Source organism: Vicugna pacos, chromosome 27 (assembly GCF_048564905.1).
Source record: "Vicugna pacos chromosome 27, VicPac4, whole genome shotgun sequence".
NCBI lineage: Eukaryota > Metazoa > Chordata > Mammalia > Artiodactyla > Camelidae > Vicugna > Vicugna pacos.
Genome location: NC_133013.1, coordinates 21,049,170 through 21,121,258, shown reverse-complemented (window position 1 = coordinate 21,121,258; position 72,089 = coordinate 21,049,170). Strand labels below are relative to the sequence as shown.

Genomic DNA, 72,089 nt, shown 5'->3' with positions numbered 1-72,089 from the left:
TCAACATCCCACAAAATAAATGATGTCTTTCATTAAAGAAAAACCACACACACACATCAGACAGCACATGAGCTCACTCAATGCTGAGACGTCCAGGTGAATGAATCTTGAGTATAGATGTTCATGCTCTTACCACCAAAGTCTCAGTAAATGAACGTTTTGATCCATGGGCCATAGACCTCTGCATTGTGGTTCATCACTGACATTCATTTCCTAAGCATCTGACTTCCCAGAAAAGAGGCAAACTTGAAGGGATAGTATAGCTTAAGTGCTAGAGCACATGCTTAGCTTGCATGAGGTCCTGGGTTCAATCCCCAGTACTTCCTCTAAAAATAAGTAAATAAACCTAATTACCTCCCCCCGCAAAATAAATAATTTTTTTTAAAAAAGGCAAATTTGAGGTTTGAGTAGCCAGCTTTGCATGGGAAATACTCAGGGTCAGTTGTGAAAGGCACACCAGTTGGCAAGAAGGAGGAGGTAATATTGAACACTTTTTAAGGTCTTCTCTGGCTTAAAATTCTGACAGTTCTCATCTATTCTCAGTCACGGATATCTCATTAGGAAATATCCCATTAGGAAGATGACCTCATGATAAAGATACAGTAAGAGACAAAAGAATGGGAAGATAAAGGAGAAAGAGAAGAAAGAGAGAGAGAACCCTCAGGGGGATGAATGCAGACAGTTGAAAGAAACAGTGTGAGCAGCACCACTCCGGTGTGGAATTAATTGACCAATTGACCAAGATACAAAGAAATTCTCAAGGGTTGGAGGTTCAGTGGATTGAGAGCAGGCTTTAGCTTGTCCGTGACCACGTGGAAGGGGTTAAGATCGAGTGTAACCTGCCACATTTGCCCCTAGAATCCTCAGTCTGCAAAAGGACCAAGGGCTGGGTCAAGGATTGAAATTTTCCTGAAGGCAGAGAAGAATTTAGCCACCACCACAGTAGGACATTTGAGGAACCTCCTCTAAGCCCACAGCCTGACCCCTTGTAGGCTTGTCCTAATTTTGTCCTGTCTAACCAGGGAAGGGTTCCAGGCATGACTGGCCTAGGTGTGCACGTGGCCCATGGTCCAGGTGGCCAATCATGGTTCACCCTCATAGTGATTGCTAGGGGCTGAGGGTGGAGGCAGGAATAAATAGACTGAGCACAGAGGATTTTCAGGGCAGTGAAACTTCTCTGTATGATACCATTTTGAAGGATACACGTCATTACACATTTGTCCAAACCCATAGAATGCACACCACCAAGAGTCAACCCTAATGTAAACCACGGACTTTGGGTGACAATGACGTGTCAGTGTAGGTTCCTCAGTTGTAGCAAACGTACCACTCTAACAGGGGATGTTGAAATAGGAGGGGCTGTGCATGTGTAGGGGCAGGAGGCATGTGGGAAACCTCTGTGCCTCCCACTCGATTTTGCTATATGCCTAAAACTTCTCCAAAAAAGAATGTCTATTAAGAGTGGGGAAAAATGCCCAGAACACTAGGAATCCCAATATAAGGCTGTCCCTAAAAGGTGAGGGTGTCTTATTGTGGTAAATATTGCTCGTGCTCACGAACATTTCTCATTCTTCTGCTCTCACAAGAGGATTGTGTGTCCCCACCCTTGAAGTTGCACATGGCCATATGGCTTTGGCCAGTGAAATATAAGTGAAAGCGGGACAGGTTTGGTAAGCTTGCCGTGAGAATAAGGCATAGAAGGATTAGAACCCAGTACATGGGTTTCTCATTATTTTTCTGGGAACTAGAATAGTAAATATATGGTGGGGGATGAGGCTCCTCTTGCAGAAGGCTGAGGGGTGGGCGTTGAGGTGTGGCTGAGGTTTTCCTGTTAAAGGAGCTCTTAGGGACGTTGGTACCACAAATACATTGAAAAATGTTGAGTCAATAGTCAGGACCAAGGGTTCCTGTGAACCTCTCGAGGAGCCGAAGTTCAATTGCAAGAACAATGTGTTTCAGAATATAGGTGGTGGCTCCTAGAAGCAACCAGTCAAAACTGAAATCAGAAACTTCTAGCTCTAAAGCCATCTAGATTAAATGTCTTTTATCCCAAACTTTATTAGGGCTTGGATTTACTCCTTAAAATGCCCGAGGCCAGGAATTTCACTATTTCCCACAAGTAGCCCATCCTATTTGTAGATAGTTCTGAGAGATGAATTGGTTTTATTTTTGCCATCCTCCTGCCCTCCGGGTGTATATGAAATTAATGTAGGACTTTTCCACCTTGAGAGGTACCTCAATATTTGATGACACTGGTCACACACACTGTCCTCATTGCACATCTCTCTTTCTCACCTCAGCCTTCTCATTGCCTTTAAATGTTCATCATATTATTCATCCAGTGATTAATTTACATACACAACACAATCATATGTTTTTATAAAGGCTTAAACAATAGAGGCACATCTAGAATAAAATGCTCAAACCCCCCTTCATTAGCCTCCAACCTCCACTTCCAGCGTTTCTCTTCAGAGGTAAGCTTTTTGTCAACAGTTAGGCGTGTATCTTTCCAGCTTTTATGTCATATGTTTACATTCTATATGTGCATATACAAATGCAGAATGCGGTGGTTTGTTCTTGTTTTTATTTAATGGAATTATAGTATCGGTTTTATATGTTTCCATGATTTACCTATTTCCACTGAGGTGTCATTACAGCAGAACTTAGAGCGAGATCTCATTCTATTCAATGGCTACAGAAATATCCCATAGTATGACTGCATCATCATTTATTTAACATTCCCTGATGGGTAGCCCTTGCAGTGCTTTTCAGTTTTCCACTATTGTAACCAATGCTAAAATAAGTATCTTTGTCCCGACATCTCTGTACATACATTCAAATATTTCTTGTAAGAGAGATGCCTAGTAGTAGAATTGCTTATTAGAATGATATGGAATCTTAACTTTTTATAGAATCTATCTTAGCATCTTCCTACTATGTCTCCAGTCTTTATGCTGTGCTAATTTGTAAACCCATGAAGAACACAAACAATCATCCATTTTCACATAGCGGCATATCCTAACCTTAGGTGACTGATACAGATAATGGTGGTAGAGGGGGTCGCTGCCAGTACAGCAGGACATAGGGTGACAATTTGAAAGTCAAAGGACAAAAAATAGTATACCAGACAATAATAAATCAAAAGGAAGTTGTGGCAACTGCGTTTTTTATGCAGATGCTAATCGGGAAAAATAGAGTTTAAGACAAAAAGCATTACTGGGGAAAGAGAGTTTACCTATAGGGTGATAAAAATTTTAATTCACGAGAATACACAACAGTTTCTAACATGTATGTATCTAATAATGTAGCCTCAAAAATAGAAAGCAAAAACTGATGAAAATAGAGATAGTGACCATCAAACATAATAATGAAATCAGAAACAAACGTACACACACAGGGTAATTCAATAAGTATCTGAGTTGCATTGCAGGTAATCAAGGAAATGATGGGCTATTCAATCAATAGTTCTGGAACAATTGATTATCCATGTGAAAAAAATGAAATTGGATTCCAATGCCATCTCCTGCACAAAAGTCAATTTCTATTGGATTTAATTCTAAAATGTAAGGGGAAAACTAACACTCTTTAGATAGAGGCAGATATTTTCATGATCTTGGGATAGGAAAGAGCTATTTAAACAAGACACTAAAGCATTAACCTTTAAAATCATTCATAAATTCCACTGCATTAACAGTAATAACGTCTATTTATCAAGAAGGTCATAATTAGAGACAAAAATAAGTAGCAAAAGGGAAAACTGTATTTGTTACATTTAAACCTTGAATGCCCAAGCAGAAAATCCTATGAATGAATATAAAAATGCACCACCGAAGTAGTCTGTCTTCAACTTCAATGGGCACACAAATCCCCTGGGAATCTCGAACTGAAGCAGCTCTGGGATGGGTTCTGAGACTCTGCATTTCCAACACCTCCCAGATGATGGTGAGGGTGGTGCAGCTTTTCTGCCATCATCACATGAAATGAAAAGGCAATGCAAGCTTTTGGTGGAAGATCTAAACAGAAATTTCACAGAAAAGGAATTACACGTGGTCAACTGCAAAAAAAAAAAAAAAAAGAAATGGTGCTCAATTTCATTAATAATCAGAATAATATTGCAAAAATGGAAAATTCTGACAAGCCCAAGTGTTGACAGGCATGTGAATGAACAGAAACTCAAACACTGATAGGGGAAATTTGTTTTTGTTCAGTTAGTACAGGCACTTTGTTGGTAGAACTATTAGACTGTTACACACTCATCTAGGAGAAAATCAGACAGCAGTGAAATGAATTGAGATGCACAAAAAACATGGGTGAACGTTGAAATATCATTTTTGGTGAAAAGAGTCACAGAAGAGCACAAAATCAGGCTACTTAACAAAGAAAAACAAACAATATATTGCTTGGGGATGTGTATATTTGAGATATTACTATTTTAGAAAGGAAAGACATTGTTTTTGAAAATCTAGAATTATGAGAGAGACACAGAAAGATATACAGAAGGAGCATGCGGTTCTGGTAACACTCTCATTTTGTATGTTGTGCCATGATTTCACAGATAATCCTGAAATTACTACATTTCATAACATATGTATGTTACATATGTAAGTTTATATGTATCACATATTCACAACAACAAAATATTTAAGATAAATATGAATTTTACTTATGTCCCTATTTAGATACAGACATATTCACATTGGTGTGTGTTGAAGTGTATCCCCATCTTGAGCAACTGTCTAAAATTAATGTAAAAAGACTTCAGGAAACACATTTGCCTAGTCTTATAGAGATTTAGATTAAAACACTTTTACACAAGCCTAGGAAGATACATTACACATTACGACATAGATCTAATGGTAGATTTATTTTCATAACCACTTAGTGCATAGACCTGTATCTTGTGCTCAGAGTCAGAAACAGGAAAAGAAATTGGCCTGTGACACTTGTGTAATCACACACAGCGACTGATGTGCTTGTGCGTTCTCAGTGATAACAGGTACTATGCGTACACAAACACAAATGCATTTGTAGACCTAGGGCAAATAAACTTACATTATCCTGCATGACTGGGTATATGGATACATTTGAGTAATTTTAAACGAGTTCCAGATCCAGACACACATTTACACAGATATATAGATACATAATCTTACATAGTGTCAACTATATGTATTTATACATAATCCTGTACAGATACATGGGGGAGCTCTGTTGACATAAAACTGTGTCAGTAGTGACACAGACATTTTCATGGCTCTGTACAGGAACAGAAGCTAGTACCCTAAATAATACCATACTGAAATAGGTAATTAATTCTGAATATATAAAGTTATAGATGCTAATTGATATACATAGTCTTTAAAGATATATTTATGCACTCTAAACAGACAAAATTACTGATATGGCAATACTTTGTAATAGTAAGCAGATACCCATGTGTTTATAGAACACTGTGTAGGGACTATTCATGTATTAGCATTCTGTAGGTCAAGCTATGTTAATTTGGGATAGATACAATTTGGGATAGACATCATTATATAATCTGATATGGAATCAGAGAAAGAAACATTTGGATCATCCTCTAAAGACATGGATCTATTTACATAATCTTAACAAAATGTCCTTTTGCATAATTCATTTTATAAATAATCTATTTGCATAATCCCCTATGAAGATACAGATGTATTTTACATAATTCATTACAGGCATGGATTCATGCATAAATGTCTATATACGCCTACATAGACTGATATATATTTATTTACACGAGTCCAAGAATTTCTACACAGGTATATTTACGAACTATTAGATATTAAAAATATAGAGATTCATTTTCATAATTTTATAATGAAAGCACAGATACATTAACATGTGTATTTGCATTTATATATTCCTACACACATGTAGATTTATAGAGTTAAGTATATACGTAAGTACAATCTTAAACAGATGTGGAATAAAAATCCTATTTGGTACAGATAAAAAAAATCCAATGAATAATCCTATACAGCCAGAAAATTTGTGTTTATAATCTAATGGGGCTACAGCTATAAAATCCTGTATATAGTTGTGTAGAAGAAAATAGATTGTAGTTTCATCCAGTTCTAAATTTGCATCCAGATTCATGCTTTTAATTCTATCCACATCCAGGTCCACAACCTCACACAGAGGTCCATCTTTAACTTCATTCCCATCTGACTACTGCCGTAACATTAGCTCTTCCCCACCTTTACGAGCCGCCCCAATCTCAACTCCATCCACATCCTTGTGTACACGTGCACCCAATTATACCCATAATCTGATCATATGTTACTACTGCTGTATAATTCGATATCTTCTTATTCTTATATACATAGGCATTCATATGCTTAGCCCCTTATGCACATAAATGTATGTATATTTTATCATATGTGTATTCTTTTTTCTGTCCTTAATTTCACACACACACACACACACACACACACATGCACACTTTATTCTGGATACAAACAAATACAGATACTTGCTCCTACACATATTTGATTTACTACAACAATACTTAAGCTTATTTGTTCACTTAATCAGGAATATATTTCTATACACACACAGAATTCTATTCATACACACAAACACACACACTGTCTTTTGTTTGGAAAGAGTTATTGTTTGTGTTGCAATAACAGAATCTTATTATATATTTTCCCACTTCCTTTCCTTACTTAAAAATACTTGTGGATAGTTTTCTAAATCAAGTGGTAGGCATGTGACTCACTCATTTGATGGACACCGCATTTCTTTCTCATTTTTGCCACAAGTAACAATGCTGTAATAAATATCTATGTGTATAGATTCTTATGAACTGTGGCTTTTGTTTCTAGAGAAAATTTTCCCAGGAGTGAATTTGTAGGTCAAAAACTATACATTATTTTAATAGATGTTGTCAGATTGCTTTCCAAAAAAGATTAACAATTTATTTTGCCACCAGCAATGGATAAGGGTACCGTTTCCCTAGGTTTTTCCCTGCAATGGTTATAGATCTCTTTGTTCATTTCCACTAGGCTATGAGTGTGACATGCTATTTCATTGTTATTAGTTCAGTTTTATTTCCCTGACTACAGTGCATTTGAGCAACTTATGTTTTGAGGCATTTGGAGCTGTGCTGTAAATTATCATCATATACACTTTGGTCACTTTTCCTTTGGATTGTGCCACACTCTCTTCTCAGTTTGCAGGAGTGCTTTTTCTGTTTTACGTAGTAACTTTCCATCTGTCGTGTGGATTTCAGTTACGTTACCCAGAGCTATTATTTATTCGTTGACTGATATTTGGGATCTTTTGCCTTATGAACGTGCTTAATTTTGAGACAACCGTGTTCATGTTTACCTTTGGGTGCCCAGTCTTGGTGAAGGTCTCTCCCACTCTTAGACAGTAGTATGAAGAGTCTCATATATCTTCTTGGAAAGTTTTTATTGTTTCAGTTGTTTAGTTAACTTTTGTCTCTGGAATTTATGGTACAGGACAGACATCCGTTTTCACTTTGTTCCAGAGTTTTAACCAATCACTCATAGCACTCTTTTGTCTATGAACTGGTAGAGTGGCTTTGTCATATATTAAATGTAATTCTCATCCACGTGGTAATCTAATCTGCATTTGCACTGCTCTGTTACTCTTTTCCAATAATAATACCTTATTGTTCAGATCGTATTGGCTTGACAGCGTGCTCTGAGGTCATGTAAGTTTGTTTTTCTTTGCTGTTCTTCTTTGTCCTGTTATTTTTAGCTCTTTTTAGATGTTTATTTCTCCATATGAACTTTAAGATCCTTTATTCAATTTAATAAAAGTTCAGGTTAGGATTCTGATTATCAACGCATTTAATTTATAAATTAAATTTTAGAAGAATTGACATTTTATTGTTAAACCTTCCTATTTATGCTCATTTAGTCAAAATATTTAATTCAGATTTATGCAGCTAAGCTGTGGGGATGGTCTATACAGTTCTCTTTTCATACTGTTTAAAAGTCAGCTTTCAATATTGAAACAAAGCAGGGTTGAATAAGTGATTTTGGAGTTTTTCTATGTTTGTTTAGAACTATGGTTCCTAACATTAACTGTACATCAGCATCACATGGAAACTTAAAAAAAAAAAAATTCTAATGCCCAAGCTACACCCCGAATTCCCTGCAGAAATCTCTGAAGGTGGGACCCAGGCATCAGTGTTCTCTGAGTCTCCACGAGTAATTCCAGTCTGCAACCAAGGTTGAGAGCCATGGAATGGTCCGATACAATTTAAGTGATACTGGAACAATTTGTCCAGGTTAGGGTACAATAAGATTCAGCTGTCAACCCACACAGTTGTGTGGTCCTTTACAATGGTAAATTTTAATTACTTTTTCAATCTCTTCTACGATATTTGATGTTTCATACTTCTCTTAGAGTCCAAGTTGCTGAATTAATTTTTCTGGGAAATCATTTATTTCCTCTAGGTTTTAAATTTGTTGCCAAGTTGAATATAGTATTAAAATTACCTTGTTTCAGAGTTCTTGTCTCTTTTTTTTAATTATTACTTTTAATTGTGATAAAATACACGACATAAAATTTTCCGTTTTAGTCATATTTAAGTATTTAGTTCGGCGATCTTAAGTACATTCACATTGTCGTGCAACTATCACCACCACCCATTTCCAGAACTCTTCCTTTTGCAAAACTGAAGCTCTATACTCATTAAAAAATGACTTTCCATCACCCCTCCCGCTAGTCCCTGGAATCAAGAGTTCTACCTCTGTTTTTTATGAGTTTACTCTAGGTATCTCATATAAGGGAATCAGACAGTATTTTTTGGTGACTGGCTTATTTTGCTTTGCAGAGTGTCCTCAAGGTTGATCCAGATTATGGATTTTCCTTCCTTTTTGAGGCTGAGTGGTATTTCATTGCATTTTTTGTATCACAGTTTGTTTATCCATCCTTAGGTCTCAGACTTCCAGCCTCCAGAACAGCAAGACAATAAATTTCTGTTGTTTGAGCCCCCCAGTCTGTTATAGAAGCCTCAGGAAACTGATGCAGTGGTCTAGGCCAACCCGGGGGTGGTAGAAATATGAGGGAAAAAAGTCCACATGCCTTTTGGACAGAACTGCTGATGTACCGATGAATTATCCAATAGAATCATACAATGAAATAAGAGGTGTAAATATCAGAGAAGAAGAGACAAGCAGCCACTAGAATCTGGTGACACAGTCATTGCCCTCAAGTCTCCCCAAGAGCTGTAAGTGAGTGTGAGCACTGATGTTTGGATTTCCTGTCTCCACCTCACTTAATGTTTTCTATTTACCAATGAGAAGTCCCAGGGCTAGCATCAGATATGTCTTTCAAGAACTAAGGGCTGTCCTGCAGGTTAGGAAAGGTTTTAGCAGGTGAATAAGGGAAATGGTAGAAATTCAGAGAGTCTCAAAAAAAAAAAAAAAGTTGTAACAAAGATAGATATCCAACAGAAGCGCTCCTTTGGTAATGAGCCTCCTGCCCCGGAAATACATAATCAAAGGCTGAGAAGACAAAAGAGATGCTACTTCTTAAAGGGAAAGGAACCCTGCCCTGAAAGGGAACTGAGGCTCCGGGACCTCTCGGCCCCTCCCGGTTCTGACTCAGTGATTCTAAGAAGTGCAGGGAGTTGTGATTTTAACTTGGTAGCTCGTGTAATGCCTTGTGGATTTTAAATGCTGATACAGCAAAACCTCTTCCTGGGGCTGGCTATCTGCTCGGCATTAGTGAATGCTGTGTACATACAGCTTCCTGGAGACACTCCCTAATTACTGTGAGTCTACCAAATCCAGTTGCTCGCTATGGTCATTCTCGTGGATTTGGTTGTGCGCCAAGCATGTGGATCACCTCACCTGATTCTACGCCAACCAACAGAGCAGCTAAATATCCTTTGAATCCTTATTAACAGTATCAAATGTTCACTTTTTTTTTTTCCAGCAACATCTCCCACATATGTTTCCATTTTCTGTTTAGACTCAAATTACTCCATGGCTGTTTTGTTCCCAGGTTTCATTACGGAAGAGAGCAGTCCCAAAGAATATGTGAAATTGCTCTACACCTAGGATCCTGTGAATGTTGGGTATGGGCTGTGGTCCGTGAGCCAGTCAAAACTGGCTTTGTAAAAACCCTTCCAGACTTGTCTTGAAGTATTTCTTGCCAGGAAATTGCTTGATCACCAGATACCTGATGTTTGTGATTAGCAAAAATAAGCTTTCTTGGAGTTGGGACACGTGTGTATGTGTTTGTGTGTTTCCAGTTGGGGTTGGTTTCTTTTTTTTCAGTTTTAAGATATTTACAAAGCATTCTTCACGTTGCCCATAAAAATGCAAACTAGAGTTTCCCTCCTGACATTCTGCACAAGCTTGTAAAAAAAAAAAAAAAAAGGTTGCAGCCACATGAATAGCCTGCAACTCCATTCTGTGATCTTGGTTTGCAATAACTCTGGAAGTTATGGGCCAAAAAAGGATTATGAGCTGATCTTCAATGCTCTGACACTTCAACATGGAAAAGCAGTTGCCCAAGTGCCCATTTGCAGAATCTCAACCCAGCTCAAGCCAGACCATGAGCACTTTGAAAGGGAAACAGATTTCAGTGACCATATGTGCAATTATTATCCATCCCTCTGATGACTGAATAAAGAAGTACATTGGCCTGTCTGGACCCCATGTGCTGAAGTCAGAGCAGGCTATTTTTACTCAATACTCATGCCGGTCCCACCTGCCCCAGAAACCAGATCCAGAACTACCCCCAAGAAGATGCGGGGCGGGAGGGGGTTGGTGGTGGCAATCTAAGGAGACCCTAAGCCAGGATCACAAAGTAAACACTGAGTCACTCAAATATGTGTCACTGAAATGGTGACACATGGCCATTTCCTTAGACAATGTGATCTTAATTCACTCCTTCATTGCCCCTTCTCCCTGAACCTCTTGGCTTCCACCTGACCAACATTAATACTGTCTCCCTAAGCCTATGCCCTCATCCCTCTATAAGGGAATCATATACTCCCTGTATCTCTCAGTTCTTTTTTAAGGGCAAGAATCAGATGGGAAAAAATCTCATTTATTTCATACCAGATATTTATAATAACAACACAAACCAATGAACCAAAGTAAGGGAGTTTGGGTTCTTCCCAAATCTGACTGCAAGTCAGGTCTCCCCTGCTTTTCTCTTGGTCTAATCTTCGGTTAAGAGATAGATAAGGCACCCCCACTCCTCAGTCATCATAGACCTTCATCCCTGATGGCCTGACCACATGTCCAAACTGTCCCAGATCTCCACAAGGCCCCTCAACATATAACCATATAACCACTGAAACACCTCTGATTCTGGTCCTGTCCCACCCACATCTCAGAGTAGACAGTTAACAAGCAAATCCTGGGCAAGAACTTGCTCTAGGAATAATCCTGGCTGTACAGTCATACACAAATGATATGCTGTCCAAACTGAAAACATTCAGATTCCCTGACTTGGAAAAACAAAACAAAAACAAAAACCAAGGCACACTAACCAGGTAATTCAGTCTCTAACTACTCCCATAGCAGGCAATTTCTTACAATTCTAGAAACATAGATTTTATGTTATTTTATTTTATGCACAGCAATCATACATGTCTTCTGTCCCACTCTATTTATTTCCTACTGACTGACAGGACTTACCCCCTCACACGTCCATGCAGTCAGTCAGCAAACATTTACTGAGCCCGTACTATGTCTCAAGCATTATTTGAAGGAAATGCAGACACTAAGATAAAAAGGAGGCTGAGGTTGCCCCAATGCACTGTCTGGCTTCAAGGAAGCTCCCAAATTAGTTAATCGGCAATTGGAATCATTTCCCATCAAATTCAATTATCTCAGTGCCTCATCTGAATAAAAAGTATAAATTCCCATGGAGGAACATTGCAAAAGACGCTCTCGGAGGGCGGCTGTGGCAGATTGCTGCCGGGAAGCCTGCAATTTAGCACAGGCTGGCTCCAAAGCAAAGAATAAAGATTCCAAATAAAGTCATTCTCCTCACAGATCTAATGTCACTTAATGAAGGTGTGGATTTCAGAGACAATATTGTAAAACTTTACGGGGAGAGGGGGAGAGGGTATAGCTCAGTGGTAGAGTGCATGCTTAGCATGCACGATGTCTTGGGTTCTATCACGGCCCCTCCATTAAAAAATAACTAAAAAATAAATAACTAAAAAATAAATAAACAAATGAATCGAATTACCTCCCCACCACCTGAAAAATAAAACTTTACAGAAATTCTTCCAAGGAACTTTGCTACTAGACAGCAGCCCCGAGTGGTGGTACCCACAGGGAGGGCCTCACCAGATGGGTGAGACTTCTTCCAGACATCAGAAAACTAAGAGGGGAAGGAATGACAACCAAAAATACATTTATTTTTGTTTAGTATAGCTCCTTCTTTTAAAATAGAAATAAAATATTTGCATGCTACTCTATGCTTGTAAAATTGAGAAAGATATTTCTGTTAAAGGACAAAAACTCTATGAATATTCCAGCCCCGAAGATTTATTGCTCCCTGAATCTGGTGTCCTGACCTGACACATATACTTCTGCCCTTCCCACAGCCCTCCCCACCCTTCACTGTCCCCTCGACCCCCAGCCCCCACGCAGGGTCTTCACCGTCTAACCCAACAATTGGCAAAACATGACCCCAGCCCACTGCCTGGTTTTGCGCAGCCTGAGAGCCGAGAAGAGTTTTTACATTTGTAATTGTTGGGGGTAGAGGATTGTGTGAAGTTTAAACTAGAGTGCTGTAGACAATAGTCAACAAACGGGTGAAGCTGTGTTCTAATAAAACTTTATTTATCAGCTGCTTTTGCACCACAAAGGCTGAGTTGAGCTGTTGCCATAGAGACCTCATGGCTCTCAAAGCCCAAACTGTGGCCTGTCTGGCCTTTTACAGGGAAAGTTGGATGGCTCCTGGTCTAATCTAACCTTATTCTTTTTCTCATGCTTGGTCTGACGAATTGGCTGTTTGTGTCTCCAGCAGGTCTGTTTCACTTTATCTGGACACAAAAGGAGTTCATTCAGCACTTTTTCTGCCTTCTCGAGCCTTGAACTTGAACTTCCAGCTACATTCTTCCATAGGCTAAGCAGCCAGTTGGCTGGGCCTTGGCCTGGTTGGCCCAGCCCCTCCCTGCTGCACCCCCTACCCAACTGTAGGCTTTTTCTTGTCTTGGTGACTCTCATGGAAGCCACTCTCAATTATTTTCTCTAGTACACTTTTCCTCCCCTTTAGAGCACTGCTGTCCAGTCTTTCCACAGCTGTCTCTGCAAAAAGCTTAGTGAGCTTGACTCCACGTGCCCTGGACTTCCATGTCCTCTTTCCTCATCTTCCAAGTCTCACCCCAGTGGAGACACATGGCCGTTTCCCTTGATGATGTGACCTTGCCTCACTTCCCCCTTGGCCTTCCACCTGAAGCTCTTGGCTTCAGTCAACAATTCTACGGGCTCCAAGCATCTTTCACTTTCTCTAAATATTTTAACACAACTCACCAAAACAAAACTGTTTTTAGCTAGTGTAGGTTTTTTCCTGGGGTAAACTATTTGGAAGTTTTTGTCACAGTAGTTCTATTAAAGCCACATGGCTAAGACACATCTATGACTAATGTTGTCAACATTCCTCCTGTCTCTCAAATATGTTTCCATAAACAATTGTTAATTTTCCGTGGAAATGCATGAGATGGGAGGGTGCAGAGGACCACGGGTCAGAGTTCATCTGCTGATAATGCTTTCTGCAATCCCTGACCCAACTCCAGGGCTAAGCAGCAAGCTTGCCTCCACGGACTGCTTCCTTTTCTCTTTGTTCCTACACACTCTCTATAAATAGGAGGGACCCAAGTGCAGTTTCAGAAGTAGATAGAATAGGAGTGAGAGACCCTGATAATCTTCCAGGAAATGAACTGAGTTTCTGGTATGTGAGGTCAGGGCATGAGAAGACGAGGTGTGCTAGGGACCCTGGAAGGTTGAGCTGCAGTGCTCCTGGTGACTCTCGCAGTGAAAAATCATTTTAAATAACCAAGAAACAGTTTATTATTTTAACCCTCTTGAACACAAACATGAACAGAAATGTGGCCCTAAGTTATCAGGACCCAATCTGGTCATTAGATGGTCATTAATTCTAGTCCCAATTATATCAATAAAAGATTTACTTGGAGCTCAGTGTGTTAGGATCAATATTCCTCACTGAGGCCAAGACTCTCTCCCTGCACAAGGGAGCAAGAGGAAGCTGAGACTTCAGCAGAGTCAGGGCTGCAGCATGGAAAGATGGACAGATGGACAGATGGCTCCTCATCTGGACGGTTCTACATGCACATTCTGCCAGATTTCTGCTCTATTGAGTGGTTTGCTGTATGGTCGATTCTGAGAATACCAAACATACCATCAGTGATTCCTGGACATTCCTGAGCCTGTGGGATCCTCTTCTTGGAGACAGAAGCCATTGAATCATGATAGGTGATGCTCTGATGTCTCTGGGAACCCCCAGACACATGAGTCTGTGCAATTGGTGTAACTTTCATGAAAAAATCTACAACTGGAGACCTGGGAGCAACCTAGACCTTGCCTTCCCCCTGGTTATAAAAACTTATATTGTTTCCTTTTCCAAATGATCACACATACGCTGATGTGGCTCACTAGCTCTGAATGAAACTGTAAGCTCAGCGTAGAGAAAATACAAATGCCACGGCTTTCTCTCTACATTCTTCAAACGGCTCCAACTGTTCCCTCCAAAAGAGTTAAAATGGAGAGATGATCATTAAGACTTAAGAAAAAGAAATTTTAGGAAGTCTGTACAACACCAATCTAGGTCATGTTCAGCTGGAAATAATAACAATAACTATCGCGGCTTAAGCACGTAAGGGTTTCTTTTTCCCACATAACAAGCAGTCCAGTGCAGGCAGTCAGTGTCCCAGGAGCCATCTCTGTCCTCGCCACCATCTCTAGTACGTGCTCTTATTCTAATGCATGTTGCCTCGTGGTCAAAGAGGGCCAACTCCAGCATCAATACTGTGTTCCAGGCAGGAAAATAAAATGCTGTGGATGGAAGGGAAACAAAAACAAAATGATAAGAAAAAAAACAAAACTAAAACATTTACCAGAAATCCTTATCTCACTTCTGTTTGTGTCTTATTGTCCATAATTCTATCACTTAGCCACCCCTAGCTTCAGTGCAAATTGGGGAAAATGTGTATTTTATCTGGATATATCTCAGAGCTGGCGTTCTATTAGTAAGGAGGAAAGGGAGAGTGGAAACTGGGTAGACAATGGAAGGTGTCATGTACATATATATGTATATGATAACCCATGGAGAGTTCATAGACAATATGTGTTTATCTTCGGCTGTCTGTACTTACAGGCAGGGATTCTGATCACAGAGTGTTTCCGTGTGATATCAAATATATAGCTATATTTAAACAATCTGACTTTTGTTCGCATTCAACAGATGTTTGGCATGTTGGAACCCCAGTCTGCGTGTGCTGATTTTTAACCTAGCCATTCTTAAAACAATGCCTCTCTCGGTTACTAAATTAAAACGAAGCACAAAGCTCTCCCTATATTAGAACCAGTGAATTTTGTCAAAACATGGAAAGAATGTATGGAATGAGCTGTGAAAATGAAGCCAAAATTTTTGTTTTATGTGTGATATAGTAAGAATTATTCTGAACCAGGTGCCAAAGCTGAAATTCTTGCAAGAGGAAGGTTGATTCATTAATTATTTTTGAAACCCCACGGTCAGCCATGCCTGGCCACCTCTACACATTTGGGGATTCTAACTTGCCAAACCTTCAGGGAAGGAGTTTCAGATCCATATGGAAGCTGACTGAAAATGTAACCTTCTCCAAGGATAAGGTTTGGCTGACGGGTTTTGCTGTGCCTTTATGAAATTATTTTATTTTTTTATGTCCAGATTTAGCTGAGACCCTGAAATTCTGATTGCATCTGAAGTTCACACAGCAGGCATTCAGTTCCAGCTACTAAGTTAAATAACACCACTACCTGCTACCTCTCCTTCTATGAGAACAGAAATGAATACATTTAGATAAAATGAATTTTTTTTATGCATTTGGGAGAAGCAAACCAACTTTTATTGAATACCTACCATGAACCAGATCCTGTGCTAAACTCCTTGTGTATTTGCAAAGTAAAATGATACCCCTTGATCTGTGAGTCCTCTGGGAAGAGAACTTTTTCATGACAAGGTCACTCATGCTCAAAAATTCTAAACCAGCCTGAGAAATTGGGTTGTACTACAACCTAGCTGAACGGAAGTTTTGTTTTATTTCTGTGATTAAAAGACATCAAGGTCATCCAAAAACCTTTGTGGTCATCCCAGTTCAGCTATTTCTCTTCAAGCCTTTCTGTTTTTTCCCTCATGGTGAAGTTTCTTCTCCAATTCCTTCTAGCTGATCCAAATTGGAAAGATATTATATGTTGTCTCCTTGACAAATTACAGTCCCATGCATGAGTGTGTTGGGGTGGGCATCAATTTAATGTGATATTTCCAACTGTTTTTATTCATAGTTGTGAGAGAAAGATTTTTGTCCTCATTTTGAATCTGCATCCTTAAAGGCACATAGATCTGAAAGTTTGACCAGCAAGTTCTATAAAACTTTCTAGGTATAGAAAATTCTTATGTAATATAAGGTGTTTCAGAGCACAGAAAAGAATGGGAGAACTCCCCCAAATTATTTTACTGGCCTAGCAAAACCCTTATAAGAAAACCAGACAGGAATAACTAAAAAAGGAAGATTGTAAATCACTTCACTTACAACTATAAATAGTCTAAACAAAATGTTATCAAATTGAATGCAGTAGCAAATTAAAAGAACATTGCAACGAAAATGCAGTCCCCAGATTACATGAATGAGTTAGCATTAGGCAATCTAGTAATATAATTTAAATATAAATTATTCATGAGAATTATATGTGACCTCCTCGCCTTGGAGTGGAAGAGAAGAGCAGAAAGTTCATCATCTGGTTGGGAAGCTTGTGAAGGAGAGGCCAGGGAGAAAGACGCCATGTTGTTGATTTCATTTTTCATCCATATTGGCAAAATTTTAAATAATATCCCGTGTAGTCAGGCAGGTGGGGAAATGTGTACCTTCATATTCTAATGAGTGAGTACATATTGGTGCAGTTGTCACAAAGGGCAATTTAGCAACTGTCTATCAATATGTTAATATATATACCCTACTGACTCAGTGGTTCAACTAAGGAATCTTTCCTAGTGAAATATTTGCATATGTGTATAAAGATTAATAAAGATCCCCATTTACGTATTCAGGAAAAATAGAAAAAAAAACAACCCTGAATGTCCATCAATAAAGAAATCATGTTATCAATGCATTTTTTAAATGGAATAATCCACAGATATTAAATAGAAGGAGGGGTATTTTTACGAATTGGCAATGAGACATTCACAGTTAAAAATTTGCAGAGCGATAAATACAAATAATGGCCCCAATTCTATATATAAAACCTCTCCTCGAGTGTGTGTACATGCACGTGCACACACGTTGAACTGTAATAACGGTTACTTCAAGATATGGTAGTGGTATTCATTGGAGTATAAGATATTCATGGGAACTTTCACATTTACACCTGTATTGATTGAATTGTATGGCTCAAAGCATGTATTACTGTTGCAATGGAAAATAAAACAACACAAAAGAATGTAATAAGAATTTCAGGTTGGTGAGAAGGAAATGTTCTCGGAAATATTTCCTATTAAGCCACCACTCTCCAGACAGGCTAAGAGAAGGGGTTGTTGGAAGTCTGCGATTCAGTTTACTTGGGGAAAGAGACCCTACACCTTCAGGAAAACCAACCAGCTTCAGTATCTTACATTTTCTGTAGGGAACAAAAAACTGTTTAGCTCCTAAACTGATAGCCCAGTAAAAAAAAAAAAAAAAAGTTAGTGCATAGGGAAAGCCCCTTGTTTGAGATACAGCACAAGACAGGAGGTTCCCAGAAACCTAATTGTGGAATAGACTGGGAGGTTATCCTTGGAGATAGATGCTTTCCTCCACTCACCCCAGCCCATGGGAAAACAGGACCTCAACACAAACTGGGTGGGCTCTCCTGAGTCCTCAGTGGCCAAGTTCAAGTGTGTCTTTCGGTGTACCTTGTGATCCTAACAAAATAATTGTCACCCTTCAGAAATAACATTCTTTAAATATTTGTTTTACATCCATTTATTTCGAGTCTGAGCCCTGCAGGGGAAAGATAGAGAAGTCTGTGGGTGGCAGGCAACAAGTCCTGTTCTGAGTAATTTAGTTCTGACTTCAAAATTGCACAGACCACTCGGCAAATCAAAATCCCTTCCGCGACTAGTCCTCCCCTCCTCATAAGACAATAGAGGAACTTGCTTCTGAAGATTCTAACCCCAAAGCTCAGTGGCTGATGACATTAGTTCTTCCAACCACACTCATTACTGCCCTTGAATGAACCCTGGCAAATACTGTTTTCTCCATCTTTGTCACATGTTCCATGGTTGCGTTAGTCTTCCATTGCTGCATAGCAGATGACCACTAACTCAGAAACTTAAACCCCATGCATTTGCTATTTCACAGTTTTGTGGAGGCTACAATCCAGGCCCAGCTTAATTGGATTCTCTACTTCAGGGTCCCTGCAGGTGGAAAGCCAGGTTGTTGGCCAGGACTGGGGTCTCACCAGAGGCTCAACTGGGGAAAGGTCGACTTCAGATCTCCCTCAGGTTGCTGCAAAATTCATCTCACGGCTGGAGGACAGAGGTCTCAACTTTCTTGCTAGCTGTTGACCTTGCAGTTCCTTGCCAAGGGGTCCCACTCCATAGCCCTTCTGACAACATGACAGCTTACTTACTCAAAAATAGCAATGGAGAATCACTCTTGTATATATTTGCAAGTGCATGTGCACACGTGCACATATACTCACACACACACACACTGTAGAATAATGATAGGTGTACCATCTTGTCACCTTCACCATAGTCTACTATTTTGTATTAGTTTGAGAAAAATCACAGTTTTCACCCACACTCAAGGAAAGAGGATTATGGGCCACACTCGAGGGGAGATGATTATAGACTTGAACAAAACCGTTTAACAACTAGAGCTGCCCTAGGGTTTAGCCACCATGGTAGTGTGGCTTGGGTACCCCTTATGGACCAGTGTCTTAGGAACTGATTGACTGGTCTATTCCTTCATCTAGTCCTGGAGGGATGATGAAAGTCAGGACTAAATTATTCTCTCTCCCTAGATTCGTGACAATGTCTTCATTCATTCCGTAGAAGATTAATGTGTTCACTTGAAAATGAGAATGGACTTTTGGGTTTTATATAATTGAAGTGTTTTAGTAAAGACAAGTCTTTGAGCATCATTTCTTGACCTTTGCTTCTGAGCAGTTGCGGATAATTTTTATCTGTAAGTCAACTCAGCTCTGCTTTTTCCAGTTGTCATGGAAGGGTGGAACCCATTCATCTCGGCACATTTGACACTATTGTAAGCGAAATCTCTGGAAGTGCAGCGTGATGTGGTAAGCCATCCATTAGGCCTCAATTCTACTTCAAATCACAGGCTGCCGCGTATCACGCTTCAGTTTAAAGAAGTGATGGCCACAGAAACCAGTCCCAGTAGCGATCCCGAGGGAAACAAGTGAGTGCGCACCCGTGATGCTGGCACCTTCTCAGGAGAAGGGAGTTTTCAAATGCGGAGGCAGGGTGACTAATGTTTCCACGGGTAAAAAGATCATTTCTTTCCATAGAAAGAAAAAGCCACTTGGCTCTCAGCTAAGATCAGGAGATTGAAATTGAAGAAAACAAAATGAATAAACATGGAAAGGCTATCTGGGGTCAAAAAGGATAAATCTGTTCCTTAAATCACAAATAGAAACACGACACCTTAAGGGACGAATCTTAGTCATTCAAAGCAGACAGAGGCACAGCGAGGGAACTAACAGGGGACATATTAGCATACAGAGCAGAGGCCGCCCTGCAGGGTCCTTTTTTATGTTTTTGGAGTGGTAGCCTAAGATGGGTGGCGGCATTGCGCCCTTCCCTCACTGTGGCATTGCCCTCCCTTTACTTTGTACACCATACGCGCCCCTGGGGTTCCAGGAGGAGGTGCCGTGGTCAATAGCCCTGCTCGCCCACATCAGTCTGCTCCCTAAGGTCACTCATGGCATTGACCTTGCTTTTATTGGCTGCCAAAATGCTACCACCTCAAGCCCTTGCCTTTCCCAATTTCAAGTAGATTTTTTTTTCTTGGTGGTTTTGGTGGGGACCTTGTCCACTTCACATATGTTGAACCATAGCCTGGTTGGAAATTCTTGCAGGACTGGAGGAAGTACCAATCAAGAAGGTCCCCAATGCGTCTGTACCGTTGTGGCATTCTTTCCTATTTTCAGGCTTTTAGATAGACTTTCACTCCTTTATATTTTAGTTATTTCAATGGAAAAATGAAAGGATTGAGAATTAAAGGTTAGTTCAAGCCATCATCTTGAGTCAGATATTGCAGATTCTTTTTATATAGACACTCTATTTTTGACTATTTATTCTTAAATGAGGAAAGGGAAGGTCCCTCCCTGACATTTGTTTGCCCAGAAATTATGTAGAAGACACTTACTGAATAATTCCATACTTTGTGGCTTCTTGTGAGCATGCCCATTACTGCAGGCTGAAGCGTGTGGGTGGGACTTGGCTGAGGGAGGACCTCAGTGTCCAAGCCACCTCACTTCAGTGTGTGTTGAAGGGTGGTTTTCTGTAACAGAACATCAGAATGTCTGCTGACCCTCACCTCCACACCAGGTGTATGGGGTGAGCACATCACGTCTCCTTCCCAGTGTTACTGCTGCCACGCTGAGCGAGGGTCCCATCACCCTAGGGAGGTCAGGCGGCTGCTTACATCGGCCGGTGGCTCTCCAGTCCACCGCGCTTACAATTTTATGAGATGATCCGAAAGATCCCCTAGTCCTGGTCGCATCTCTGCCAACCTACGAAAAGCATCATTTTAGGTTGGTAAAGACATGATTTATAGTGAAGAAATAAGAATGTTGAACATTTTTGCAACAATTAGATGGTTTACATATTGAAAAACTGTTAGGAGAAGGAAAAATAGAAATGTAATTATAGTGAATTACTTAAATGCTCCGATTTCAGTTCCTGAGAACAAGTGGGCAAACAACGACAAACAAACAAAAAGGTAGGAAGAATTTAAACAATATAATTACTGAAGTAGAACTAATAGGCAAAGATGAAAAACTATATTTTTAAAGCAGACAACACACATTCTCTTAGAGGATTTAGGTGATGCTTGAAGATTTTGTTTTGATCACGAAATAAATTTTAATATATTTAAGAAGCAGAAATAATATTATATTCTTTGAGAGAAGTAAAACAGATGCTGTTAGTATGAAAAATGAGACAAACAACCCTCTGCTATCATTTGTAAATTGAAAAAATCTAAGAGGGAAGGTATAGCTCAGTGGTAGAGTGCATGCCTAGCCTGCACAAGGTCCTGGGTTCAATCCCCAGTACCTCCATTAAAAGATAAATAAATTAAAGAACCTAATTACCTCCCTAAAAATTTTTTTTAAAAAAAGAAAAATTCTATTAAATAGGCATTATCTTTTCTTTTTTTCTGATTTCTGGGAAACCATCAGGTGTAAGGCAAACCATGATTTTAATAGCAGATATTTTTAGGATTTTTAAGACAAACTAATTATACTTATTCTTGCATTTTATGGTGAGTTGGGTCAGCAATTGATGTTAATTTTTTCATGTTTACATATAAACTGAAATTTTGATTTCTACTTTTTTTATAACTGTAGTAAAATACATATAAAAATTACCATCTTCACACACAATTCAGTGGTGTTAAGTACTTTCACACTTGTGTGCATCCATCTACAATTAAATAATCACCTTCCATGTTCCCTGGCCCCTGGCAACCGTGCTCAACTTTCTGTCTCTATGAATTTGACCACTCTGGGTACCTCATATATGTGGAGTCATACGGTACTTGTCCTTTTTTCGTTGGCTTATTTCACTTAGCATACTGTCCTCAAAACTCTTTTCCTTATACTATCTACTATTATATATTTAGTAATATACTTCCTAACAACTTAACTTTCATTTGTGGATTAATCCCTTCTTGATCACAGTATTCTTTTAAGACATTCTCGAATTCAATAAGGCTGTATTGAATCTAGATGAATGTTCTGAATTGGCTCAGCAATGGGTGTCTTCGGGCTGTTACGTCTGGAAGGCAGCCACGCTCACCACCACGCCACTAGCCTTTTGGTTATTTATTAGGTATTGTTACTGAAGTTTGGTTTGCTTCATAGCTGGGCAGATGTGCAGGTCGTTTAATACACACTCTGGAGGAGTTAATTCATTCTGTACAATCTTCCTAGGACACTCGTCTTTCTCCTGATTTGTTTGTTTCTAATTTTATCTCCAATAATTCCTTTATTCTTTCGCCTTTCTAGAGCTTGTTTGCTCTGTGCTGTGGTAAATGGTGAGAGCATTCCAGATTGTTTTTTACTGATTCTGGATTTAGGACTCTTCCATTGATTTCTGTATGTAATGTCCTCATTGTCATAATTGTTTAGTAATGTATATGTGATTTCCTCCTAACTTAACCACAACTTTGTGACTTTAAAAGGGCCCTTTTCTCATATTTTTGCATTTTCAAAATTGGATTGTGACTTAAACACAAAAGACCCAGAGCAAATATGAAGAAATAAATTAACATCTGCTCTGTCTAACTGGTGGATGCATAGGATCTGTTAGATAATTCTTTGTGCATATTTATATATTCAGAATGTCTTATAATTAAAATAATTTACATCCTTAAAAAAAGAACAGGCTAAAAAGTGAGACATGGAAGGAAGGGAAAAATAAAACATCTAATCCAATCTGCTCTTTTTGCTGATGAGGAAACTGAGGTCATTTTAGAGGAAATTCTTGGTCACAGAACTTGAATATCTTTTTGGCCAAAATTTTAGGGGCAAGCAGTCTGTGGAGCATGTCCTTTGACGTGAATGACCTTCCAAGGACAGAGGGCAAAGGGAGAGGGCAGGATCTGGGGCTGAGATAATCCACCAGGGCCAGCGCTGTTCACTGAATGTCTTTAAACTGGTGCAAAAATCTAAAAATAGCTCCTTAGCAGGCTTCCTAGCGTGTCTGGAACACCCATCATGAATCATTTCTTTGGACTAAAACATTGGAAACCTCTGGGAGACGAGTTTCCTGAGAAGGTTAGCATCTTCATCTGGCATCACCTTGAAACCCTTGGCCTCATTTTATTAACTAGATATGATTGCAGGTTATCTTTCAGGACACAGATTAAATAAGATACAAAAAGGTTAACTTCTGAGGAGGAGAATTATGGGTAGGAAAAGTCCACTGCATCTGAGACCATCCGTGCACAAGGTCTGCTGATGGGACTAACTGCCAGTGGGGGACGGAAAGGTGAGTTTCAGGACTTAGCCAAGTCACATGGTTGCCAATTCTGGGATCAGCCAGGGCTGAGGGCACACGTCCTTCAGGGTCAGTTTACTGCACACTGTACATGTGACCAGCCTTGAAATGTCTCTACACCTTGTTCTGTTTTCCAAATCTGCAGAAAACCCCTTCTTGAACAAATGACAATTTGCTGACTTTTAAAACATCAGAGCTGCAAGAAGCATTTAAAAGTAATCTATCATGAACTACCTAGCTGGAATGATATCTAAATGGTTTTGCCAACTTAATTTCTGGAAATGAATAATAAAAATAAGGACATGAAATATTTAGAGGTAGTTTTTATTCAAAATTGTAATTGTTTTATCTTGCTAAAGTCTTGATTTTATTTTATTGCTTATTTTGCAGCAGGAGAAATGAAAACCAAACATGATCTGAAATGTATATTTTTAAGATGACAAAATATTGAAATCATGAGTTGATGGAAACTTTTTAAAAAAGTAATTAAATACAGTCAATATTTTGTTTTCATGTTTAGCAGCAGAATTATTTTATTCAGATAAAGTCCCACCCATGTGGAAGCTAGTACGTAAAACAGTAATGAGTTGAGTTTCATTAATTGCAGGTAGAGTTGGGGACCAAGAAGTAGCTCATTTGGATCCTGTATCAGTCAACTTTTGTCATAGAAGAGCTGTATAACAAACAAGCCCAAAGTCTTAGTGGCTTACCACCACACATATTCCTTGCTCCCAGGTCTATGAGATGGCTGTCATGGCTCTGACCCAAGTTAGGGAATAAGTTGAGAATCTTGCTCCATATGTATTCTCATTGTCCAACCAGACTGAAGGACCATCTCCTACCGAGGTCTTGATGTTCTCACAGCAGAGAATAAGAATGCAAGAGGTTAAGGTGGAAACATGAGATATCGCTGAAAGTTCTGCTCAGAACTGGCACAATATCACTTCTGCACAAATTCCACTGGACGAAGCGAATCATATGGCCATAGCCAACATCAGTGGAGTGGGGAAATATATTCCTTCTGTAGAAAGATGGTAGAGCATTTGCTAGACTAAAATATCATGTACATGCTATGGCCTGAATGTGTGCCCCACCTAAAATTCATACGCTGAAACCTAACCCCAAAAGTGATAGTATGAGGAGGTGGGGCCTTTGGGAGGTAATTAGGTCATGAGGATGAAGCCCTTATAAATGAGGCTAGTGCCCTTTTGAAAGAGACCCTGGAACATGCCCTTGCCACTTCCACCGTGTGAGGAGGACACTGTTAGAAATCTGTGACCTAGAAGAGAGCCCTCACCTAACCATGCTGCACCCTGATCTCAGACTTCCAGCCTCCAGAGCTGTGAGAAGTAAATTTCTGTAAGTCACCCAGTCTGTGCTATTTTATAATAATGACCCAAGTGGACTAAGATACCACCAATCCTGTAGTCCTTCAATTGTCTCCATAGAATCCTAAGACACCAAGGAGTAGAGGTTTGAAAATCAATGATCAGATCCAACTCCCTTCCTTTTACAAGTGTGGAAATGAGGTCAGGGATTGTTTGGGGTGGAGCCTGCAACATCACAGCAAGTTGGCAGTGTACCGAGAACCAGAGCACAACCAGGCTAACTCATTGTCCAGTTCTCAATCCACTGGAAGATAGTTCCTTTCCACTAAATGATGATGCTCCAAACTGATCAAAAGTATCTTTTAAACACTTAAAAATTTAAGACTTTAGGCAAAACTTATAATGACAGAGGATGCAGTGAGACTGTTCATTAACTTGTACCAGGAGCGGATTCAGCCCACTAATTCATATCCTCTGATTTTGTCAATGTCAAAAGCATTCCGGCAAAGCTTTGCTGCCAAGCCCAATCACTGGGCTTGGCATGAAGGCCCTCGGGATGGAAGATGGGATGAGAATTGGGAGGAAATAGAAGGTTTTATTTTTGTACTTGCCATTGATTTTTGTTTTGTGTTTTCAAGTTTATTTGTTTTAATCTGGGACATTTTCCTAATCGGGATGAAGGGTCCATCATGCAGCTGTCCTGTAAAACCCACATGTAAATGCCAGCAAGCTCAGCAGAAGCCACAGGCAAATACAATGGAAGGAAAGAACAGCCGGTTTGTAGTTTTAATGATTCCCCAGAAGACGTTTTTCCTTATGCAGTTCGCAAACACTTCTAGAAGATTCTTAATCTTTTCTTTCTGCCACTAAAGCTCTTCACACCAGCCTGCAGATTTTAGAGCAAAGAGCCTTCCGGAATCCTTAGCCCTTTCTTTAGAAACAGGAGTATTAAAAGATCAGTGTTGCTTACCAACTGGCAAAAGACTTAAGCAAGGCTTTTACCTCTTCTGCTGTTAAACAGCAGAGAGCAACAGTCCCAGACTTGCTTAATTCTTAAGAGATGAGCTGCTGTGTTTGGGGTAGAGAAATTTGGCTGCTGACAGATTGGTTGTTTGGTGCACGTGAGCCCGTGTCCCTCGGAGAGCATCCTTCTGATGATGTTGACATTCATCCTTTCTTCTCTGGAGGCAGATGGCACCACCTTCACCCTCCAGACTTGAGGTTCCTGTGATCTGAAGATCTTGCAAACATTCTGGAAAGAAACTTTAACCCAGAGTTGAAGTGTGTATCTCCCTTTGAGTAACCAGGCAGAAGGGAGGGGCAGAGGAGAAAACTGACAACAAAAAGCAGGGCCAGAACAAGTGATTCTCCTGGTGCCTGCAGCCTTCATCCCTCCTTCCTGGAGTGTAAGACACACAAGGAGGGAAACTCAGCTTTTGGAACAATGACCCAGCAATCTCCTGAGAAGCTTTCGCTGCCAATGAACCAACACTGACCCAGAAGCAATCAAGTTTATGATCTAGCTGAATCTCTGTTCATAAAAGACCAAATCTTAATTATCTAGATCGATGCCACCAAGAAGAGCACTCTAATGCCTAGGTATTCGTGAACCTTTTATGTCCCTTAAATGTCACCTGTCCAAGACCTGAACAAAATGTAAATTATTAAGTGAAACATCAGCTTTGTTTCAGAATTAACTTGGGAACCCCACTTGGTGGCTGTTTCAATAGAAAATATAATAGTTATTGTAATCCAATATATCTTTTGAGAGCCAATTGTACCATTTTAGATCTAAAAAGCTGATGTAGGAAATCATCTGGCATAACCTTAATTTAATGGATAATTTAAAATCAGAGAGAAAAGGAATTTTTCTTAGTGTAGTAGGCATAATTCTGACGTGCCCTCTGAGATTCCCAGTCCCCGTGTGCATGCACGTTATAATCCTCTTCCCCTGAGTGTGGGTGGAGTTGTAAATAGATGGTTTTCACTTTTGCAGTGGGGTTATGCTAAATGGGAAGAGGTAGCAGAATTTTTCAGATGTAATTAAGGTCCCTAATCAGCTAACATTAAGTTCATCAAAAGGGAGATTATCTTGGGTGGGCCTGACCTGTTCAGGTGAGTCCTTAAAAGAAATGATAGATTCAAAGCAGGAGAGATTCTCTGATTGGCCTTGAAGACACAGACTGCCATGTTGTAGACAAGGCCGCATGGTAGAGAACAATGGGCATCCTCAAGATGCTGAGGACTTCAGATCCTTACAACTGAAAGGAAATGGATTTTGCCAACAATCTGAATGAGCTGGGAAGGTGAGATTGCAGCCCTGGCCGAGATCTGCTGAGACCCTGAGCAGCAGACCCAGCCACCCCATGCCATGCTCGTGACCCACAGACTGTGCAATAATCAACTTGTGCTGTTCTAAGCCACGTTTTGGTAAGTTGCTACACAACATAGAAAACTAATGTGCTTAGATCAAACATTGGACCCGGGCAAGGCTAGACCTGGGGAAGTCTCTTTGTTGACAGTTTAGCTTCCTTCTGGCTCCTGCTGTGCTGAAAGACCTCAGCTAGCCCCCAAGAACGCAAAGCAAAATGCAGCCACCAAAAGGGCGCAGAACCCTTGAGAAGGAGTCTGCCGGGCAGACTGAGTGCAGTCAGCTGGGGTGACCACAGCCGGACCGCAAACAGGGGTTTATGGCTTCATCCGCACAAAGCAGAAACGGCACCCTGACAGCCCCTGGGCCCCACACATCCTGCAGAGGTGGTCTGCTTAAATGCTTCCGAAAACTTGGACTTGTTTTCCAATAGTAAAAATTCAAAAGATTTATACAAAAATCAGAATTCTTGGCTTTTCTTGAAAACTTGGGAGATATGGCACCATTAGGCCTAAGGGCCTGAGCAGAAGTGTCCTTTACAAACGGGACAGTCCAGCAGTCCCCATGGCTCCAAACCATCTTGCACCTGGACTGTTTCTCTCATTAGCTTTAAATGTCAGGTCCAGGGAGAGTGCTGGTTTGGCGCATGCTTAGGACCATATCCCTGCGGGGAACCAGCTGGCAGCTCAACACGGAGAATGGAGCAAGGGTCCCTAACGTGGGCAGAGTCGCGAGCCTTTCTTCCAGCCCTGCTGTGGCACCATGGTGGGCTCAGCCCCTTCCTGCTCTGGCAGGGAAAGCAGGAGTGGAAGGCGGGGGAGAAGCTGGGCCGTTGGCTGCCTGCCAGGCAACTCCTGCTTCTCAGAGCAGGTATTAAGGCACAGAAAAACGAGCGGCTGCAGCCGAGCTTGGCTGGAGGGCTGAACAAAGAACAAACTGCTGATGACTCCTGCCTGCTCCTGCCTGGAGCTCTCAGCCTGCAAGCATCCAGGGCCAGGGAGGGCAGGCTGCAACCCCCATGCCTGATCGCCATTCATTTCCAGCCAGGCAGCTCTTAGCAACAGCTACTGGAGCTGTGCGTCAGCTAGAAACGCAAGGTCCCCTTGAGCCCGGCTAAGCTGAGAAGGAAGGCAGAGCAGAGAGGAAGGCTTCCCTGGCTCGGCGCAGGCAGCATCTTCTGCACCAGGAAGGAGACAGGCTGTTTTTCATAGCTGAGCATCCCTCAGCCCAGGCAGCCTCTCAGCCTCCTGCTCCAGCACCACAGGGCAAAACTCCCGGGGCAGGAACTGACTAGCATCAAGGCTGCACTGATAAAACGCAACCCTTGTTCTTGGCTCTCTTAGTCTCACATGCTCCAAATGGCCTTTGTCTGGGTCCTTGCAGCCTGCGTCAGTGCAGAGAGAGAGGTGGGCATCCCACCAGCTGCCAGACACCGTGGGAATGGAGGCAGAGGCGGAAGCAGGGGCACCAGTTGGTGGAGGCAGCAGAATCCATGCTGTTCAGCTTCCCGGGAGGGAAAGGTAAGGGGGAGCACACGGGCCTGGAAGCAGCATTGCCTGCTGTCCTGAAAGCCCTTCTCCAAAGTTCTTGATGGCTGGAGAGAGAAGGCTCCCTGGTCCCCAGATCCTAGCCCAGCCAGTGTCTGCTCACTCAGTCAGCAGCAAATGTGTCCTCTTAGGTTTTACCACTGAATTGGGAGCAACAGCTATTTGGGAGACAGATTGAAAGGGTGTGATTGGGGTGGGTGTGCCTTCTTGCCAGGCAAAGAGGCCCGTCCCTGCTCTGCAGAAAGAGCCCCCCAGTGCTTCTAGTGCAATTAGAGCTAATGACAGCCTTCTGCTCACTCCCCATGGCCTCGCCCTCCGGCATGTCCTAGAGGCCCTGGCTTGGGTTTCTACACGGGGCAAAGGTGTCCCGTTGCCATATTGTCCCAGAGGCCAAGTCCTCATCTGCCAAGTAAAGGGGTGCCCCTGGCTGTGATGTGAGCCCGCTCTGACTCTGCAGGTCACCCCTCGGGACCTCGCCTCCCCTGGATCGCCAGCACTGGCCATACTTTGGTGTCTTCTGTTGGTCTCACTTGCATTCAGCAGCTAGCATGCGCTTAGGTCTTAATGTGGGAGGGCATGGAACCAAGCCATTGTCCTACCTGAAGTAAGTGCCAGGGTGGACAGTCCAGCCTGGACATCAGCAAGGAAGACAACCTTCCGTTGGATGAGAAATTGCATTTGAAAGTGACATTTAAACTGTAAAACATAATGCACATCCCCAAAGTGGTGATTACTGTACTGCGGCTTCGGTGCCAGAGTTGAAGATTTAACTGTGCGTTCTCCAGTATTTACAATCATATGTGCTCTGCACTCCTCTGCATCCGGCTTTTATTGTCTTATTTATGCTGGAGACTAGCTCTTCAGAAGACAGTGGCGCTTGTCTTAGAGCAGCAGGGCAACACCAGGCAAGAACGCAGCCTGCACGGTTTTGCTACTTGCTTCCGGACACCAGGAGTGGTGTGAGGCTTCTGGTGCCTCCCAGGGGCCAAATAATTTCTTGAACATCCTGGGAGAGGCTCAGTCCCCTGTGCAGGGAGCGAGGTCCTCTCCTGGGTCTTCTCACTGGTGAGTTCTCTGATTCCCACTCAGGAGCTTTGCCTTTTCAACACGCACAGCAGCGAGGAGTAATCAACAGAGAAGCACCTTATATGTGCTCCTCCCCAGCTTGGGGAGCTGCAGATGCCCCTGCCATCACCAGCTGTCTTCCTGCCACCTCCCAGGTGAATCCCTTTCCTAGGTGCCAATGTGGTGTAAATCCCTCCACACTATTTTTCTTTCCACATCCAAGTCTCCCTTTGTTATGGCTGAATGGACAAACACAGAGCCTGCATGAAGCCGTGGTTAAGAGCCTTACACTTAAGGGGGAAAAAAATCCTCTTACAAAACTGCTTTTACGAGGTGCTCCAAATCAGACTGTGACGTCTATCTTGGAACGGCTGGTTGGGACATGTGTACAAAGCTCCATAGAGAAGCTGCAATTCGTTTCTTTAAAAGTATTCTGCTTCCCTTGTCTTCTACATTAAAAGTGCCAGAAAATCTTCTATCAAGGATGTACAAATGGTCTCTTCACTGAGTCACACATTCCTCTTGATTCATTCAGTAAACACCCTGAGTGATTCCCATGGATTGAAGAGGAGAACACACTATGGTGAGGCATTATTTGTGGAAAAAAATCCTCCCAACTCTGTTGCTTTTATACAATCAAAAAGCATCTTCCAAGGACAGGAGGGTCATAAGGAGAATGAATTGTAGCTGATACTCAAGTCCACGGAAACTGCATAACTTGTGATTTGGCACCTCAAGGGCTTGCTTGGTTTGGAACAATATTTTTTTGTCAGTTTTGAACAATAAGCTGATTATTTCAGATTTTGAAAAGTCAGTTTCAAGTACTTTTTTTTCCTTAATCTGCCAAAAAAGAACCTGGAAAGGAATACAAATTCCTTCCTGGAAAACATGTATCCCTTCCTGCCCTCCCTCCGCCCTGATAAACAACACGCGGGGGCAGCGATTTGCCAGCAGCAGCTCCAGGCACGAGGCACATCTGTTACTGAGATGCTGGGGAGACAGTGGAAAGCAAGCTGGCTGCCTGCCAACCCTCAGACTCCAGATTTTTGCTGACAAGGCTGTCAATAAATGGGCAGATGGCATCAGCCTGGCTGGCGGGAGAGTTCAGTTAGCCCAACGCGGGACATTATCTCAAATCCATGGTGCACTGGGCTGAGCCCTTTGCTGGGCTATTAAAACCATTCCTTGATGGAGAACGGAGAGCAGGACGAGGAAATCAGAGGCACTGGCTTCGTTTAATGAGATTAACGAAGCCTCCCACGATTGGCAGGCCAAGTAAGATTAGCTCCTGTGACCGTGGAAGAGATGGGGGGGAGGGGTACCTTGTTCACACATTGCATTTTATGCCATTTAAGTACAGGGATGCAACCCTCAGTAGCTGTGCATGCCCCTGCGAAGAGAACTTGACCTGAAATAAACACACCCTAGGAAGGATCCGCATGTCTCGTTTGCAAGCATATGCGCTTGCCCGCTTGTCTTAGAAGAGCTGTGTGCATGTAGTGAGGTCAACGCTAGCAGCTCTAGATGGAAAAACAGCGTGGGCCCCCTATCCTATCAAGCCCAGGAATAAACAGCACGGGGAACCTTGGGAGACATCCTTGGTGGTGACTTGGGGACAGCACCCTTTCCTGTAGGAGAGAACCATTAAAACCATGCAGAAGAGAAGCTTGCGGGGATTGCAGTGTAATCTAGAGAGCACCCGCTATGAGAGATCTGCAGTGTGACCCAGGCCAAGTCTTTAAATGACTCGCACTATTTCCCTGTCTATAAATTGGGAACAATGACTAACCACTCAGCTGTTGGAAGTAACGAATGAGATAATTCTGTGCATCTGCAGAGTGCTTTAGGGTTACAGCGTGCTTTTGCACACTTTAAGACAGAGGTCCTCAGCGGGGGATGGGTTTGCCCTCCAGAGGACGTCTGGCGATGTCTGCAGACACTACTGGCATCTGGTGGGTAGAGATCAGTGCTGCTTCCAAACAGCTTATGATGCACAGGACAGTCCCCCACAACAGAGAGTTATTCAGCCCCAAATGTCCATAGTGCCCAGGCCGAGAGGCCCTGCATTAGGATGGTGTAAGTGAAAGTCCTTCATATGCTTTTGCCAAGAGGCAAAAAGAAAGAAGCTAGGTGACACCAAGGTGCCATTTTGTTGTGCCCCAGGTTTCCAGGGATACCTGGGTGGCAGACTCCTTAAAAACCTCACGACAGGGTTGGGGATGAAGGGATGTGGCTTCTTACCTGGATTCCTCCTACTCTGTATTTCGGGGACTAGGAGGCTTTAGGGGGACCCCTCATGAGTAGGGCTGGGCCACAGCTGTGCTCACCCCTGGCTACGCATCAGCAGCGGCTGGGAACGAAGCGCCAGTGTGCAGGGCCCCCGCCAAGAATGTCTGGGAGGGACACTCGAGCACCATCCCCAGGCGATCCTAATGCCCAGCCAGGGCTGAGACCCCCGGGCCAGCACGAAGGGCAGCGAGGGCTGGGAGGAGAGACTTGCTGGAGAGGCGCGCGGCCCGAGTCAGGCGATTTCTGCAGGGCCTTTGTGGCCATGCTGTGGAGGCGGCAAGGCAGAAACCCTGAAGGACTGTCAGCTGGGAAGGGATGGAGTCAGGCTGCCGTTTCCGAAGCATTATTTTAGCAGTGATAAGGAGGACATTCTGGAAAGAGGAGGTAAGGAAGGCACAGAGACCAGCCAGACGTTATTGTGTGGCCCAGGTGAATGGTGGCGAGGATCTTAACTGAAGCGGTGGAAATGGGTTGCTATAATGTGATTTAAACAATACGTAAGTGATAACTTTGATGGCAGTGTAGACAAATTGGGTGTGGGCATCGAGAGGGAAGGAGGAGCCAAAAGTGAAACCCAGTGGGTGTATGGTGGTGACATTTACTGGGATAAGAAGCCCAGAAAGAGACCTCGTGAGTTCTGGTCCAGACGTGCAGGGATGGAAGGCTCCAGGAGGAGGCAGGGCTCTTCAGGTCGGGGACTTGGTGGACACAGTATGGTGAGTTGTACTTTTAGAGGTGGTCACTGTTTCTGAAGAACAGACTGAGAAAGAAGGGACAATGGACAAACCTTGGGGATCACCAAGGCTTAAAGGAGCAAAGGGCATCACACCGATGACAAGAGAAGAGGGCCGGGTGATCAGTGTCACAGACTGCAGAGAACTTCCGTGAGATAAGTGTGAGACGTGTCCAGGCCATTGGGAAATTTAGTGAAAGCATTTCGGTGGATCAGTGGGAAGCAGAGGCCAAGAAAGGAAGAATTTCCCTAGCTGGGATCTGGTGAAACGCAGGTGGTGGGGAACCATTTTTGTAATAATAATATACTAATACCTACATAAAGTGTTTTTTGTAATTGTGGTCACATACACACAACACAAAATTGACCATTTAAACCATCTTAAAGTTTAAAAATCATGGTATTTAGTACATATCCAGTGCTGCACAACCATCACCTCTAGGTCTAGAACTAAAATAAAATTCCCAGTAAACATCCATTTCCCTCAAATAAACTTTGTACCCATTAAGCAGTTGCTCCCCTTCCCCCCGCCCCCTCCTAGCCCCTGACAACCACTAATCTGCTTTCAGGTTTTATGGATTTGCTTATTTGAATATTTCATATCAGTGGAATCGTACAATCTATGGCTTTCAGTGCCTGACTTCTTTCTCTTAGCATAAACTTTGCTTAAGAGTGTCTCATGCTTTCAAAGTTAATCCATGTTGTGGCATGTATTAGCACTCCATTCCTTTTTCATGAATAAATAACATTCCATCGTATGGCTGCACTACATTTTGTTTATAAATTCCTCAATTTGTGGGTATTTGGGGTGCACTGCAGGAAGTTTCAGGGTTTACAAATCAGTCTCTCAGTTTGGGTTAGTCCAGGTCCCCTGAGAGGCAGATGGCAAACCAGGATTAAAGGTGCAAGGATTTTATTAGTTCAACCACCTGGAAGGGAAAGTACGGAAGGAGGAACTGGGCAAGGCCGGGAGACCACGATGCTAGTTTGATCCAAGGGAATAAGAAAGAGAAGGCTGGGTGGGGGTGTCCTAGGCACCAGGTGGTCTAAGGGAGATTCAGCAAGGCCACTGGAAAGTTTACAAGGCAGAGTCAGATGGCAGAGGCATCCTGAGCCTCTGATGAGCAGGCCTCTCTTCAGATCCCTGCCGAGCTCACTCACCAGCTGGGAGCATCGTGTACAAAGCAAGGCCTGGGAGCAAACACAGCAACGGACTTCAGAGCCCAGCAGCCGAGGCCCCTGGCCAGTGAGTCTTCCTGTAGCTGACAGTCTGTGCAGTGCATCCCCACAATCCTCAATCTGTGAGTATGACTAACATTATTATTACTCTGCATATTCTAGAGCACAAGAAAACAGCATCATAGAGAGATTGTCTTCCCCGGTATCAGTTAGCCCATAAGCGGTGCACAGAGTTACTAAACTCAAGTTTTCTAACAAATCTGTTTTTCCCAAAACATCTTCAAAATATATTTAGGATCTGATCCCGCATCTCTAGTCTCCATTTGTACCATTTTGAAGTTCTCTTAACTTATCATCCAGATCTCAGCCTCCCCACCTTCAGCCTCCCTGCTTTCCAAGCTCAGCTCTGTCCTAATGCTATTGCTGGTGTTTTCAGAGTCACAGATGATCATGCACAGCCCTGCCTGTCTAGGTCTCTGCTCTTTTTAATTACAGCTTGGCTCCTTGACATGACCTGCAAGACCTTTGGGACCCAGGTCCTCCTCCCACTTCTAATTCTGTAAACTCACCGGCTGCTTCTCCGCATCCTCCACCGTGCTCCTCACCCGAGCCATGGGAAACCACTCTCTGTTCTCCCAAATGACATTCCCTCCCTCAAACCTCTTGCCTGATGCTCTCTCTGCTGCTCACGAGTCCCTTCTCCATGCCTTGGATCTTAGAATTTCTATTCATCATCCTTCAAGACACAGCCTCTCTGATCTTCGAGTCAGAATGAGTGCTCCCCTAGAAACTTCCACCAACATGATGAAGTATCTGTCAGGCTGCATTGTAATGAATGGGCTAGGTTTTGTCCCCAAGACTGTGAATTCCTTGAAGGCTGGGACTGAATCTGATTCACCTCTACTCACCCTGTGCCAGACACGGCTCCTGGCACACGGTAGTTCCTTAATCGATGTTGATCGTCCACACGAAAGCCTATCACAAAATCAAAGCCTGGCTCTTCAGGGGGTAGAACCACACTCTTTCTTACCTGAACCTGGCGGTGGAAGTTAGTGTCCTTAAGCTTGTAATGAGAGAAGGGTGGCAGAGTTTGATGTGATCAAGGGTTAGATAATCTACCAACATCATCCCAGTTTCCTCTCCAGAAATCATGACAATTCAAATGGCTGTTCCGAAGATGTGAACAAAGGAAATCTCTTCCTTCCATCACTCATTTAAAGATATCGCACGTTTCGAGATAAAAAAAAGAGCAAGTTCCCCTAATATCTCTTTAATTCCTACCTGGCGTAGCCCAAGGGCATGGATATCTGATTCGGAGTCTTCCTGCCTGAAAAGAACAACAACGCTTAAAACCTGTAAATGTCAGGAGAGGCTGAGGCTTGTGGTGCTGTTTGATCTCTGGAAAGGAACCATAGACAAGAATCTGTTCTCTTAACTTCACATCAAAGTCAACTGCAGCTCCTCCTTTTCAACGGCAATTAACATGGCCATTTATGATCTGTTTGGGTGGAGTCAGCCCAGCTCTCTCCACTGAAAAACAAAAAGGCAGAAATCTGACCTTACGGAGAATTCTGGCAGAAATATTAAGCTCCTCCCCCCACTTCCTTTCCATAACTAGAATCAAAAATACCTTCCATCCCCCTGGTATGCCAAGTCCAGAGCCTCCCGGGTGAGTGAGGTCTGCATAGAGATGAATGTGGTGTTGGTACAAGGTCAAGTGTAGTTGGACCAAGGTGGATGGATGAGTCTGGGGAGCTGCCCTTATGTCAGCTGCTTCCTTACCTGGCTTAGAGTAAGTCAGCGATCGTGGCGGGACAACTATTCCTAAAGATCTTACCCCTAACTACACATGTGCCGTGGCTGAGAAGCAGAGAGAAGGCACTGATGAGGGTTGATCCACAGGTCAGAAAGAGAAGGAATTGAGATGAGGAAGCAGAAAACTGCCCCCTCTCGGTGTGTCCATCCCCTACCCCTTCAGCCATTGCCCTTTCTCGGGCGTCTCAGAAGAGCGGGCTGGGCACACAGAAAGGCTGCCTGGCGTCCTTCCCTCGCCTCTGCAGCTGTATAGCAGAAGCTTCCTCTGTGTCAGTTCTCGGGAAAGCCACGGGAAGCCCCCTCCGGGCTGTTTCAAACCTCCCTTCTCCTCGGAGGCTGGGGTATGCCCCACTCGCAGGCTGAAATTTTTCAAGTTCGCTTTTTCCCCTTTAAACAAATATACTCACATCTGCCTCTGGGAGCTGCGTCAGTCTTGGGGAGGCACAGTGTCAAACTGTGGGACCGTGAAAATCCCCGTTATGACCTCCTGAGGGTTTTCAGCTTCCTCACAACACAGAACACAGGGTCCCCAAGCTTGGAGCCCTCAAAGGGAAATCTTTGCATGGGAAGCCTGGCCTCAAAGCCCAGAGGCTGTTCCTGCCTCTTATCTTCTCCTTCTGGGACTCTCTCCCCATTCCGGCCGCCACCTGCAAACATGGTTTCCCCTTCTGAGCCTGGACGCACACCCCTTTCTCTTTAGCACAGATGCCTGGAGTTTTCAAAGGGGCTACTCAAACACCAGGAGAGAAGAAAATGACAAGACACCGAGGATGCCTCGCCTGCCAGGGACTCTGCCCTTCCCGTGCATTTTCTCATTTCATCTGTGCTACAGCCACATGGGGCAGATGCCAGCCCTGTTCTACAAACAAGGAGACCAAGCGGTGGTGACTGCTGGACTGCCTGCCTACCCCTCCTCTCTTCTCCAGAAGAACAGCGCCTCCCTTCTTTGGGGCAGCCTTTTCCTCTCCTCTCCAACCTGCATGGCATGGAGTAGTGGTTAAAAGCACGCATCAGAATTGCCTGGATTCTAATCCCAGCTCTGCAACTTACTAGTGGTGTGACCTTGGACAGGTCACTCAACCTCTCTGTGCCTTAGTTTTCTCATCCCTAGAATAAGAATGCTCTTAAGAGTACGTAGCTCACGGACTAGAGTATGTCCTGGTGTTGTGATCAGGACTAGAGGAGTCCATCGGAGGGAGCGTTTGGAGCACTAACTGCCACAGAACAAGTGCTGTGGGTTTCGTTACGGTTATTCTGCGGGGAAGGGGCAACTTATCATAGCACCTGCCTCCCGACCATCTTAACGACCAACAGAGCTTCCACAGAGTGGCTGTAAAATTCTTCACTGAACCATTTTTCTAAGATTCAATCTCTTTTTTTCTTCTCAAAGTTAACTCTGCTATCGACACTCAAGTCAGAATTCCGAATTTTTTGCTTCTACGTTATTTCAATGGGATCAGTTCCCAGAAACAGGATTAGAGTTCAGTCAAGGATGTGCACGTTTCTATGACCTTGATCTAGATTGCTAATTCATTACCCAAAGGGTGGTCCCAAATGACCCTGGAATAAGCAATGCTGGTGTAATTATTCTATCCCAACCACATCATTGTTTTAAGCTTTTTTCATGGTATCATATTGCTTATCATTGTCTTCCCCCACATCTTTCTGACTCCTCTTAAAGACGAACATTTTCCCTATGTGAATCTGACAGCTCTGTCAGAAAGTGCATGGAAGGGGCAGAGGAAGAGATTTACCTCCCAAGTTTTACGACAGACCGCTCCAAATCCCACATGAAATATATATAAATGTTCTGTCAGAGGCCTTCCTTGGCCTTACCCCTGTGTCAGTTCCTCAGACTTTTGTTATCCAGCATGACTCAGCTCTGCCCAGACCCATAAGGGCTCAAATGCCCCCGGAGCCCTACAGGGAAAACCCCCAGCAAATGGAGGAGGCACTTAGCAACGGCATTCTGTGAGTCCCACGTCACCCCCTTCACAACCAGAAGTTATCACTGGCACTTCTGCGCAAATACAGGGCTGTCCAAAGACTTCTGGCGAAGAAAGTTTTCTCTATCCCATTGTAAACGTCCATCACTAAAGAGAATCAGTGTCTATCTCTTCATCACACAGCTAAGAAACCATGTGGAGAATCTGTACCATGCTAACAATCGATCTGATGGTGTTTTCCTTCCTCCATATGTAACAGCAGCAAGAATAATAGCGAGCGCTTCCATAGCTCAGATCCCAAGCCAGGAGCTGCGCTAAGCGCCTCACGTCTGTTAACTCTTTTAATCCCCACAAGACGTGGATGAGTTAAGTATATTATACCCATTTTGCAGGTGAGGAAGCTGAGGCACAAAGAGCATCTGGCTCTGGAGTCTGTTAGTAGCTTTCTTCTGTGTGTTGTGCGAGCCACTGATGTCACCGCTGCTGGCAGGACGCTGAGCCCGGTTGGGGAGGATGCGGGCGGCAAGCAGCCCCTCCAGTTCCTCGCTCTGCCCATCCGTGAACGGGCCCTGTGGCCAGTCCTTCACGCAGGGCCGTTCAGAACATTCACGTGTTCAGAACCACGGCGGGCTCAGGCTTTCTCCCGTTCTCGGACACAGCTTTGTTGAAACACACTGACATCCTGCTTCTCTTCGTCGGCTAATGATCAGGTCAGAGCAAAGGTGGCCGGATAGTGGGTCTCAGTCAACACCGCACCGCAGTCACGCTTGGTGCTCCTAGTGCTTCCTTAAAAATCAGTCCCATTGGCGTTGATAGCATGTTCCCGTTAAAAATATATGAGGCACGCTGAGTGGCATGTGAATGGAAAGTAAACATCGTACAATGAAGTCGGTCACCGTGCTGAGTCTAGTTACCGACTTCTCTTTTTCTCCAAACTGTCAGGCCCTCACTCTGCTTACTGCTAACCAATGAGTAGTGCTGGCAGCGCCACTCTCTGAATGGCAGCATCACATGCCAGAATGGACACTAGCCTTGGAGTGGAGTCTCCGCTGTGCTCCCCAGGGCAGGTCCCTTAACATCTCTGAGCCTCACGCTTCTCCTCTATGAAATGCACGTGATTAAACATCCCCCGACTGCCATCCAGGTCTCGTAGAGGGCATGGCTATCCCAGCTCTACCTCCACCCTCACGAATTATCAGATTTTTACGGGTGACATGCCTGTGTGAACCTCAGTTTCTTTGTCAGTCAGATGCGGACGCCAACAGTGGGGTTCATAAGGGGAAGCAGGAAGGAACAGACGCAGGCATAGTTTGCAACCTAGAGTGTGCTGTGCATGCGCGATAGAGCCCTCCTGCCTCCCGGTGACTTTACAAATTAAACATAACTAGAGAAAGGCTGGAGATCCTTTCCTCATGGCGTATCTCTTTTAATCCCAAAGGTGGTCTGCTGGCACCCAGATCGTCCTTTCTTCCCTCATTGAGAGACTCTGGAGAGGCCTCAGAGGTGACACAGAGGGGAGGCGCCTTGTGAAATGCTCAGGTGCAATGAGTGAGCATAAATTACCTGCGAGGTGAGTGTACCAGGTGGGCTTCTGTTGTGCATAAACCAGGGCCACCCGAGTTAGTGTGAGAGGTGACATTTGGGGTCCACACACTTTAACTGAGCATCCTTCATATTCAGCGCCAACTTCTTCACTCAGTTCTACGTTTATTTGTTTTTGTTTTTTTTAATGGATGAAACAGGATAGTGATAATTGCAGGAAATTGATGGTGGGAAGGTGACTTGGGGGACAGGGTGCCTTCAGGTAGCTGGTCATGTTCTTTTTCATTACGGGAACGCATTAAGTGCGACACAGACAGCATCCAGAGGGGTTAACTGGCTGTTGAAATCTGATTGCTTCAAGCTCCCCTGTTGATGGTTTGAAAAGGCTAATGTGATTGGTGCGCTGCTCCAACGGCAGCTTTTGTGGCCAGGCCAGGCTGAGGACAGGGCTCTCACATGTGACCCAGCTACCCAGAAGTGGTCATTAGCTGCATCAGTTATGGACTGTGTTCTTTCCAAAGCTTACCTTGGCTCCAGGCCTTTCCAAGTTGCAATCCATCCAAATTAAACTGCATGAGACATCCAATGAAACAGCTAACTGTAAACTATTTGCTCTTCAGTAACTTCCAGAGTGTATTCCCCTGGATGAGTAAGGCAGATTTTGACATTAACATGTGTGATATTTTCTATCACTTTATGGGTGCAGGTTGCAAGTTCAGCATTCAGAATGCTGTTTTATTCATTCACTCATTCATTCATTCATTCAATTCATCAGTCAGTTCAACAGTCAGTTCAACAAGGTCTACTCTGTGCCAGGTACTAGGGCTAGAGAGAGAAACATAACATTAAGCATGGCCCCAAAGAGAGCTTGCAGTCTAAAGACATGAACAGATACGTAAATCAAGTGCAGTGCAGTGATATGTGTTATAGCAGAGTTGTGTACAAAGTGACTTTATCCTGCAGGCAGTGGGGAAGGTGTGATGAGACACTTAGTGGTGATCAAGTTGCCATGAAAACCACCAAGATAGATACAGTGAAAAAATAATACATGATAACTTGGAAATTAAATTTTTCTTTACAATTAAAAATCCCATAAAAAGTTGCAAGACAAAATATTGGGAAAATATTTGTCATTTATTTTCTAAAATGTTGATGCACTCCATATGTATGATATATTAATATATTAATTGACAGGCAAAGAGACAAGCACTCCCAGGGGATAAGGAAATAATGGGTTAGTTCACAAAACAAGTTATTCAAAGATTAATAAACACATGAAATTTTTTTCCTCTCATTAGAGACAAAGAAACAGAATATTTAAAAGGAAACACCATTTTCCTATTGATAGTATTAACAGAGAATTTTAATATCTAGTCCTTGGAACAATGTATGGAAAAGAACATTTGACCACTGCTCTGAAGATTCAATCAGTTTGTCTTTTCTGAAGAACTTTGGCTCAGTATGTAACAAATTATTTTTAAAACATGCATATTCTTTCATTTTGAAGAATTCACACTAGGAAAATAATTCAGCACCTGCACAAAGACCAGGTCATAAGAATGTTCTTCACACTATTGTTCTGATTAGAGAAAAATTAAACAAAGCTAATGATCAATCATTAATCAACCATTAGTGAGGAATTATGTCATTAAATCTTGGTACAATCTTAAGGTAGCATACTGTGTAGCCACTAAAAATGACGATGACACATGGAAAGATGCCCATGATGAACCGTTGGCTGAAAACAGCAGATCATAAACTAATATGTGTGGTGTGAACCCATGTGTGGGAGACATTGCTAGTGTTCACTAATCCGGGCATGCAGAAAGTCATGTTTTTCAGTTTCATTGAAATTGGGTGGATCACATGACTAGTTTTGGCGAATGAGAGGTGCACAAAAGTAACTCATGTCATTTCTGGGCTGAGGAAGTAAGACACCAACACCTGATGCTCCGGTCTCTTTTTCATCCTGCCACAACCAAGGAAACCACGGGGTCCAGACCGTGCGGTCAGTCTCTGTGAGCCTGGCTCGCTGAGTGGCTGAGTAGAGCAGAGCCCCTGCCAGCTGTGTTGCAAAAGTATGAACGAGGAATAAACTTTGTTTTATGAAGCCACTGAGAATCCAGAGTTAATTTATTGCTGCAATGAAACTTAGCTAGGATGAGTAATACGCTATTTTTTAAAATAAAATCACAACAAAGGGGGTACGTGACTGCGTGTGTATGTGTTTAGTGAAATATTTGGACATTTACATTCCCAGCTTTAAATTGTGACTTTCTCTGGGGGATGTATTTTCATTGTTGTAATTTAATTTGTATTTTTCCCCTGAACTTTGTATAACAAACATGTGTTACCTTCACGGTCGGAAACCTTGACGCTGTTTCCATTTTGAAAAATAAAAAGCACGTTGATAATATCTCAGAGAGGATTATCTCGGTCGCTTGAGAGCTTACATCTACTCACATTCAGCTGTGATAAGGGGAAGACAATAATCCTCGAAGGATGCGTTTCTAGTAAACAAGCAGATCATGTTTGGGTAAGAGTATGTTTTCCTTCTAAATTAGACTAGCTTGGAAATGAAATCTAAGATTGCCAAAGCGGGTGGATGTCAGATGCGCAGGTCCTTGGACATCAGGCTACAAAAAAACCACCTTGGAGGGGAGAAAGAAGTAGGGGGTTGAATGGAACCAGGGAGCCACAGGACCCAGCACGTCCTGTCCTAACTCTGGCAGGGTCCCAGGAGAACTCATGTAGTTGTTGAAAAAGCCAGAGACCTGTCAAAAATCTGTGAAATCAGCTACAGAAGTTAGGGCTCTGTTTGTTCATCTTTGTTCACAGGATGTTGTTCATTCTGTGACTGAGTTAAAAAAAAAATTCTAGTTTTTTCAGGCGAGAAAATAAAAGCAGAGACTTGGATGTCATTTCACAAAGAGCACTGACGCTTCCTCACGTCTGTGCCCCCCGCTCCTTCTCCATCCTCCACCACTGTGCTTTGCTCGCAGCTACTCCGGGCCAAGGTGGGAGGAGCTGAGGATGCAAAGTCACCGAAGAATGAGGGCCCGGATTATGTTCCAAGGCACAGGATGAAAACTGAGTCTGAGAGAGGGGCGCGGAGAGATGGGGCAGTGTGCCATTTATAATCTACTCCCACTCCCCCTGCCCCATGGACTGGTAGTTTGAGATTTCCAGGATCTAGAATTTTCCAAAATGTTAACTGTGGACATAAGCAATCAAACAGGTGCCTATGGGACTTTGTAGGAGGAAGGGGCTGAGGTGACAGTAAGTCACTGTGCCGGTTCTGAAGTTACCATATCTCAGCCCCAAAACCACCCCACTATACTCATCTTGACTGTGCTCGAGTCAGAACCCTGAAAACCACATTTCTGCTCTGCCAGCTGCTTCCTGTGAGGTCTGGAAATTGGGGTGCTGGAGGGAGATCAGAAGGCTGGAGGAGGAAGCAGACTTGACAGATGAAACACAGGACACCAAAATGAGCTGCATTCCAGATCAATGATGGGTAATTCTTTAGTGTGCATGTGCCCCAAACATTGCATGAGATAAACCTACGCTAATGGTTATCTGTTGTTGATCTGAAATTTACATTTTACTGGGCATCCTGTATTTTTATTGGCTAAATCTGATAACCCTCAGAGAAAGCGTGCTTTCATTCCTGTTCCTGACACTGGGACCCCAGACTCTTCTTCTTCCCGGCAGCCACAGCTTGTTCCAGGATAAGCAAACGAATCCAGTGGACAGTTTGTCCTGCTCTTGCTTTGCAGAACCAGCCTCAGTTCACACCCTCACAGAAGCCAGGAACAACTGGCCAGCACATGTCCTTGGAAGCCTGGGTTCCCGTACCATGGGCCCTCCTCCAAGTTCAGAGGCGTTGGCTCTTGGTAAGCAGTGCCTCTTTCGCAGAATTCTCACCTTCAACTCAGAGATAATTTCAACTTTTTCCTTCCGTTCCCTCCGCCGTAAGGATGGTAGTTGCTAGTTATTCATAGTGAGTCTTTTCTGTTGGCTCATTCAGTTCTTTAATAACTAATGAGCAATTCTTCATGAGATGTTTTCTCTGTTAAATTAACATGTGGTTCTTCTTGGGGCTGGGCTAGCCTGATAAAACATACTGTCGCTAATCCTGGGAAAAGCAAACGGTGGCAGAGCTGTAGAGGAAAAAAGTCGGTGGGCGGTCTGGACTCTCCAAGGGGTGGGAGAATAGGTTGCAGGGGAATTCGCCTTGGAAGAAACGGGGCCTAGGAGTTAGCACGCAGAAAGCCCATAGCATTGCCTGACAAGAGAGCGAGGGTGGATATGGTCCAGGGGCTGGTATCAAGGGAAAAAGACACTAGAAAGTGGCAAGGGATTAAACAAAGATGCGGACATGAAAGTAAATGGCAAGAACTGGGAATACAATTGATGGGACACCTCAAGATTTGTAACATTAACCACATACCCAGAGCCCTTGGTGCGATGTAAGGGAACGTGTCCACAGGTTCCAGGAATTCCGATGTGGACAGCTTTGGGGGCTATTACTCTGCCACCACAGGGACTGGGACAGAGTTTCATGTGTATCTGTCCTTTTGACCATTGGGAGTAGACAGAGGGCGTTCATCTGCTTACGGTCCTCACGATGACTACCGTGCGAGGTGGCAGTCTCCTGGAGGCATCCTGGGCTCCAGCAACGGTGACAGTGAGGAGCAGGTAGGGAGCGGGCTCAGGTCTCCCTTTCCAGTGTGCCCAGGACGGAGTCTACACACAAGGATGGTAAGGGGGTGTCTATCCCAGTGGAAGCAATTTCCATGTCCCACTGTGCTGGGGAAGTCCGTGCTTAGCCTTTAACCCTGAGGGCGTGGAGGTGAGTAGCAAATGGCGGGGAAGGGGACAGGAGGAAGGAAGAGTGAAGAAGCAGCAGGAGCTGCATAGAGGAACCTCCCGAGCATTGCAGTCCTGCCCTGGGGGGCTGCTGCTGCCAGAGCCTCACCAGGTCTGCCGCCCCAGAGGACAGACATCCTCCCATAGAGGAGCAAACAGGGCAGGAGCCAGTTGGCAATGCCGCACCCACAGAAGTTTTATTATTGGTGACTTAGCAGCCAGGACTCCTGTTCCAGAACACCTGCCAAGTTGGCCAGTGAGAGAGGTTTCCTGACTACGGTTGGCCGGGAAAAGCAACCTCCACGTGCTCACGTGACCCTCTGTCTGACAGGTTTAAGAAGCCCCAGAAGTTAATTATCTGAACCTTAATTTCCCAACTGTTGTAATAAAGGAACAGCAGTGGGAGTGAGCAGCTCCCGTGCAACATCTGGAGAGAGAGGCCTGGGAGACAGCCCCCTCCCCGGGCCAGGCGTGCCCTGGCCACCGCTCCCCAAGGCCCGCTACCATTTCATCCACGCTGAGCCTTCCAGGCGCATGGCTCGGAGGGCAGGCAAACAGATACAGAAGCGAAAAACATGTGCGATGGCAGAGCTGTCACCTTCTGTCATCGCATGCCTCTAACTTCCCGGCAGCCATCTCCCTTCATTCATAGTGGGCTCTCCAGACATTTCTGTCCTTGTTACGTGTTGGCACAGCCCTCCAGTAATTTCCAAGCGAGGAAGTGTCTCAGAGGAGTCAAGGGGCGCAACAAACATTTACTGAACTTTATTTTTTATAGGAGTCTGCCGGTGTGTACCTCTCAGTTCCTAACCTCGTCGCTTAAAAAACTGAAGATAAGTTGATTTGCAACGTTGTGTTAGTTTCAGGTGTCCAGCAGAGTGGTTCCGTTTTACACACACACACACACACACACACACACAGCCCTGGCTGAAGGACCCACACCGCAGTTCGTGAGTCCAAGAGGCTCTAGAAGTCCTCGCTCTTTAATAGTCCCTGCCCACCTCTGCCCACAGGCGTGCGCTGAAAGTGAATCAGAAAAGACACGTAACTGGAGGACAGAAACTCCTGGGCTTTCTCTGGACGAGAGAAGAAAAAGTGCCTACGCTGCCCTTCCTCCCCTGTAGAGATGGCTGGGGCGGGAGGACGCCCTGCCAAGGAGCTGCCCTCCTCTTGCTGGTGCTTCGTGCGGCTCAGGGGCATTTCCAGGACAAGTGGCGGTGCTCCTTGGGTGCCCTGGGTCCGCTGGACAAGGGCGCAGTGATAGTCATCACTGAAACTCAGGCGCCTGGGAGAGGCCACGTCTTGCTCGTGTCTTCCTCGGTTCCTGCAGGGGGATTCACCCTGACACCCGCTTTAAAGAAACTGGAGCCTTGAGTAGTTAACGGCTGTATCCAGTGTCTCACATCCACAGAAATATCCAGAACCAGACAGTGTGACTACACTCTGACCCACTGCGGGAAGATGAGAAGATGTAGGGAGATGAACTACATGCATCTTCTGTTACTTTTAGAGGAAAAAGTCTTTCCATTTTGGTCCTTAACATGGGTTGTTTGTCATGGGTAATGTGTGTGTGTGGATGAGAGGGAAGCGGGAGAGAACATATCTTCCCACCAGGGGAGAGACTTCAAGGCAACCCGACTTAGGATGCTAACGCCCCACCTGGGTTGCCATGCCGAGGGTCCCCAGGGTGTTACTGTAAGGTCTAGGATGAATCCCCCCACGCTGGGCGTGGTGAGGCCATGGATTATTGTGCTCCAGGGCTCAGTGGAGAAGGGGGATGATGCTGGAAGACACCAGTCTTGGGAGGTGAGTGGGGAAGAGAGGGAGGGGGCCTGAGGCCAGGGAACAAGCTTAGGAACTGAGAGGTACCCACCAGGGACTCCTATAAAAAGAAGATTTTCCCTTTTGTCTTTACACTTGGAGAACAGTCACTTTTTGAATGTTTTACTAAAGTAGCAACCTTAGAGAATATCATCGACCACAAATCACACGTGTACTCACGCACAAGTCACAAGCGTACTGCTTGATGAACTTTCATAAACGGGATACATTCATGGAGCCAGACTCCAGCGCAAGGAGCAGCATGACCAGCACCCAGGCCCCACCTCTGTGTCCCTTTCCAGTTGCTCTCCCCGTCTCGCCAAGGGCAACCACCATCCTGACATCCAACACCAAAGATTAGTCTGGTCAGTTTCTGAACTGCACATAAATAGAATCGTGCAGGAAAACCTTTCTTCAGTTGGGCTTCTTTTGCTTGGCACTGTTTCTATAAGCTTCATCCATAATGTTGCACGTGGTTTAATTCTAGTACACGCCTTCTCGTTTCTGTACAGTATCTATGTCATTCATGACTAACTCTATCCCTTCTACGTTGATGGATTTGGGGGTATTTTCAACCTTGGGGTTATTAAAAATGCTGCTGCTATGAACGTTCTTTTAAAAGTATTTCGGTGAACCTTGCATACATTTTTTAAAAAATTATAGCTTAGTATCTATTTTTAAGTGTGTTTTCCCCCACCTATATTTAAATGCTTTGTCTCCAAACCTACAGTGAAATCTCTTATACATACATGTGTACTGAGTTGAAAAGCTGAAAGCAGAAATGAAATAAAAATGAAATCCCAAATGTCCACCAACAGGCAAACAGATAAGTGCACGTTGGTATAGTCACCAAACGTAATGCAATGTTGTACTGTGGCGCGGTGACGACTTAGAGAATGAAGCTTCATTGTTTCATCCTTTATTACCCTTTCCTTGAGACCACTGTAACCGTAGCCACATCACATTCAAGGAATGGCCGTCCCACCGTTGCTGATGGCAATCTCTGTGTATGGTCGAAGACGCTAAAGGTCCCCAGTCAGGACAATCACACAATCCAAGTTCAGGGTAGAGCCACACCAGGGCAACTGCACTCTCCTTCAGAACTGAACTGTCTGCATCCTTCTTCTCTCCTTCCACCTGATTTTGTGATTTTAAAATGCAATTTCCTCTTTTGATGTAATCCCTTACATACGCTGCTGAAGAAGTGTTCTCTGAGCTCAGCAGAGACACACTTTCAGGAGCAGAGTCAGAATGAGAGCGTAATGAGAAAGTGTAAGAGAGCATATGCGTATGAGTAGAAGAGAGGAGAGAGAGGTGACCAATCAAATAGTCATCATATCCTGCAAATGAGATTTGGACACTTGTCTCCAAACACAGAGAGAAGAGCAATTTGCACGCCTAGTAAGATGCTCTAAGCCTGCCATTCATGCCCGGGAGAGGGTCTGGGAGGGAAACACCTGATTTGTATTTACCATCTTCTCCTCATTTCAGTTTCTGTATTTGGGACGCTCATGAGGCTCATGAAAGGATTTTGAAATATGAATGAGAACTTCTGTTTCCAAATCAAAAGTGAGCAGAGCCTATAAGGTTGAAAAACAAAAGCCGTACAGCACTCTGAGCATCTCACAGTGCTATGAAAACATACTTAATATTGATGGCTTTTCAATAAATGTTTTTGAACAGACATCTCTTTCCAAAGGAAGTAAGCCAAATTGCTCCATTTCAGATAATTTTCCATATTTCCTCCAAGTTTCCGTAACTCACTTCCATCCATCATGAGAAGAAAATTGTTTTCTGGGATTAAGTCTCAACAAACACCTCCCCTTTGAAACAGCTCCTGATTCTGTCAGCGTGGAGGCTACAGGGGGGGCTTCTTGGGGCTTTTTCACCAAGATCAAGTTCACTGTGAGACAGCGCGCATTCCTCGGGGAACACTTGTCACATACTGCCGCATTCTTCCTTTCCTTTCCAGGGAAGACAAATGATTAACTGCAAAGAACGTTCTCCTCTTTGCCACTGGCTGCGTAGGAAGTTCTGAAAGTCAGCCTAAACTGATTATTCTCCAATTTAACTGGTGTGTTTTTGTATGTTTGTTTTTAATCTGTTTCCCAGGCACCTCGCCTGAGATTTTCCCAGCGTGTTCTGTTTCATATGAACTCTTGTCAGTGAGCTGTGAAGACTGTCAGAGACCAGAACAGGGAATGAACAGCCCTGCCACGGGGACAGGGGACCCATGAGCTGGGGCTGCAGAGGCTGCCTGATCCTTGCTGCCCTGGAGATACGAAGTATGAACCTGAAAACCAAAAGGAAATAGCATCCTAACTATAAGCAAAGCCGCAGGAGATTAGAAGTGAAATAGTTTAAGACAAACACCACTGAGATGTTGTAGTAATGTCATTAGGATCAATTAAGAAAGGAAAAAAGCAAAAGAAGACTCAGATACATAAAATCAGAAATGAAAGAGGCAACATTACATCTGATAGAACAGAAATTCAAAGACCATAAGCGACTACTATGAACAATTAGATGCCAATCAGTTGCATCCCCTAGACAAAAACTGATAAATTCTTAGAAACTTACAACCTACCGAGACTGAATCATGCAAAAACAGAAAATGTAAATGGACTGATAAAGAGCGAGGAGATTGAAACAGTAATTCAAAACCTCCCAAAAAATAAAAGTCCAGCACTGCATGACTTCACTGATGAATTGTACTGAACATTTAAAGAAGAATTAACATCAGTTCTTCTCAAACTTTCCAAAAAACTGAGGAGGAAGACATACTTTCAAACCCATTTTATGAGGCCAGCATTAGCCTGGAAGCAAAGCCAGGTAAGGATACTACAAGAAAAGTACCATCCAATATCCCCAGTGACTATAAATACAAAAATTCTCCAAAAAATGCTACAAACCGAATTCATCAGTACATTAAAAGGATCACACACTATGATCAAGTGGGATTTATCCCTGGGATGTAAGGATGGTGCAATATACATAAATTAATAAATGTGATAAACTACATTAATAAAATGAAATGAAAAATTATATTAGCATCTCAATAGACGCAGAAGAAGCATTTGACAAAATTCAACATCTTTTCCTAAAAAAAACTCTCAACACACTGAGTCTAGAAAGAGCACACCTCAGCATACATAATAAAGGGAATACACAACCAACCCAGAGTCATGATTATTTTTGGAAGGTGGGATTGAAAATGATATATTTTTTTATTTTATTGTTTGTGCTATTATCTATTTCCCATTTTCCTTCTTTTTGAGTTTACTATTTATGAACAAAAAACCCCGAAAAAACATTATTTCAAAAAAAAAAAGCATTGGACTGAACTTACACAGTCCAAGTAAGAGCTTGGTTTGCACCACCCTACTTTGAACCAGACCAAGTGGAAAAGTCTAACAAACTCAGGAATGACGGGTAGTTTCAGGAGGGTGTTCCATCTGTAGTGAGCTGGCGTGGATATGAGAAGGGGCCCCTATTTGGTACGTTTGCCAGATGGCAGGCATAAATCTCAGGTTGAGGGCAGTGAAGGGATTTTGCAGATAAGTTATTAAATGAGATAGGAATTTGAAAATAACAGAGAAGGATTTGAGAAATGAGGAGAGATTTGGTGTAGGTGCAGAATGCCTCTTAAATCTGCCATGAGAACTGTTTAGCGTAAAGGTCAGAAGAAACATGCGAGGCGCTCAGGATCTGGGGAGGCACAGCGGAGACCAGAGGGGGCACCTCATCCTTCACGAGGGTTTCATCATCACTAGAAACAGCTTGGTCTCCCTGGCAACGAACTGAGACTTTCTGTTCATGGGCTGGAGAACAGAATGCCCTGGACATGTCGAACACTTAGGAAGTCCATCTCTCTTTGAGTTTAATAGTTAATGACCTCAAGGCAAGCACCTTCACCCCCAGTGATAAGCATACAAGCAAAGCTCGTGGCTTTCACGCAAGGTGAGGGGTAAGCAAAGAAAAGATGAATATTTGAACATTTCTCAAAAGGAAAGTAGCAAACAATGCAGAAAGTTAAAGAAAAGGAAAAAGAGAAGGAGGCAAGGAAGAGAAGCAGGAAAAGGAGGAAGCGGGTAATCAGGAAAAGAGAAGAAAAATCATGCTGTTCATAATATTCTTAAAAAGCCATTGGAGAATGGAGAAGACACTGTGTTTAGAGTCAGTGGAAATGGACCCTGGCCCTGGTTCTGACCTTGTGGGACCTTAAAAAAAATCCCTTCACTTCCTGGGACGCTGATTTCTCCTCCTGCAAAATGCAGGGTGGCAGGTAGGCCTTACAGGCTGTAGAGGAAAAGTTTAGAATACTTTGCAGGAGGAGTTAACCAGTAGCAATCATCCTTTATTTCTGTCCCACCGTAAGCAGTGTAGTTTCCCATGGATGCTTTCATTTGAACAAGGGTGGATTTTGTAGAAAACATTATACCATAATCTTCCTCTGGTAACCATCCTTTGGTGATGTCACATCCAAAGAAAAATAGAATTTTAAGTTGAGGGAGTGATCGGAGGTGCCAAGTACTGATGGAAATTGCCTGTAGTTTTAGCAACAATAATGACATTAATGACTTTGGCAGCGATGGCTTTTTGGGTGGGGAGAGCAGAAGATACATTTCAATGGACTCAGAAATAAGTGGGATGTTGAGAAATGAAAAAAAAAATGAGGACAGAGGGTGTGACCACATTTTCAAGCAGGTGCAATTTACGCCACACGGCTATGTGTGTTGGCACGGAAAAACCAGAGGCGTCTGGAGCTGGCTGCTGCTTCTTTGCTACTTTTTTTCCTGTACAAGAGACTTGCTCATGATCATGGACCATAGAGAAGATGACAGTAGATAAGAAGAAATTAAAGGTTAGAAACATGCGATGACCTGATGTCCCTGGAATTAGAGAAGCAGTGGGTATGAAAGTCACAGATGGAAGAGAAAAGATCAGTTCAGAGCTGAGCTGAAGGGAAGCATGAATGTAAAAGGAAAAAAGAAGACAGAAGGTAGAGAGGGGTCTCTCGTGTGCAAGATGAAGCCATCCCCTGAGAGCGCATGGACAAGGAGGGAAATTTAGAGCTGAGCGAGGAGAGTTTCCAGTTGCTGCTGCTGGTAGTAGGACAAGGATGTGACCAGGTTTACGTAAAAGTATTACAAGTCAGATATCTGCAGTTTTCAGTGATTTTTCTCTGTGGTTGCTTGGCTACTCATGTGTAGGTCCATGAGGTGGGTGATTGGAAAAATCCAAGACTGAATCAGACCGGGTGGACATTGAAGAAAGACATAGGATGGTGAGGACTTGGAAGGTGAGCAAGAGGGTTTGGAGGATGATGCTCTTTCGTGTTCAGGCTGGATGGGAAGGAAATGAGGCCAGGGGAGATGTGATACCGGGAAAAGTGAGAAGAAGTGGACACAGGACATTAATTTCTCCACCAAGGTGCCCCCTCTAGTGAGGGCTGCTCTTCTGTCCTTCGTGGGGATCCAAACTTTGATTAAGGCAAAAGGTGAAGTATTTGGTGAGGGAGCTGGAGTTTTTGTAGACTGTGTCCTCACAACGATGGGAGTTCCAGGGGGTACGATGTATAGGATTGGATTCCATGGTGAAAAGTCGAAGAAGGGAGCACAGAGAAGCAGGAACATGACAGCAGAGAAAAAGTGACCAGAGCGGCTTGGCTCAGATGTTGGATGGTGCCAGGAATGCATGGAATTCGCAAGCCTCATGGTTATGAGACGGCAAATGATTAAAAATTTTTTTATAAGGAACTGAGCTTCTATGAACCATTCTTCAGGTGCTCAGAAAGTACTTCTTAGGCTGAATTTTCTCATCTCGACTTTTATGATATCCTCTTCAATAATTTTTTAAAAAATATCTCCAGCTATAATCCCCACCCAAGTCCAGCCTTCATACTCCCGCCAGAATTATCTCTCCTAAAATATGGATCAAAAACCAATCACGCCCCTGCCTGGAATGCTTCATCAGCTCTCCATCATATTAAGAGACAAGTATAAATACTTTTAACATGACATTTAGGGCCCAGCACAACCTAGCCCTCTCCTACCTACCAGACTGCCCCCCACCCCATCCCATTCCTGCCAATCACACTGGACTCATGTAATAGATGAGAACTCAGGCTTCAAAGCCAGTTCGTATGGGTTGGAACCCCAGCTTCAGGACATATGCTAACTTTACGACTTAATCTAGTTGCTTATTCTGTTATCCCTTCCCACATTCTTAAAATGGAATGGTAACGATATCTACTTCAGAGGGTTGTGATTAACTAAGTTAATACAGGCAAAGCACTAAATCACGGTCTCATGCTGAGCATGTGCTCAGTTAATGGAGGTGATTAGAGAACAAGCGTTCACGTTTCCCGTGATGTTACACCCTCGTCGCTCCCCTGGAAATGCTCCTTCTCACTTGCTCATCTCCAGATCCTCTCTTCTCTCCAATCTCAGCTCAATGATCACTACTTCTTGGAAGTTTTTAGAGCTTTATTCCTTTCCCTATTCTCCAATTTAAAATTCTTTGATAATTTTGTGCTCCCATGAGATTTATCCAGACCCAGGCAAAGCAATAATTGCATTATATGTATTTGATTTAACTGCTTAATTCAGCTTTACCTAGTGCAAACCAAGAGCGGGCTAACCCCTCTACTAACAGCCACAGGCAAATTTGAGCGCTGCCGTCTTTGATACACAGTAGTGAAAAGATTCTTCAAACAGAAATAAGGAAACATTATTTGCTGTGCTTTCAAGAAAAAAGCTGTTTTCCTGACTGCTTCTGATCCAATTACTCTCTTACTCACTTCTACATCCCAAGTGTCCAAACACAGTGCCCAGCCCTTAGTAGGTGCTCAGTAAGGGTCTTTTGGATCGAATGAAATGGAATAGAGTAAGACAATGGAATTGAATATAGTTATGATTCAAGGAGACAGAGGTATCCACCACTCAGATGCCTCAATTCAAGGCACATCATCACAATGTTTAACAATTTTGATGGAAAACTAAACTGAACCACTAATACTATGAATAACTAAGATGCATTTTAGTAAGCGACAGGAAGCATGTAATATATCACTGCGCTAGCCAGCAGTATGTCCCTTTTCTTGCCAGTAATATTTTCAATGAGGAAAGTGTCTACACATATTTCTAGCTGCTGTTAATGTTATTACAAGTACCAGTGTAACCTAGCAACCACCAAGATACAGACATTAAAACAGGCACTTTATAATATATTCCAGTTCTTTGCCATCCATTTAGTGTAAACGTCTACATGCTAATAATTACCCATTTCTTATTTGTAAGAATAATTTTATTTAAAAAGAAGAATAATCTTATGCCATTTCCCCCAATGTCTTTTTCAAGAACCCTTCCCCTTACTTCCCTTTCCCCTCAGTGTTTTGACTGATCTATTCAGAGGTGAGGTGAGAAAAAGAAAAAGTTAGTTAAAAAAAAAAAAGTGAGAAACAAAGGAGTGCCTTGATGGGACAGGGCTGGTGGTATGAAGGTATATCTGACTCGGTCCAGCAATGTGACTTGGACTTCCTCTTTTAAACCTGAATGGGCTGCTTTATTAGCAAGGGAAGGGCATCATTTTGGTTGAAAATCTATTGCATCATTATGCAAAGGGTCCCAGAGGCTGTGGTGATAAATCTCTTAGGTCCATGTATAGTTCAGTCTGGGAAATCTTGCATTTAACTGAACCATAAGGCAATGAATAATAGAACCCTGGAACTGAGGATTTAAGAGTCCTGAGAGTTATCTCAGCCACACTTTCACATGTCTTTGACAAGCACCCACCAATCTTGATTTAATACTTTGGCAGCATAAGCCTCACAGCAAGGTTTGGTACCACTGAAAAAGGGGGACTGAGATCTAGACTACAGATGAGTGAGGAGGATCTGAAGTCCTCCATTTTTGTGGAAAGCTTGGCTGTGAATGGAAGAAAGGGCACTGGTCAAGTCAAACCAGATCCTTTTCACCTCCCACTCCCTAGGGCTGATATCTGTGGATGTCTGTGGTGAATGAAGACAGAAAGATTGATGGTCTTAGGGAAAGAGCACACAAAAGAGGGTGCAAAGCTTGGAGGCTGCAAAGCTGGCGGGAGTGTAGTCAATGAGGTTCATATAGGTCAAAGAGAATAAGAAAATCACCTGCTAGGCATGAAAAGGAAAGGAACATAACATGTTAAAACTAATAAATGAATTCAGTAAATTGCAGTATGCAAAATCAATATTAAAAAAATCAGTTACATTCCCATGCACTAATAGCAAACTATCAAAAGAGAGAAATTCAGAAACAAATCCCATTCACAATTGCATCAAAAAAAAATACCTAGGAATAAATGTAATCAAAGAGATGAAAACAAGAAAACATTGATGAAAGAAATTGAAGATGACACAAACAAATGGAAAGATATTCTTCACTCACAGATTGGAAGAATTAATATTGCTAAAATGACCATACTACACAAAGCAACCTACAGGTTCCGTGCAATCCCTATCAAAATGCCAATGGCATTTTTTCACAGAAATAGAACAAACAGGCCTAAAATTTATATGGAACCACAAAAGAGCTCAAATAGGCAAAACAATCTTGAAGGAAAACAAAAACAAAGCTGGAGGCATCACAATTCCTGACTTCAAACTACATTACAAAACCATAGTAATCAAAACAGCATGGTACTGGCATTAAAAAAAAAAGACACATAGCTCAATGAAACAGAATAGAGGTCCCAGAAATAAAGTCACACATATTTTAAGAAGTAAAAGAATGTAAAATAATTGGAGATGGAGCCACATATCCAGAAATATCTTTTTCATTTATGACGTTGATTAAGCTTCATAGAGGACTCTGCCAAGCACTATCCTATGCATTAGGGTTAAAACATAATTCCCTGTATTTAGTAACAAAAAGAAGTTCAGAAATGGAAGATCACAGCTGCAATAATAAGATAAACAAAACAATGAAATCAAGAGATCAGGAAGGAGATACTTCATCCCTGCCTCGGGATGATTTCCAAGGGGAAGTGACATGTAATCATGATAAGGAGGGAAGACAGTAAATGTTATCAGTAAAAAGGTAGTCGGTTTTCTCTAACCCACATTTTTTCTTTGTAATTAAGAAGAATAAAACTAAGGAACCATGAGCAAGCTTAAATAGGTAAGAGCTGAGAGTATGAAGTGGCCAGTAAAGCAACCAGACAGCATCTCCTTCTGCATCTTCTGCATCAGAATAGAGTGCTTCGCTCCATTCTAGGGACCGTATTTTAAGAGCATTATACTGAAAAGTGATAGATGCCAGAAGAAGGTGAGCAGATGGGAGCATCTGAGGACATGTCATGCGAGGAATATCTCAAGAGGTGTTGGTGAATTCAGGTTGGAGCAAACGGGATGGAGATAATCCTTGATCATTCTACTGAGTATGGATATGATTCCTTCGCACAAAACATCCAGAGACACATTGGTGGGGAGATGGAAGCATCACTTTCCCATATCCAGGTTTCTTGGTTCCCTTCCTCCTGCTTCCTGATTGAAGACCAAATGGAACCCTGACTGTTCCCTGAAAAAATGCTGCCTGTTAAGCCTAGGATCATCTGCCATATGTCCTAAGATCAATCCCACTCTGCTGATGGCATTGGCGCACGCCTTAGACAGTAAATGTTGTCTCAATACCTAGGATAAATGGGATGGGGGAGTCAGAGGGAGTTAGAATCAAGTGGATATTCTCTGGGGCTAAGGATGGGGTAGGTAATTCACATTGGAAGCATCAGAAGTCATCATAGGCAGAGGGGGTGGCATACAGAAGGATCCCACATCTGTTGAAGAAATATGGTCAATCAACAGGGAAAACTGGTGAAGAGGCAGAACCAAAGGTCTTGAGCTTGACAGTAATAGCACCAGAATGGGGCAAAGTTGGCACAGAGTTCAGGAAGATTGTGGGATGATTGTTGCCAAGTCCTCGTGCGGGGTTGGGGAGGGGGTTGTTGGTCTGTAGCTTCTCTTCCTAACACTGCGTTGCAGTGGCTTCTGTTATAGAGCCCGAGGCTGGGCAAATAATGAGTGCACACCTGAGAAACCTAGCATCCTTCCTCATGACAGTCCCATCACCCCCACTCCTCATCGCTTAACAGTATCTTACAGAAACGACCCAGACAATATGTGTAAATGTGAGTCCTCCTGCCTCACATTCTTACTGTTGTGGCTGTCACCAGTAGCTGCCGACAGATGAGGGGAGTGAATTCTGGGAGAGCTTTTTCAAATTTAGTTGAGAGAGCTAGATCCTCAGCAGAGGATCAGCAGTGGTGTTTCCTGTTGGACTTCTAAGCCAGTGGGTTAATTTTGACCTATAGTGTAGGACCCATTGTAAATGATGTTACACTAGGGAACACCCAGAAGAGAGCAACCGGAAGGGTGAGGAACATTTGAAGATTCTGAAAATATACCCTTAATCTTCTCTAAGCCAGAATTCCCTAGAGCAGTGGTTCTCAGACTAATTGAGCCTAAATCAGAATCTCTTAGAAGTTTTTTTAAACCATTGCTTGTCAACCTCACCTTCAGAGTTTCTGATTAGTTGCTTTAGGGATGGACCAGAGAGGCTGCATTTTAAGGAGTTACTAAGTGATATTGATGCTGCTGTTCCTAGCAAAAGAGTCTAGCCTCGGTTATCTACCGCACTGGAAGTATATTTTCTCCCGAAGGCAGAGCTCAGGATTGATACAATATTTTTTCACTTTGTGTCCCCCTGAGACAAAGGAAGATTAGTGTGCAAGCAGGCTGAGAGATGGTCCCAGCAGGCACTGGTAGAGAAGTCGGGAAGTGAGGCTCGGAAGGGAAGGAACCAATAAAGCGTCCATTATAACGCCAGATACCACTGAGGGCAGCTAAATCTTAATCTTGCTGCAGAACTTTGGGAAACGCAAGCCTTAGCATTGTCCGTCTGTGAGAGGGGTCCAGGGAAAGCATTATGCAGTGACATCCATCAAGCATTCGTCGAGGGCTGCTCCTGGGAGCATCAGTTCCTAAGCACTTCCATCCTGCTGCGTGGGGGTGGCTGTCTGACCCTGCAGTTGCAAAATCTGATGAGACAGGAACAGAACGCCAGCAACATGGGCTGCAGGTAGAGCTTGGGAGAAAGACGTAAGCACAACAAACAGGAATTCCTACGATTTGCACGCTGCCAAAATCCACTGACCTGTCTCAAGAGTCTGAGTGTTCTCTAGAGCAGAAGCTGGGTGCCACGGTGTCAGTACGGCTCTGCACTCTGTCGGACGTCTTGAAGATCCTCTACAAATGAAGAGTCTCTCCTTGGAAAACTACGGGTGAATTTAGGGAGAGAGGCACCCACAATTGCCCTTCTCCCAATGCCCCCACCCAGGAGAAGCCCCCCTAAAACCTCCCACGGGCTACTTTTCATCTCCTGTGTTAAGGTGTTAGTTCACTGATTATTTCCCACCTGTAACTATGACTTCAGCCTCCTAACTTACAGATCACGTCGCTCTCCTGTTTCAGTGACCTCCTGGTCTCTCTCGATAAAATCTCTAGCACGACGTCCCGTAACTCCTCTTAATCAAATTGCTCTCCAGTCCCGACTTCACATTCTTCTTTATTCCCATAGGAAGCCGAAGCCGTAACATGCTGAACTACTTAAATTCTAAAACACTGCTTAGTACTTAAGAGCCTTTACCAATTCTGTTCCCCACTTCCCAGAATCTCCGTTCGTCACCTTACCCACCCCCAAGCATTTACTCTCCAGAAATTCAAAGATTTGGAACAGTTTGCCTGTATTGCTCAATTTCACAGGCTAAGGCCCCAATGTTTTGGGGTTTTTTAAGCATATATTATCTTTAATGCTTAACTGCTTTGCTTTTACCAGGTCTGTAGCAAGGAGCACTTTCTAATCCTTTCTTAATGACAGTGCCACCTAGCGACTCTGCTGGGTAAAATCCCCCCCGGCTGCCAGGCAGCCTCTTTGGTCACGTGAGTCAGTCCAGTTGGTGGTTAACAACTGGCAGTTGCAGCAGCCATGTTGGGGACCGCTGACTTCATACAGACAGCTCAGCTTCCCTCCTTCATTTCTATTTTTATTAGTGCAGGAGGAAAAATAGCATCCTTGGTGTTTTATAATTGGAAACATGACCCATATATTTTTGGCTGCCCCAATCTTTCCTAGAAGGGGGAAAAAGGTGAAATTTAATTTCAGAAACAAAGCTTTTCTAAACTGTGTACTCAGCATTAATACCTCCAGGTTAATTAAGGACAATGAAATGTGGCTGACTGAAGACAACGCGGGAAGGAGGCAGAGAAATTAGATTCCAAGAAGCACAAAGCTTCCAAGAGGAAATTGAAGAATAGGAGACATGCCCACCGCAGTCACGGGAGTTTTAAATAGCCGAGTCTACTTAACTTGCAATTTGAGTCTTCTGAACACGGCCTTGGGAAAGGGAGGTTTCTGTGAGGCTTGGGAAGCCAATCCAGCCATTCTCTCCTGGTCTTTGAGATACGAAAATCCGAGCTGCCACCTGCTTCAGGTGACCATGAGCAAGTGACTTAGTGTCCGAGCAAGAAGGACCCAGACTTGCAGGTCTGTATGCTACGGAATTTGAGGAAAGCACAGACCCCTGATGAGTGAGACTATTTGACCTTTTTTTTCTTTCCCCTTTTCTCCCCTGTTCTTATTCTGATGCTGTTGCCTCAAAGGCTGTTTGATGCCTCATCATCTCTTCCTGTTTGTTTCCAATGTGAACATGCAGCCCTACCCAATCTTTATTTGGGGTGGGGGGCACGGTGTGCAGGCATGCGGGAAAATGGAAGGATGAGGGCATACCAGCCAAGGAAGGTAAGCCCCAATGATGCCAGAGAGAGACAAAGTCTGTATTTCTGACTTGTGCCTCAACCCAAAGTAGACCTCCAGAAAACAAATGCCACCCCCACCAATTCCTTGACACTAACTGACTTTATTAACCCTAAATAAACTCTGGAAATGTTTAGGTGAGCTAACCTTGGTCCCCCCAGCCTAAGGAAAGTGGCAAGGATGTATTACCTGTGTGTGTAGTTTACGCCAGCTATGGAATCCCTTGACCTCCATTTTTTTAAAAGCTCCCGATGCCATAAGTTGTGAAAGGATCATGCAGTTTTAAAACCCTGAAATAAAACATCAAATACAATAATTTCACACCTTAATTACTCCATGAATAACCATGTCCAGTTTAAATGTGTCATTTGGCAAAGCCACGAAGACAAAGGAAAATGTTCCTAATGAATGATCTTTTATAAAACAGCCCTGGAAAGGCTTCGTGGAGCACAACATGCCACATGCAATTTTGTTTTTCCATTTTTCCCCAGGTTTCAAGTGGCAGAAGCAATCTGATGGGCGTATAGGCTCTGTATGTAGGTCACTGGTACATTTGCACGTCCTCTCAAGCATCGTCTTCCACGGGGCTTCCGCTCAGGGAGTGAACGCATCTCAAATTGAAACTCTCTTTGGTGAGGCTGGTATTCGAGTGGGAAAAAATAGAGAGCAGCTCCCAAGCTGGGCTAACAATGTTGGTTTCATTTCAATGTGTGTTCAAGCTGATGAAAATTACAGAGATGGCCACCTAAGCTCTCGAGGCGGCAAACAGCCAAAACTGTATTTGGGAAAAAGAAAAAGAATTTGTGGTGTCATTTACAATTCACATGAGTCTTTTCTAGATTTCTGCCCAAAGGCATCTTGTCATTTATTGTTTGGCCGATGCCTCTTGGAGACTTTTTCCTGTAATTATTTCCATGCATTTTCACAGAAGCATCTGCTCTCAGACGGTGACGCCCAAGAAGAGAATTATAGAGGCTGCAGATCCAGAGAGTCATGGAATCTGAGTTCTCAACATGGGAAGCGATGAAAACCAAGGAAGGACATGGGATGATTTTTCCAGTTCTGTACTTAGAAATTCTGTAGTCATCTACTCCATGACGGAGGATGCCACAGAAACTGCTTTTGCGCCCGCCTTCATGCTTCCTTCTTCTGCCACCCCACAGAGGGTTAGACGGATGTCACTGCATGTCCCCTTAACGGGCAGGTTGTCCTAACACGGTCTGTAAAGGAGGCTGAGAGTCTGATGCGCCTGCTGGTATATCTTCAGTCTGGTTTATATCATTGCCCCTACCTGGGAGAAGGATCCAGGGACCTTGGCAGCCTGCTAGCCTTTCAGAGGAGCTCAGGCCTTGCTGCCCTCCCCTCTCCACACCCGCCCCCCAACCCACCGGTGGAAGAGACGCAATCAGGGCCAAGGACTCAGTTGTTTCCAGATACTAATGTTAGAGCACGCAGAGAACTAGATGTGAGCAGAGAAAAGGGGACGCAGGCCAAATGGCAGGAACTGGGCCGAGCGGTGGGGCACAGGCCAGAAACCGGAAACCCTGTATCGTGTAAGCACCAGGGGTCCCCGGGCAGAGAAAGAAAAGCAGGAGCCTCTGGGCTGATAAACAGGCACATACTTTGGGGTGACAAGAAACCTGGAGGCCGACAAAGAGAGATGGGGAAAGGCAGGCGCCTCCATGTCCTAATGTCACCTTTTGCTCATTATGCCCTCATTTCGATAAAACTAGCTTTGCAGATTACAAATACCCATCCTGCACCGATGCCATGACACTTCCGATCCAGACTAAATAAGGGCAAAGATCCATCCTCCCCTTGGGAAGGTGGAGTTGCGATGAAAATCAGGGACTATGACCCCAAACCCTTCCCTCCCCAATGAATGTTCCCCCCATTCATTTTTACACTCCACATAGCCAACTTGCCAAAAAAACTCAAGGTAGCCGCTCACCTGAGCCTGCTCTCCCGTTGAAAGTGTACTATCCATCCCTTAATAAATTCCCATTTTACTTTCTTAACCTCCGAGCCTGGTCACTGAATTCTTTCTGGGATGGGACAAGAATGGACACTGGTTACATCTATTGGCAACACTGATGGTTGGGGAAGTTGAGAATAATGGCACCACGACCCACCTCTGCTAAATGCAGCGCGGTGCCGTCTTTGTGCAGCCCCTGATCTGAGCACCTGATGCCCGGCTCCTCTCTCCCTCTTTGCTCCCAGGCAACATTTACCCAGGACGTGGGAATGTACCCACATCCTGTTATTAGGATCCAGGAGGAGCCCAGAGAGATGGGATTTCGACAGGGTGGCTGAATGCAGTCCTTTGGGGTCCCCCTGGGACCCTGTGAGTGGGAGAGGGGAACAGAGGCTGGAGAAATCATTGCTGGGCACTTTTCTTGTCTCTGAGGCCTGAAGTCACAGGAGCCAGGAGAACACGTGGCTCCCTGGTGCTTCAGCCCAATTCGCCTCAGGTGGGCAAGTCCCAGGCAGGTAGGATGTGCCACCTCTGTGCGATCGGCCATCCCTGGGGTATGGCTTGACTCCAAATGGTCAGGATCCCGTGTATCTGCTCCTGTGGGTCTCAGCCTACAAATACACTGCTTGTCTCCCGGCACAGACTCACTTACTCAATCAGCCTTTACTGGGCCCTATGACAGGTGCTGGGCAAATAAAGGTGACTGAGGTACAATTCTGATGCAAGAAGGCACAGAGCAGAGCGCAGGCGGAGCTGTGTGAACGAATGCTTACCTGCCTCGGGGATCCACGCAAGCAGTGTCGGGGACAAGCCGAGTAGGGAGGCAGCCCCTGGCCAGAGGTTCCAGGTGACCAGGAGAGGACTCCATGGGTGACCGAGTGATGTGCCGGAGTCCACAGCATGAGCCAAGCCGGGGGAGGGGGGGGGTCTAGGCAAGAAAAGCAGTACTTTAAAGAAAAAAAAATAGAAGGCAGGTAAGAAAAGCTCAGCTTTACCTGGAAACAATGATTGCATATTTTCAGTACTGTGAGAGAATGGGAACCAGGAGGATAAAACAGGAGCGGGTGAGAGAGGGGCCAGGGCCTTATCATGGAGGTCCCCCTACATTACCCACGTATTCGTTTATTCATTCATGCAACAAATATTTACTGAACGTGTTCTCAGGGTCGGCACTCTTCTAGGCCCTGGGCAAACAGCAGAGAAGAAAGCACACGGTCCTGATTTCATGCAGCTTATAGTCTAGCGAGAGGAGACGGAAGGCAAATAAACAAAGTAACAGGTGAGCTTTGTACTGTGAAAAACAGCCCGGGCAGATAAGGAAGTAGGAAGAGACGAAGGATGCTACTTCACACCGGGCTCTCAGGATGGCCACGGCGCAGAGAGCTGAGGGAGGTGGACAGTGGGCCAGGGAGCAGGCCTGACCTGCTCAGACCGTCATCAGGACAGCTCGGTGCTCATGGATCTCAGTGGGCCCCTCAGGGCTACGGAGCCTCGTAATCACGGGTCCCTGGTCCGTTGTTTGACCCATGCTCCACAGCGATCCTTAACCCCAGGAACCCTGAACCAGCTGACCCTGCACAGAGTAATTAGAAATCCCTGGACACAGCTTCTGTCTTCTGCCCCCATAACCACAAACGTTCAAATTTCTGCGTGCACCCAGCTCAAAGTCAATTCGTCAGAAGCCAGAGAATTGGAATTCAGTTCATGGATTCATCAATTTGATGAAAACAATTGACCAAACATTTTGCTAAATGTACCACATTCCCCTTATGTATCAGAAATGCTCTTACCTACTTCAACGATGACTATGTGACGGCTTTAAAAATGTTCAATCTTCATTCTCAGTAATGAAATATAGTTTTCTAACGCTAAATATTTCATTATCAGAAACCAAAACTTCAGCATGTTCTGTGAGAATGTTTCAATTAATGCTGATTTTTAGAATCAATTTTGAGATCTTTTTTATTCCAGTTTTACTGAGATATAACTTTCACACAGCATTGCATAAGTTTAATGCGTATGGCATAATGATTTCACTTATAACAGCATGAAGTGATTACCACCATGAGGTTAGTGAACATCCATCTCCTACAGACACAAAATTAAAGAAATAGAAAAAATACTTTTTTCCTCCCTCCTGATAGAAAGTCAAGATTTATGCTCTTGACTTGCATGTATAACATACAGCAGTGTTAATTGTATTTATCATGTTGTAAGTTATATGCCTAGTTCTTATTTATCTTATAACTGGAAGTTTGTAACTTTGGACCACCTTCATCCAATTCCACATTCCCTGCAGCCCCCAACTCTGGTAACCACCAATCTGATCTGTTTTTCTATGGGTTTGTTTGTTCGTTTTTGAAGTGTAATGGACCTAAAACACTGTATTAGTTCCTGTTATACAACATAGTGATTCAGTATTTCTTCTCATTTCAAAACGATCACAATTATCTAGTTACCATTTGTCATCATATAAATATGTTACATACTTACTGACTGTATTCCCCATACTGTACATTTCATACCTGTGACTCATTTATTTTGCAGCTGGAAGTTCGTACCTCTTCATCTCCCTCATTTATTTCCCTCCTCCACCCCCTCTTGCAATCACCTGTTCTCTTTAGCTATGACTCTGTTTCTGTTTGGTTATGTTTGTTCATTTGTTTTGTTTTTCAGATTCCATATATAAGTGAGATCATATGGTATTTGTCTTTCTTTGTCTGACTTATTTCACTTAGCATAGTACCCTCTAGGTCCATCCATGTTTTTGCAAATGGCAGGATTTCATTCTTTTTATGGCTGAGTAATATTCCATTGTATATACACACCACATCTTCTTCATCCCTTCATCTATTGATGGGCACTTAGGTTGCTTCCATATCTTGGCTATTGTAAATAATGCTGCAATGAGCATAGGGCTGCATATATCTTTTCTAATTAGTGGTTTTGTTTTCTAATTAGCTTGTTTTTTCGCATGTAGCTGTTCAGGGTTCCCAACATCACTTATTGAAGAGACTGTCTTTTCTTCATTGTATATTCATGCCTCCTTTGTTATAGATTAATCGCCCATATAAGTGGGGGTTCATTTCTTTTTTAATGTCTTCTTCTCGTTTTTACCAATCTTTAAGTACGATTAGGATTTTTAATCCATCTTCACAATTTCACATTTATAGTTAATAGGTATGAAATCTGAGGTATAAACACACAGTCCACAGCAGTCATTTCTTTGAGAATTCTCATTCTCTTTCTCCTGATTTGAATGGCTTTAACATTTTATGTCTAATTTTTCTGCTGACTGTAACATCAGCACATCCAAACTGCTCCTTATTAGAAATGAAAATTTCAACATTCTAGCAACATGTTTTCAGTCAGTTCTGATGTCTTTAACATTTTCTTCATTTTGTTTATCTTTAAAATCTTAATTGCTGGAAATATATACAAGGCTGATTTGAGGGATCAGCAGGGCAATCCTTATGATGGAAAGCTTTTAATAGAAAAATGCATTTAAAAGCACTGAAAGATATCAGAATTAACAAAAAAAATCTTATCACATTTATGGCATAGAAGTTTGAGTTATAGAAAACTAGCACTTCACACACACACAAAATGTTCACTTATCATGATTTCTCTTTGGCCAAACTTTTAGAATTTTAGAATTTGCCTTCCAGTTTCTCAGGTGGCAGAACAATTTTAGATTTGTTCACAATTAGAAAATCTTATTATATAATCAGTAAGCAAGCATGAACATTTCTGCCAAAGCTACTAAAATGGTCCTGTTAAAGCTCTTAAACTCCAAAGCTTCAGTTGATAAATATAAGTTTAATGAGTTGGTCATTTGACGAATTGAATTTTGAGTAGTTGGTTTCTGAGAATTAACTTTTGGCCAGATGGCCTGATTTTGGAAGAGCCAATGCCTTTCACCCTGGGGAGTCTGTCTCCACCAGCCGCTTCCCATGGGCCGTCGGTCTCCAGGCTGGCTGGATTCCTATCCGTCCACTCCTACCAGCACTTCCAATTAGATCATAAATCCTGGCCAAATCCGGAGCCCCTTAGGATCTGTCACTTCCGCTCCCTCGGTCAGACAGGATGTGACTGGACCACGAGCTGCACCAACATCTCAGCTGCAGTTGAGTCCACCTGCATTAATCCTCCCATAGATCACTGTGCATCAGGACTGCTTCTTTCCGTCCGCTTATAATGCAGGAAGGAAGCCTCGGGATTGCTGCTGAAACACTGGCGTCTGTTGTTAAGGGAGTCATGGGCCCAGAGGCCATCACATTCCGGCTGAGTGCCTAATACATTTGATACTTGAATCCTAGCATTCTTGTTTTGAGACAATTATTCACCATTTTACTATAAGAGGATCATCCCAGGTTTGCAAAAGGAAAATCTGAGGATTTCCTTGAAATCGCAAACTCTCCCTCTGCCGTTAGTCCAGGAGGACAACAGAGGGTGGAGAGAAAGCCACTGAACTGCAGGTCAGGAGACCCAGCTCCGTCCAGGATGCCTCTCGCTGGGTGACACCAAGCAGTTTCCCTTCTCAGGACCTCAGTTCTTATCACTGAGCACTTAGGGATATGGGGGCTAATGGTCTTGGCAACCTTTCAGTTTTAACTCTCCGTGGTTCTACTATACGGAAAGCTACTCTCATGTCTAGAAAATAAGGGGCCCTCCCCCAAAACCACTCTTCCTGAGCCATTGACAAGCCACTTTTCTCACTTTTCCTGCTTCCTATATTTGGATTTCAGACAAATTAACGAAGATCTCTCTCCCAGAAAAGCCACACTTCCATAACCAAGATAGCAAAGCCAAAGGAGGTGTCGGCCATCCTGGTCCAATTAGACTCCATCCCAGACTCTGCTCTTCCTTAAACAAATCACCACCTCTGTGCTTTCTTTGTCTTCTTCTTTTATAACACAGGGATAATTACACTCATCTTCTTTACTGGAAAAGGCAAATATGTGTACTAAGATATGAAAGGAGTTTAAAGTCCAGATAGCCGTTCTGTCCCACCATAGCAGGGTTTCCAACCTCATGACTATTGGCATTTTGGGCTGGATAATTCTTTGTTGTTGGGGGGCTGTCCTATGCATTGTAGGGTGTTCAGCAGCATCCCTGACCTCGACTAACTAGATGCCAAGTACCTTTCCACCCCCAGTTACAACCACCAAAACTCTTCCCAGATATTGTCAAATAACCCCTGGGGGCAAAATTGCCCCCACTTGTGAACCACTGTAATTCAGTAAATCTAAGCCACAAATCTAAAATTTAGATAAGTTATTTAGTCGTTCATGTTAGTGACTTACACATATTAATATCACTTTAAGTCTGGAAGTTAAAAACTTTCAGGCCAGAGAATGGCACATTGATAAAGATTAAGGGCAGATTTACAAAGGAGAAGAACCTGGCTCCAAATCTGGCTTCCCAACCTACTAGCTGAGTGATCTTGGGTGGGCAACATCATTTCTCTGAGCTTCCATCTCCTCACCTGCAGGATAAGTATGCTGGGGGAATTCAGTGTGATGACAAGTGCTTAGCCCAGTGGGTGTTCCATACTGGTAACTTTTGTTATCACAGAGACATCTATTGGCAAACCTTAATATTACCACTCAGCTCTGCTAGGACTTTTACTGAATATGATTTATTGACCATTTACTATGTGGATGCCGGCTACTGCTGAGCCCTGGAGATACAAAAATGAACCAAACAGAATCACTCTCCTCAAGCTGCATACACATTATTGAGGGAGGCAAGCTAGTTAATAACTAGTTCCACAAACATTCAGTGTGATATCAGATCAGGATACAATGGTCCAGAGACAAAGCAGTATCTAACACTGTCCTACAGAGATACTCGTTCTACTGCAGGGACAGAAATGTGAACTCAAATGATCTCTTCCATATGCTTTGTACTATAGCAAAGAGATAGAAAGGCGAGGCTAACTTTGCCTGGGAGAATCAGAGAATGCTTTTCAGAGGAGGTGAAATGTGATGTAATAAGGCCTTTGCAAATAAACGGTTTAGAGATTACATTAAAGTTATTTTTCAGATTTCTTGTAAATGTAAAGAAAGATGAGCCAACGGGCCCATCAATGATGGAGTTTTATTATTAGGATCTGTGGGAAGATGGAGTAACATAGGACATCACCTAATCACAGTACAAACATTCTCTGTTCCAATGTGTCCAGATTTGATACCTACCCTGGCATCGTTAAGAACTGACCAGGTAATATAGCAATCAGGATAGTAATTAAAGCTTAAGTGACCAACCTTTTCAGGGTTCACCTAGAATTTGACTTTCAGAGAAAGATCAGATTGCATGTGACCATCACTTTCCAATACTGAGTGTCCCTATTGGGCAAAATTGGTTTCAAGTCACCCCAAAGATGACTTCCTCATGTCCGACCCACTGTCGTTGGCTCCTCACTGGTCCCTGGCATAGTGGACTGTGGCCAGCATACCTAGGGTGGCTTCAGTCAATGCATACGGCACAAGCCATGGTAATAAATGAAATAAAGATGTGCTTCAGGTCACCGTATGGCAGAAACTTTGAAGAATAATGGCCTGATTAGCCTATAAACCTAAGCTGTGTATTAGTTTCTGACACATCGCCCATGTAATAAATTGCCGTAAGCTGGGTAGATCAGAGCAACTGAAATGTATTCTTTTGGAGGTGTAGAACTCCAATATCAAGGTGTCAGTAGAGCCAGGTCCTCTCTGATGGCTCTGGGGAAGAATTCTTCCTTGATTCTTCCTAGCTTCCAGTGGCTCCTAGAAATGTCAGTGTTCCTTGGCTTGCATGGTTGCGTCTCTCCAGTCTCTGCCTCCATCTTCACACGGCTTTCATTGTCTCTGTGTGTCTTCTCCTTTTCCTGAGGACATCAGTCATTAGATTTAGGTTCCACCCTAATCCAGTATGATCTCATCTCAATCTTTAACTAATTAAATCTACACCCCATTTGCAAATAAGTTCACCTTCTGAATTCAGGTGAGACACGAATTTTTGGAGGTCACTATTTAATCCTTTCTAAGCTGCAGGGGTATTTGATGTTGGTCTCCAGCTATACGTTTAGCCTTTGATGCAAGGGTGAACTTACTTTAGAAAGCTGACTGGTATATTTCAAAAGGAAAATATTAAACAAGTTGCTTTGAAGGACTGAGGTGGGGGGAGTCTTCAAAGTCACATATGTGAATCTGGAGAAGCCATGGTAAATCTGGGCCTTAGGACTAGGTAAAATTCCCACAGGGAAATGGAGGGTGAGACTAAATCGTCTTTCAAAGAGGGAGAAACATCAGCCAATGTGGAAAAGCAGATTTAGTCATTCAGGAAATAAGAGGTAAGCAGGGAAACTGTACTTAAGAGTGGGTCTCTGGCTAAGCAGAAGAGACAGCTTGCCAGGTGTCATGATTTTTTAAATTTAAATACTACCATTTTTTGTCAATTTCATACATTACGAATATCTTCGTCAAAGTTGTGAATCAATCATATTTTAACTTTTATATTAGCATCTTCCAAAAAAGAGAAGCATTAAGTGTTAAAAAAAAAGTAGAAAGTTGAATCCTTTTCCTTATTGTTTGTCCTTTGCTTTAGTACTTAAAAAATTCTTCCTATCACCACACCAAGAAATATTTTTCTGCATTTTCTTTTTTTACTTTTTACTTGGTGCACAGTTAAGCCTTTAATTCATACTACAATTGATTCTTTTAAGGTATGAGGTGGGGACCTAATTTTCTTACTTTAGAGAAACTGACACTATAAGTATGAATATGGCATGTCTTTCTCTTTAATCAGGGCATATTTGCTGGCTTATAAAACAGTTTTATAATAGTTTTTTGTCCCATGTGGACGAGAAGATGTACAAGAATGTTCACTGCAATATTTTTCATAATTTTGAATGAAATGTGTCTCAGGAATAAAACGGTAAGTAACTTTCAGTGTATTTATACAGTAGTGAACATGACTGAACAGGGGCCACGCATACCAGCCAGGAAAATCTGAGATTTATTGTCTTGAGAGAAAATAAAAGGTTCCAGAATGTTATTCTTTGTAACCACTTAAAATAAGTAACAGCATAAAACACATAAAATAATTCCGCAGGCTTAATATGGAATAATAGCACAAAAAACGCACAAGAATGATGCATACAGCATTGTGCAGCGACCACTGAGCAGCAAGAAAAGGATGGAATCAAGGCGGGGTACATGGGGGTGTCTCAGCTTCAGTTCTGTCTGTAATGTTTTAATTTAAAATTAAAACAATAACAAGCCAAGGGGGGGAAAAAAAACCCTGAAATAACACGGTATGATGGTCTAGAACTGAGTGGAATAGGCGGGGCTAGAACTGAGTTTGGAGTCCCCGGGTGTTTGTTATCGGACTGTCTCTGCAGTGATTTTCAAACTTTTGGACTGTGACCCACAGTAAGAAAGCAATTCTTTTACTTTGTGAACCAGAACACACACGCACATGCACACACACACACACACACATGCTCAGAAAAGCGAAACCAACGTTTCATGAAAAAATATTTACACTTACTAAATTAATGCGCTCTCATAGTTTCCATTCTACTTTATTTCTTTCCTAAACAAATGTTACCTACAGTTTGAACGTTACTCATTCAGAGTTTTGCATGATGAGATAGTACACAATTAAAATAGCAATGTTAGCTAAGATTTTAATTGGATGAAAACACTGATTTATCTGGAAGGATTACTGATCAGGCAGTAATAAAATTTATAGATGCTCAAGTCACAAGAGAACAGCAATGTGCAGTGGTTTTCAGACTGTGTTTAGCCGTGAAACCCTTTCGACCAAAGAAATGGTCGTCTTATGCAAAGAAAGAGGAAAATGTGACAGCCTAAAGGCAGCACCAGACTCTTTCTCGGCGGAGGAATTACTGTCGTTCTTGGAAAACTGCCTTTGCTACATGCCTAGAATGGAAGGGGCTGAGGCTGGCGCCAAGCTTTGGAAGCAGGGGAAGTTTGCCTTATACGACTGAAGAGGAGAATTTGAAACTCCCAGGGAAGCCCTGCAGGGATGGGGTCGGGGGCAGGGCTGGGAAGGCAACAGGGAGCTGGTGAGATGGCAGAGGACTGCATGTTGGGGATGCACCCCCTCCCCAGAAGCATCCTTCAGAAAAGGTTATTAAGCTCAAGGACGTCTGGGATACAGGGATTTGTTGTTGTAGCAATGAAAAGGGTTGTCGCCCATCAGGGTGACTTGATAGGGCAGAGCAACCCATGAGAAATTCAAAAGGCAAGACACGGAGGAGGCCAGAGGAGCAATGTGGCCTCCCTTGGACTGAACATGAAGCAAGAGGAAGACTTGGATTGCCGCCAGCGTCCAAGTGCGGCTCCAACCCCATTTCCACATAGGCTTGGGCACTGCCTGTCACCTGCTCCGGCTCCCTTGCTTATAATCTGCCTCCTCTTGAGAAACTAAGATGCACAGTTAAGTGTAAATGTGGACATGGAAATACATACAAACACACACACACGTGTATTTACATCTCTTTCATATTTTCTGTATGCATATGTACAGACTCAGAATTTTGATAAGATCATAAACTTTAATTCTCTCATTACATATGAAGATTTGAGGATCAAAGAAAACAAATGACTTCTTTAAGATGACAGAATCAGTGCTAGAAGCCGAGCCAGAATGGTGCTATTTTGATTTCAACCTTTTTTTTCCCCCACTAAGTTATCTTTTTTGTAAAGGAGATTTAAATGATTAAATAATAAAATCAAAGCTCTCAGTTTAAATAAAAATCTAGATTTCAAAGGTCAGGGAAGCCCTTGCATGAATCCTGGATCATGACAGCATCTCAATAGATGAAACAGGCAAAAACTGGGCTGCTCTGATGAAGAGGCGAAGGGGAGGGGGGATGGTGGGAAGCAGAAAGAGGGATTGGGATGGGGAGAGATTGGGTGGAGCCTTTGCCCTCAGCTTCCCTCCTCCAGCAACCGAGGGACCTCTGGGAAAATGAAGACTCTGCAATGTATGCCTTTGCAAACCATTTTACTGATTAAGAAACCAAGGCCCAAGGCAACCCAATTAAGAAAGCAATCTGACCTCCTGGCCACCCAGTTCCTACTCTGTCCATCACCAGGCAGGACCCAGGGATCTGAATTGTTTCACCGGATTGACTAGGTAGAACCAGCAGGATCAGGGCATTGAGAGAATCAAAACATAGATCGTTTAATTGGGGTGTGGGCGTGAGGAGGTGAGACACAGAAAAGGAGTGGGAAATAAGACATCCTATGGGAAGAAACTGAATGAGATGAGTGACAAGGGGAAAAAAAACCAAACAGGCGGGTAAGTCTTAGCTTCTTAAGAATTGGCATTGGGCTAAACCGCCTACAGAAAAAAGGATGGCTGGAACCTGCCAGGCCCAGGCCCGGGTGTCCCTGTAAGGCTTTTGGACAAATTGCTTCCTCCCAGCCTCTCTGTACCTCTTAATGAGCCCATGGGAGGATTTATGGCTGCTAAAGAAACTGCTGAGACAGGTCAATAGATATATTTGGTGTCAAGACACCAACAATTTGCTTCAGTTTAATTTCCACCTTGTGCCTTCCTGCCTATTTTTATCAGGGCACATGACAGAGCCTCTCCCTTTGAGAGCAGAGCCCAGGGACAATGGCTTCTCTGCTCTTCCTTTGACTGCTTTTCTCCAAGTGACTGAGAAGTCAGCAGTATGCAGCATCGGCCGGTCCCAGGCAGTCAGGTCTTTGTTCTGTTTTTGTTTTTGTTTCATGTTTTTCCCGAACACTGGAGCGCTGAAGGTTAAGATGGGCTTCGGTTACCTTGGCTTGAAAAGCAGAGCTGGAAGTACGGGCAGCGAGGTTGCCTGGGATGCTTTCATGACAACGTTACCGTGTGGTTCTTCAAGGACTATTGTGCCTCCTGCTTACGGTGATACATAGTTAAAAGCCAGACCTAAATCAGCATTTCTCTAAGAAATGGCTGTCACACGTCCGGAGTCACGGCCCAGCTTCAAATTCAAGGCAATGCAGCAACATAGGGCATTTAAAGGTTTGTCCCATTTTTCCCATTCACCCACACATATCTGCCTGAGTGCATCTTTACAGCCAGACCCACTCTGAGCAGCACTGAAACGGTCGGGCATTCTGCAAGCCTCGGCTCTTGGAAACCATCAAAACACATTATAAATATATTAGAATCAGCCCGGGAGTGGGGTGTCCCCCTCCTCTGAGCCTTTCTCTTGAGGGTGCTCCAAAATTCATCTGTTCCTAGTACCCCAGCCCTTATCCC

The 72,089-nt window shown here is 43.4% G+C and overlaps 1 long non-coding RNA gene across 1 annotated transcript; it reads right to left on the bottom strand.

Moving 5' to 3' along the window:
- Positions 1-14,977: 14,977 nt before the first annotated feature.
- LOC140689855 (uncharacterized) lies at positions 14,978-57,871 on the bottom strand. The gene is made up of 5 exons (XR_012065000.1): positions 57,474-57,871; positions 57,182-57,302; positions 39,826-39,940; positions 35,278-35,526; positions 14,978-15,056 (listed from the first exon to the last, which is right to left on the bottom strand). It is a non-coding gene; the product is annotated as an uncharacterized lncRNA (long non-coding RNA).
- Between the last annotated feature and the right edge of the window lie 14,218 nt (positions 57,872-72,089).